The 72,089-nt window shown below is 35.0% G+C and overlaps 2 long non-coding RNA genes across 2 annotated transcripts; both read left to right on the top strand.

Annotated features, from left to right (window-relative positions):
- The first annotated feature begins 17,517 nt into the window (after positions 1-17,517).
- LOC127553603 (uncharacterized) lies at positions 17,518-27,406 on the top strand. Its single transcript, XR_007951780.1, has 3 exons — positions 17,518-17,878; positions 19,781-19,815; positions 27,252-27,406. It is a non-coding gene; the product is annotated as an uncharacterized LOC127553603 (long non-coding RNA).
- Positions 27,407-31,015: 3,609 nt separating this feature from the next.
- Positions 31,016-42,942, top strand: LOC127553602 (uncharacterized). Its single transcript, XR_007951779.1, has 3 exons — positions 31,016-31,325; positions 33,604-33,694; positions 42,471-42,942. It is a non-coding gene; the product is annotated as an uncharacterized LOC127553602 (long non-coding RNA).
- Positions 42,943-72,089: the final 29,147 nt, after the last annotated feature.

Genomic DNA, 72,089 nt, shown 5'->3' with positions numbered 1-72,089 from the left:
TAAAGAGATGTGGTTTCTAAAGTCTGAGGCATTTGCCCTGCAAACTTGTTTTCCTGATGAACAATTTCCCCTTTTACAAACCAAGCCATGAAAGTGGTTTCATTGGAAAGAGACTAAAGCACAAGGATATTGTTCTTCCATGAGGAAGAGTGTGATTATCCTTGTGTCATCTTATTAGATATAATTACTTTGTTGATTTCATCACTGGTAGTATTATCTCAAGTCAATAATTTTTTTCAACCAGCTGGTCACTCCAAAGAAGCTAGGTTTTTTTTCCTAAATTGGTGGATATGAAATGGGACTTTGTGAATGCCTGGATGTTCCACCATTTTATTTCACTTAGGCACACATTATACTCTGGCAGACAACCTCAGCCATTCAATGAGTCAGACAGTGAGAGATGATTTTAAAAAACATACTCTGCATTCATCTAAGTCGGAAATGGACAAATCAATTTAGATAAAAGAAGAGGATTTGGGCCTTAGCCCATTGCCACCAACAGACATACTATAGGCCCTGCTTCCAGGGTTTGAACTGAGCTCAACCCTGAAGTACTTGCTTATTTACTTTTTTTAGAAAATGAACTTGGCATGTTTCAGGAAGTTCCATTCTCTTGGAACATGATTTCAGAGTGTCTGTTTCTTTTTTATTGTATTTCAGAGCATTCTGATTCCAGATCAGTTCATCCAGTCAGATTGAGCTGAGGAAAATTGGACCTTGCCCAGAATTTCCCAAAATAGTAAAGTTTTAAGTCTATAATTTATGATTTGGCACTGAATTGCATTGGGGATTTTGCCTTTACCAAAACCTGGAAATATGTTTAAAATTGAAGATGGATGCTTCCCAATAAAAAGAGAGAAAGGAAGGTTTCAAACCATAGAGAGAGGTTAGAACATTAGAACTGGAATGTAACTTACAACCTTAGAAATCATGCCCAAGCCTGAAATTTTTTCATAAAAGAAAACTGAGGGTCAGAGAGAGATGAAATGGTCTGCCACTTGGCTATCCACTGTGCTACCTAAATGTCCACCTTTTGGACTAGACTAATTTTTAATCCTAATTTTTCTCTTTAATGAGGTGGGCCTATTTTATTTATTTATTTATTTTTTTGTGCGTGCTAACACTTTTGGAATGACTATGTTTTTGATGCTTAGTGAAGTAAGCAGAACCAAGAGAACATTGTACACAGCGACCACAAGAGTATGTGATAATCAAAAATGAGGTGATTGGTGATGGAAAGTACCATCCGCATCCAGAGGGAGAACTATGGAGATTGAATGTGGATCAAAGCATAGTATTCTCACTTTTTGTTGTTGCTTGGTTTGTGTGTGTGTGTGTGTGTGTGTGTGTGTGTGTGTGTGTGTGCGTTTCTTCCCTTTAGATCTGATTTTTCTTGCTCAGCATGATGTATATGAAAATATATTTAGAAGAATTGCACATGTTTAACCAATGTTGGATTGCTTAGGTGTCTTGGGGTGGGGAGAAGAGGAAGAAAAATTTGGAACACAAGATTTTTGTATGTATTTGGAAAAATAAAATATCATTTAATTTTTTAAAAAAGAGAAATGTTGTATCATATCAATAAGAACATAATGATCTATCTTCACAACAAACTTATAAGGGAACTAATGCAAGTATTATTCTCATTTTATAAATAAGGAATCTCTTCAAAGCTATTAGGTGGATAAGAGACCAATTTTGAACTCAACTCACACAGTTAATATGTATTTGAGGATTTGATCTGAGTGAGGTCTTCCTGATTTCAGATCCAGTGTGTGCCACCCGGCTGCCTAGTAGTAGTTTTAATAAAAGGGTATGGGTAATGAAGTAGCAAAGGGGAAACTTTCTTTACTTCCCATATTCTACCCACATCCAAGACTATCTGATCTTATCTGCAATCACCCAGAGAAGTTGTGGCATGTTGAAGACAACATTATATAGTACTCTGGAGATGCACACACAAGTTTCTTTGCAACTCATGCTAACTAGCACTCTGATACAACTGGGGAAGAGGACAAATGACCTTGTACTGGGTTTCTGCACATTGTCTAAAATTGCTGCTGTATCATTTCCCTCAGATTTTTATAGTCACAAACATCTGCTAGTAGAGGCTTGCAACATCTGCAGGCATTGTAGTCATTTTCTGTAAAGGCTATAAAATTCTTAGAAAAACAAATCCACCCAAGGCCAGATGAGACTAAAAAGCTCTACCTTGCTGGCTGGGAATTTTGTTATTCAACATTTGGGGATGGAAAACAAAAAAGCTGACCAAATATGCTTAGGAACATGTGGAGAAAGTGAGCTGAAATGTATTTTTCTCTTCCTCCCTCCCTTTTTTCCTCTCTCCCTCCTTCCCCCTTCCCTCCTTCTTTCCCTTCCTCCTTCCCTCCCTCTCTTGCTCCCTCTCTTCCTCCCTCCTTTCCTTCTTCCCTCCCTCCCTCCCTTCCTCTCTTCCTTCCTTCCTCCCTTCCTTCCTTCCTTTCTTCTTTCCCTCCTTCTTTCCTCCCTTCCTTCCTTTCTTCCTTCCTTCCTCCCTCCCTTCCTTTTCTCCCTTCCTCCTTCTTTCCTTCCCTCTCTTCCTCCCTCTCTTCTTCCCTCCTTCCCTCTCTCCTTCCCCCCTCCTTTCCTCCCTTCCTCCCTTCCTTCTTCCCTCCTTTCCTCCCTCTTTCCCTCCCTTCTTTCCTTCCTCCCTTCCTTCTGTCCACCCACATATATTATATAGTTATTATAATATTCCTCTTATACAATATCCCTCCCCTGCAACAACCATAGGCATTTTGAAAATGCCTATTTTCATTTTTCTCATTTAAAATCCCCATAACATATACTCTGAAGAATTCATTGGTCACTGTGTTGTTGGTTAATTTCAGTAAGATGAGGTGACTCTTTCTTTCCACATCTGCTTCTTCCACCATTCCAGGTTTTTTGACTGTAGGTCAATTTCAGGTTCCTATCCTCCAAGAAAAGTTTGCCTGATCAGTATTATCTCTCAATGATTCTTCTTGCCACAAGGTCTCTTAGCACTTAAGGTTAAAACAGCATCTATCATATTACTGGTTTCCTTTTTTCTGGTTTAAGATTGTTCTCTTTATTTCTAATATATATGTTCCAATTAGAAAGCCATCTTTTGTTAATAAGAGAGTTGCCTCCTCTGGTTGCTTTGTCTATTGCCCCATAAACTCTAGTACTTTAATGGACATATTACAGACAATCAAAAATACTTGTTGAAAAAAAAGAATAAATAAAATCAATCTCTTTAACGACAGGGGTAATTTTTAGTTTAATTTTTTTTATATCCCTTGTGCCTAACAAAGGTTCTACAAATTGTAGACAATAAATATTTCTTATATTGTCATATGAATGAATGAATGAATCATCATATTATTTTAGGAGTATTTAAATCTAATTTGTGAGAAAAATTACTTATTTTAATAAACAATATGACTAAATGCAAAAAAAAGGTATACAAAAGTTGTGTAGAATCATAGTCTCAGGTCTTAAGAAATTACAGGATAATAGGAGAGATAATGCAAAATATTTGTAAGACAAGATAAGACAAGATAATATGCAATAAATTTGATAAATAAAAACTGATATAAGCTAAATGCTATGGGATTAATCATATCTCTTCTCCAAGGCTCAATTGAAATACTACTTCTTCCATGTCTTTTCTGATGCTCTTCCCATTCAGAAATAATCTCCTCTACACATATGTACATATTACACATACATAATATGTATACATACACACATATCATCTATTTATCATATCTCTTCTCCAAGGCTTAACTCAAATAATGCATGTGTGTATATATACATATACATATATATAAGAACAAACCACATTTTCTCTCTCTCTTAAAATACATACATACACACACATATATATAAAGAAAATATGGTTTGTTCTTATATTATTTCCTTCCATAGTGACTTTTGTGCAAAAATTTAAAAAGAAAGAAGGAAAAAACATTAAACAAAAATCAACTAATTAGTTGGGGTACTATGCATAACAATGAAATCTCTGACTCAAATGATATGGAGTTTCTAGTCACTTTTAAAAAATGTAATTACAAATTGCTTCTTAGGTGGTTGAACCAATTCAGAAGCACATTAATGTGTTGTCTTTCCACAGCTTTTTCAACACTGCTTATTTCCTTTCTTTGGTCATCTTTGTCAACGTTTTGTCATTGTTATTTAATTACTGGGTGTGAGGTGGAAGCTCAGAGTTGTTTTAATTTTAATTTTCTCATTAATGATTTGAAACAATCTTTCATGTAGAATTCTTGTTTATTTATATTAACAATGAGCATCTTGTATTCATTTAACCTGTCTCTGAAGTGCACTCCAAAGAATTCTGTGAAATCGTGATGACAAGGACCACTTCTTAACTATGATTGTTTTCTGAGATAGGTATTTTAAATTTGTACTTATCTCATATGGTATTGTTATTGTTCAGTTGTTTCAGTCATGTCTAATTATCCATGACTACATTTGGGGTTTTCTTGGCAAAGATACTGGGGTGGTTTCCTATTTCTTTCTCTAGCTCACTTTACAAATGAGGAAACTAAGGCAAACAGGATTAAGTGACTTGCCTAGGGTCACACAGCTAGGAAATGTCTGAGACCAGACTTGAATTCAGGTCTTCCTGACACTAGGTCCAACACTTTGTTCACTCTGTCATTTATCTTTCCAGGGACAGGGGTTTATTTTAGGAAGATCAGCGATGGTGGTCTTGTGATAAGAAGACCTAGGTAGTTGATTGGATGGATGTGAAAAGGAAAAGACAGAAATGATGAGTTTAATAGCTCCCTCCTAGAACAGGAGATCTGTTTAATTATAGGAAGTGGTAATCAATATAAAAGCTGCCATAGCCTCTTCACCCTAAGATGTGGTTTAAGTATGTGCTTTCTGTGGCTCAGTTTTTTCATTTGTATAATGCAAATGATACTTTTGTTTCCAACGCCACTGCGTTGTAAGAAAAGCCATCCCTCCTTCATTCCTCCCTCTGTTCTTCCTTCCTTCTTTTCTTTCTTCTTTTGTTCTTTCCATCCTCCCTCCTTGATTCCTATGTTCATTTCTTTCTCTATTCTTCCTTGCTTCTCTCCTTCCTTCTTTTTCCCCCCTTCTTTCATTCCTTTGTTCATTCCTCTCTTTGTCCCTCTTTCCTTCCTTTGTCCTTTCCTTCCTTCTTTTGTTCTTCCCTTCATCTCCCTCCTTTATTTCTTTGTTTCTTCATTCCTTCCTTCTTGGTAGGACCTTAGTGGGGGAAAGCATAATGCAAATTTGAGTCATGGTTGTTATTGTGATTGTTGAAAAGTTCTTTGTTTCTTCTCACTTGTATAGCTTCATATTTTAGTCTCTGGATGGTCTGCTGGTTCTGCACAAACTAAATGATTATAACTTGTGAAATTTTGACACTGTTCTATCTACCCAAATATAACCTGAACATTCCAGGACTTCACAGAGAAAATATTAACCCACATCCGGCTTAATTCAAAGCATAACAAATCAATTTGTTGCCATGTGTGGAAAAACTTCTCATCAACCTCAATGAGTTTCTGCTAAATTATTCTCATAAAGTAATTTCCAACTTTTGATGATTCTATCGTTCCTCTAGGCCAGGAGCATCCAAACTTTTTTCATTATCTACCTCATCATTAAAGAATATTTGAACATGTGCTTCCAAACTGTAATGCTGATTTTTAACTAAATTATATATGTATATCACTCTAGTCATATAGTAATTTATGTTACAAAACTTGTAGAAAAGAAATTTCAAAATGATGAAGATGCCTCTTTGTTTCATTAGATAGGACATTTAAGGAAACAAATTTCTATTGATTGCTTCCTGCTGTTAGGATGTACCTTTTTGGGGTCAGATTGGACTAAAACTTCCATCATTTAGATTTCAAATCATTCATTCATTCAATAAGCATTTATTAAATGTCAGCTCTGTGCCAGGCATTCTACAAGGTACTAGAGATATAATGACAAAACAAATTAGTTCATATCCTCACACATTCAACTGGGGAGAGGAATAACAGGTAAAACAATAAGTAAACACAAAATATAGGATATGATAAATAAATATAAGGTGATTTTCTGGGAAGAGGACTCTGCAGATTGAGGTGGATGCCAGGTATATGGAGTAGCAAGGAGATAAATTTGGCTGGAACATAGAGTAAGTAAGGAGAGTAATATGTAAGTGACCAAAGTGACCTCTTTGTTCACAAAAGCATGAGCAATCTTTGCTGCCTGATATTGGATATTTATTCTTATCTGATGAAAAATAAAAAAATTTATAATAAAAATAAATTTGTTAACTACTTACTATGTGCCAGACACTATGGTGAGTTTTGGGGATATATAGCTATCCCTTCCACATCACAGGAATTAAGACCATAATGCCCCTCTGATCTGGAAAATCCATGCAAAATTTTTTGGCCTTCCTTTTGTGCCAGAGTAGTCTGAATATCCTCTTCTTTTTTTAATGTAGTGTAGTATTATAGTATTTTTGGGGTAAAATTTGGACTAAGTATTTGATCATCTGTGTTTTATGCAAAACTTCTCCCACATTTTTATGCTATCCCATGATATGTTGAAATTGCGATGGGGAAAGCCCTTGATATGAAAGGGATAATTGTTAAGAAAAAAGCAAAGGATTGTCCCTCCTGTCAAAGAGCTTAGCATGTAATGATTATTACTTACTAAAGCTGAACTTGCCATAAGATTCTGGGAACACCTAGTTCATTGTGTTCTAGAGAATGTCATTTAGAAAGCCCTGGGATAGCTCTTGTCTGCAGTGGAAAGCACCGATGTCATGGTAGCCGGCCCACCTTGAGAACCAATCTCAATAGTGATCTGTGAAATGAAAGGTGAGGGGCATGATTAAAACTGTCCCCTAGGCAAAGTTGCAAAATGATTGTGCTTATTTTGAGCCCCTTTTCATCTTTCCTCTCTACCCCATTATGACTACTCCTTTCTTGCTTGCTAGTATCACCCCTGCCTCTAGCACACACACTTTACAGGCCCCATTCTGTATTCATTCTTGTTTCAAATCATTGTCAACTGATCTTGGTTTGAAAGCTGCCCCAGGGATTGAGGCTTAATTTAATGTGGTCCAGGGCTAGGCTGACTCCATATGAGCCAATAACTCTATGTTAAGTGCAATTATGACACCAAGTTCATCCATTAGATTGAAGTGGTTGGAAAGAAGGAAGAAAGGCAGGCACATAAGCTTTTATTAAAGTGGTGCTTACCCACTGTGTGCCAGTCATTACAAATATTGTCATTTGATCCTCATAGAAACCTTAAGGAGTAGATGCTATTATTATCCTTATTTTATTGATGAGGTAACTGAAGTAGATATTGGTTAAGAGATTTGTCTAAGGTGGCAAAATTGATAGAGTGCTGGGCATGGAATCAGGAAGACTCATTTTTTAAGTTCAAATATGACCTCAGATACTAGCTGTGTGACCCTGACCAAGTCACTTAATCTTGTTTACCTCAATTCCCTCATCTGTAAAATGAGCTGGAGAATGAAATGGCAAAACACTCCAGTATCTTTGCCAAGAAAATGTCATAAAGAATTTGTATGCCATTGAATAATAAAACTTTCTGACTCCAGAATCTACTGTACAACCTTTCAGCCACTAGGGAATGCTAGATTAAGTGGGGTTAGAGCTATAAAGCTCTGTCCTTGCCTCATAGATGTATAAGAGAATGACTTTATTTTCTTTGCTACTTCTATCATTTCTAAGAGATTATCGACCCATGAATTAACTGGGTATTTTATGTCATAATGGTGATGTTGATTATGATAACATTGGTCCCTCTGATTCTAAACATTAGGCTGCTACATCCATTACTATTACTACTACTAGCTAGAACTTATATAATATTTTAATGTTTGCAAAGCACTTTACAAATGTTATTTCATTTGATCTTTATAACAACCCTGAAAGGTAGCTGCTATTATCATCCTCATTTTATAGATGAAGAAATTGAGGCAGATGAAGGTTAAGGTGACTTGCCCAGGATCACACAGTGTATAAGTTGTCAGATCAGATTTGACCTCATGTTTTCCTTAACTCCAGGTCCAGTGTGCTATCTACTATACCACCTAACTACCTACTGTGTTGTCTTCTAATAATTATAACTCCTTTGCTTAGCATTCAAAATTCTTCAATAATCTGGTGCCATCATCTTTTCCCTATTGCATTGCTCCTTAATATGACTCCAGAGTCCAAGAAAACCTGATTAATTTCTGTTGCCTAAAACTCAAGATGGTAGAAAGGAATTTAGAAGCCATATAATTCAATTCCTCATTTTACAAATGAGAAAACTGAGGCCCAGAGAGGTAAAATGAATTCAAGAACACCCAGATAGTAAGCAGCTGAGGTGGAATTTGAAGCCCAGTTCCAAACACTGTCTCTTTTTACTGAGGGCACTATTTCTTATTGACCATACTTTTTTTCCTTCATATATGCTCACTTTTTCCTTTATGCCTGGAATAATCTTTTCCCTCCCTCACTTCCCATCTTGAATCTCTTAAATTTAAGAGCTTCCTGGAGCCAGATTATGCCAGCACCAGAGAGCTGATCATTAAATCTTCAGTGAGCATTTATAGCTCAGAAATAGACAAATGTGACAAATCAGAACTTGATTTATTATTCTGTTGATTGTCTAGACTTAAGAAAATGATAAAGAAAATGTTATAATGCAGGGCAAGCTTAAAAAGTGTTTCCTGTGACATATATATTTTTGAGAACTATTTGTTAAATATTTACTACCACACCCCTGCAAAGTTCAACTTAAAAAACTCTCTCTGTAGATATTGTATCAAATATTCCTACTTATTCTTGATTAATTAGATCTCGTCTAATTCCTCATTTTGCATTTTTGAGATTAAAAGCATATAATTTTGTATTATAATTATCCTAGTTTGTATCATTTCTACTAGATTATAAGCCCATTTGAGAGTAGGGATTTTATCTTATCTTTCCTAGTCCTAACCTGAGATGCTGCACACCATGAATGCCTAATATATATTTGTATAATACTATAATCATAATTCAGCAAAAATGTTTTTAAGGTTTATAAAGTGCTTTACACACACACACACACATATACACATATATGTGTATGTGTATATGTGTGTGTGTGTGTGTGTGTATACATAATCTCATCTAATCTTCTTAATTACCCTGTGAAGTAGGGTCTGTTACTTTTCTCACTTTACAGATATAGGAACTGGGCAAATAGAAGTTAAGTGACTTGCTTTGGCAGTAAGTATCTAAAGCAGGACCCTACGACTACAAGTCTAATAGGCTATAGAATTTTATTTTTATTTTTTTCCAAATTAGGCCTTTTAAATGTTCTGAGATAGGCTGCTAAAGCAGGAACCATGAGAAAACAATATAAATGGCACCTCCTAGATGCCTGATTATTATAGTATATGTGTTACACATTATCTGATATTTATATCGTGTTTTATAGTTTGCAAAATGCTTTGTATGAATTGTCTTTTTTAATCCTTAATCTCTATTGCCATCATTATTGTTGTTGTTCAGCTATTTCAGTTGATTTCAACTTTTTGTGATCCTGATTTACGATTTTCTTGACAAAGATTCTGGAATGGCTCATCATTTCATTCTCTGGCTTATTTTACAGATGAGGAAACTGAGGCAAACAGTGATAAGTGACTTATCCAAGCTCACACAGCTAGTAAGTATCTGAGGCTGGATTTGAACTCAAGTTCTCCTGACTCCTGGTGTTGGTGCTTTATCCACTGCAACATTTGGATTGTAACTTTTAGCAATTTTCTTCAAAACAAAACAGACCCAGGGAGAAAGGGAATCATTCTCTTTTTTTCTTTGTACTCAGATGGTAATGCAGTGTAGATCTGTACACAGAAAGGCTTGTTCTACAGTGACCAAGCACAGCCTTCCCTCACTTAAATCCAATTCACTTACACCCTATTGATATTAGGGGGACAAGTTTATTCAATTCAACAGACATTTTTGCTCAGTTAGGGACAAAACTGTGAAGGAAGCAGTTGGTTTTTAGTACTGTACAGCTTTCCTTCTCAAAGCCTTTTCTCTTTCTCAATGGTTTATTATGATATTTTTTCTAGGAGACACAAAAACCAGTGGGTATCTCAAGGATCTCAAAAGTGGAAGGCTTTAGTATCTCTAAATTCTACAAAATCTTGTCAATTTCCCTGGATTCCACATGACTGGTACTAGACCAGTATATAGGAATTCTGTGGGAGAGGAAACTTAATCAGTTTCAATTAATTACAAGGGCATCTAGGTGGTGCAGTGAGGAAAGCACTGGGTCTGGAGATCTGAATTTAAATCTGATCTCAGACATTTACTAGCTGTGTGACCCTGGGCAAGTCACATAACTCCTATCAGCCTCAGTTCCTTATCTGTAAAAAATAAAGTTTTCCACATTGGAGAAGGAAAGGGAAATGGAAAAGGAAAAGCGAACCATTCCAGTATCTTTGCCAACCCCATGGCCAAGTTCATAGGGTCATGAAAAGTCAGACATGATTGAATAAAACAAATGCCTTTGAAGACAGTTTAATGGGTAGAGCACAGGACTTGCCATCAGAGAGACCTGAATTCCAATCCTACCTCAAGCACAGACTAATTATGTGGCCATAGGCAAATCACTCAAACCTCTCAATGTGTCAGTTTTCTTATCTATAAAATAAGAATAATAAGAGCCTGTGAGAGGCAGGCTGTATAAAAGTAAGTTTAGTTAACATATTTAAAATGCTTTCAAATCTTTTTTTGAAATTTGAAATTAAAAAAATTAATAGTATCCACCTTCCTTCCTTCCTTCCTCCTCCTCCTCCTTTTCCTCCTTCTCCTCCTCTTCCTCCTCTTCCTTCTCCTTCTTCTTTTTCTTCTCTAGTACTTTCCTTCATTCACACTATGCTCTAGGCAAACTGGATTCAATGTTCCATAAACATATTCTATGATTTCCTTCCTCCCTACCTTTGCTCTTGTATCTTCCACCTGAAATTACTTTTCCTATAATCTACTTATTAAATCCTTCCTATCTCTTAAGGTTTTGCTCAAAGTTACTTTTTTTTTGTAAAGCCTTCCTAGATTTCTTCCTTCTTTCTCCACTAGATGTGATTACTCTTGCACTGCCCCTTCTCTACTGCACTGTTATGCTTCTTTTGTAGAATTTATTACAGTCTTCACCATATTATAATTATTGGAACACAGTGTCATTTTTACCCGATGGCATTATAAATTACTTGATTGGGTTCATAACACAAATAGATTACAAATTTCCTGGGATGCAGAGACCCTGTCTTAATCTTGTATGCCTGAGAGTACCTAAAATGACGTCTGAAACCAAGTAGGTATTCAGTAAGTATTTGTTGAATAAATGAATGCAAGATTACTGAAACAGAAAACCTTGCAAATGAAACATCTGTATCCTAATTCTTTTCAGCATGGGAAAAGTGATTGTGAGTTTAGTTTTGACACAGAGCTTTTAGAAAACAGAAGAAAAACACTGTTCATTTCTTAAGTAACACTGACAGTTTAAAAAAAAAAATAAGTTGGTAATTTCCGCTGTGATATTTAGGTCTCTTCTCTCTGATGGGAAAGTGTCTCAGAATGAGGCCTCCACTTCAATTAGTTGACCTGAGGAACCCACAGAAGGGTTTTAAATGCAATCCTGTGACATCAGTCTAGAAGGGGAGATGTGAACTGAAACAAATGGACAGCTAAGAGGCACAATGAATAGAATACCAAGCTTGGAGTCAGGAAGATCTGAATTCAAATACAGCTTCAGACACTTATTTAGTTGTGTGACATTGGTCAGATCACTTAACCCTGTTTGCCTCAATTTCCTTATCTGTAAAATGACCTAAAGAAGGAAACGACAAACCAATCCAATTTCCAAAACAAACCAATTCCCAAATGGTCATGATGAGTTGGACACAAGTGAAAATGACTGAACAACAATCCTGGCAAGGTTTACATTTAGAGCTTCTATCTTAAGGATCATTGGCAACTAAATATTTCCAAATTAGATCATTTTATCTGTTAACTGTTTTTGACACCAGAACATGTATGAATTTCACATCTCAGTTATCTACACATTTAATGCAGCCCATCACTACACTAGGCCAATCAAATGGGTTTCTTTGTCAAGAAAACCCCAAATGAGCTCACAAAAGTCAGACAAGATTGAAATAATAAACAATAAAAACTACTTGAATGAATTAAACCAAATCCCTAGATATATCTTGTGTCTCAGACAGCTGGCTACTTGAGTGATCACTGAGTAAAATCTGTCATTCAGTGATATATAAATACGCATAAGTCTGAGCTTCTATATTAATTGTGCACATTTCTTTCCTGTACAACAATGTAAGTCTGAATACAAGGGATGCAGTTTCTGAAGAGTTGTTGGGATACCCACTATTTTTTTTCTCACCCTCTCCCTGAGGTTCTAACTTTTCTGCTAGGATAAGTAAGGAAAGTGTTTCATTATCTATCAGAGGTAAGGCTACCATATTGACCTTAAGGAAAAAAATAACAAATCAACAATGTGTATGCTTTTAAGGAAACTGCAAAAAGGAACAAACATCCTTTGTTAGATCGTGTGTTCTATGAGCATTGTTTGTAGCACTGAGTTCCAAATTATCAATGAAAATCACAGGAGCATATTTTTGGTGAAGAATGAACCTTTCAATGCTATAACTACTATAAAAAGTTAAGTATAAGAAACAAAATACCTTACCAAGAACTCCACTGACAAATCCAAAAAAAGATTTATATTACATTCTTGCAAGAGTGAGAGTCTAAGCTAGTCATAATGCTTGGAATCAATAGTTATGTCTTTTTAATAACCTATCACTCGAATGGCAAGTTCCTCCCCTGATTCCCCATTGACCTAATTCCCCCATGTGAGTGTGAATTCCCATCCCTGATTACATCTCCCCTTGACTTTCACCTTATTTGGATGTAATTCCTCCTCTGATTCCCCATTGACTGGGTATTACAGAGGTGAGTGTGAGTCTCCATTCCTGATTACATCTCATAATGAGTTTCTTCTAATTTATACCTTCCCTCCATAGTTTTGTAACCTTTATGTTTTTTCATTTCTCTGTGTTTTTCTAATTTAAATTGTGTAACTCTATGGAAACTAAATCCTCATCCAATTTTCACGTTAAGTGTCTCAAAGGTTCTAGGCATTATGCTAAGTACTGAGGCTACAATTAATAAAAAGACAGTCCCTGCCCCTCAAGGAACTTATAGTCTAAAGGGAGAAATAAAGTAAAAGGAGGTAGGAAGGAGGAGAGGGAAGGGAGTAATGTATTTTGTGGAGTAAGTAAGTTTTGTGGAGTAAGTAACCTGGCAGGGCATCAGATGAAAACTGGAATGATCTGAATCCAGTTTCTGTCCTCTATGAAGGAAGGGATTTGGAGGAGTTTGATACGCTATCCTTCAGCCATACAACCAGTGAGGGAGAAAAGGCTGAATTAATTGGTGTTGTGATGAATGAAAAGCCCTTGAAGCTTCTGGCTAATTAATAATCAAATTATTAATTAAGGTAGCAAATAAACAATAAATTGATGGTCAAAGGTCTGTCTTGGTAACCAAGAGATCACTGAATATTTAAATACCTTTGGAAAAGGAGGGGACCCTGAAAAGTTAAAATCAACCCTGATTAGTGAATAATCAATGAAGGGGTGAACCAAAAGTCTTCAGTTCTTCCTGTTGAGAACAAGATTAAATCATAAGCAACTTGGACAAAAGAATTCATCTTCTTGAGACCATTTTGGTGGGTTTTCTCCTTCATAACTTGGGTCACCCTAAATTTTAATGGAGTGTCCCAAGGACAAGGGTTTATTTCCTAAGGACAAGAATTCAGCTAGATTAGATTCTGTTTGTAAGGTCTTCTAGTTGACTGGCGCCCTGCTCAACATCCCAGAGCATATACCTGGAGGAGTTAGGCAATCTGAAGGCAACATCCTTCAGAGACTGAACTATAATAGTGGTCCTTGGATGAACAATCTTAATCCTAATTTAATAATTGGTTATTAATCTAACAGAAAAATAATAATTTTCTCAGTCTCAGTTAAGACTTGAGTTGGTATAATGGTTGGTTCTATGAAGGAGTGGTTGGTCATTGCAATGATAAAAGTTGTTAATACTTTTGGAATTCTTTTTCTTTACAACATTTTAGTAATTATATACATTATTCCCCTGGTTCTGATTTCTTAACTTTGCATTAATTTATACAAGGCTCTCCAGGTATTTTTTCCCTTCTAAATGTCATAAAAGAATTTTAGTTGCACCTAAGACAAGTAGTCGCATCAATTGCTAGAGTTTGTAAGATTATGATGAGACATTAATTATAGTCCTGATGCTACCTGGTTACTTCCTGTTCTGTCTGTTTGCAAAATTACATTTTGAGCTATCAAGTTTTAGCTTCTATTATTTGTTGATCTTTGGTTTGTTATTTTATCTAATGGAGATGTTCCCCTTCTGCCATCAGTTCTTTGATGTCTAAGTCTTTAGCTTATCTTATGTCTTTTATAAAATTCTAATTGTATCCATCTTGGCTTGTAACTAAAATCTTTAAAAAGTTGTTGAAAATACTATTGGGAGATCATTGGTTTTTGTACACCACAGGACTGTCCTCTGAGCATGTAATAAACTGTTTATTAAAATGTTTCTGCATGTTGATAAGTATGATTGGCAGAAATTCTGACTAAAGAAAATCACAGAATCTCAGAATGGAAGTCATCTCCAAAGTAATCTAGTCCAAGCTGTAGCTGAATAAGAATTCCCTTTGATTTTTATGATTTTTCTACTCTATACATATGGTAGCTGCATGGCAGAATTATTGAGCCTAGAGTCAGGAAAATCTCTTTCTGAGTTCAAATCTGGCCTCAGACACTTACTAACAGTGTGACTCTGGGCAAATCATTGAACCCGTTTTGCCTCAGTTTCTCACGTGTAAAATAAGCTGGAGAAGGAAATGACAAATCAGTATCTGTTCCAAGAAAACTCCAAGTGATACCACATAGAGTTGGATGTGGTTGAACAACATATGTCTTTGTGGATATAGCATACATTTTTTCTTCCCTTTTTTTCTCTCTTTGGTGAAATGTAATCACTGGTCATAAAATTAAAGACCTAAAATCCTTTCCTCCCAGAAAGAAAAAGAATCTTTCCTCCATGACTTGCTAGCTCTTGGTTCAGTTGGATTTTAGGCACCAAATTGTCAGAAAACAATGTGTGCCTGGATTCTACATTCCCTAGGAGTTTGAATCCATTGCTATTTTCAGCCCTGCTGACTGATTCACTATCTTTTCACCTCTTTCTCAGAGAACTGTAATTAGGTCACCATTACTAGCCTTTGTAATAAATATATTAATGGACTCATGTATATTCTACATACCATCTTTGTGACTCCCCAAGGTTATGACTTATGACTTTGTTCTCTGGTCATTCCACCCCATATATGTTGTTTACTTCCAATAAGAATGTAGTTTTCTTGAGGGAAGGGATTGTCTTGATTTTGTGTTTGTATCCCGAGAACTTAGGATTGTGCTTATCATATAATGAGTACTTAATTAATAGAGTTCATTCATTCCCTCACTCTTATTTCCTGAGAAGTTCTATTTAGCTTACCTTCACTCAATTCTGACTGATTTAGAGGGAATTCCTCTAACAGACTAAGGATGGTTGGTTCTACCCTTAGGCATGAAATTGCCTTTTACCTTAGACTGGCATCAGGCCCTAGAGCCCAGAACCATGAAGTTCCTTAATCTTAGCAACTTCATACTATTCCCAAAAATAAGAGATCTTGAAGAATAATAGTTCTCCTTGCTTAAATAATCAGAATTGTACTGTCAAAAAGCATTATACAGATGCTAGCAATTATTCATTAATTAGTTTGTTTGATGTTCTCCAGAAAAAGGAGTAATATTTTTCTAACTACCATGAGAAGCAAAAGCAACTTCCTTTTGCATTTTGCATTGTGTGCAAAAAAAAACAAAAAAAAAACTAGCTCTTTATCTGATTATTGATTAGTCTGAATGTTTTCTAAAGGTAGTGAAAGTTTATTAGTGAAATGGATCAAACTGATATTCCTAGGGAAGACCTGGTATGAACCATAGAGATTATTTTTGAAAGAGGTCACTAAGGTGAACTTGGTTCACCTTGTCATGGGTGAGGGCCTGAGTAACATTTGTGGTTTCCACAAGATACTATGCCTTATAAATTTTATTTTGATTAGGTCCTTTCCATTGCTTTTCCTGTTGAACATTGTAGTAAATCCCTTTAAAAATGCACAAGAAAGAATTATCTATGTTCAGGGAGCAGGAAAGTGAGAGAAGAAAAGAAGCAGTTTTAGGGTTGAACTGTAGGGAAGCTAGTTCAAAAAGAAGAGGGAGTAGCAGTGAGAATACTAGAAAGGGTCCTGCTGGAGCAGGAGGAAAAAGTGTTGAGGAGAATGGGGTTGGGATTGTTTGTGCAGTAGAAAAGACCAGGCCACCATCAAAGAATGGAAGGTAGTGAGATCTCCATTCTACACTGCCCAAGATCAACAGGTATCTTACACAAGTTACTGAACATAGAATATTAGAAGCAACGTTATATAGTTTATTTATCTAGTTCAAGCTTGGTGCAGCTAGATGGTATAATAGAGTGATGAACCTAAAGTCAAGAATTTCATCTTTTTGAGTTCAAATCTGGCCTCAGACATTTAGTGGACGTGTGATCCTGGGCAAGTCACTTAACCCTGTTTTCTTTAGTTTCCTCACCTGTAAAATCAGCTAAAGAAGGAAATGGCAAAGCACTCCAGCATTTTTGCCAAAAAAACCCAAAGGGGCTCAGACATGACTGAACAACAAGTTCAAGAAAATTATTTTTCATGAGGATAAAATGAAGAACCCAGAGAAATGAAATTCTTATCCTAAGTCCACTCAGTAAGTTAGTAAAAACCAAGAGACAACTGAAAGAGAGACCGAGATACTGCTAAACAGAACTAGGAGAACAATTTATGTTTTAACAAAAACATTGTAAAAGTGAATAAATTTGAAAGACCCAAATACTCTGATCAAAGTCTGGAGGATTAATGAGGCAGTCAGATGGTACAGTGGAGGTAGGAAGATCTGAGATCAAATCTGTTCTCTAACACTTAATAGCTGAGTTATCCTAAGCAAATCACTTAACTTTTGTCTGCCTCAGTTTCCTTAATTGTAAAATGGGAATGATAATAATACCGACCTCCCAGTATTGTGAGGATCAAATGAGATAATATCTATAAAACACATAGCACAGTGCCTGGGAATAGTAGAGGCTTAAACAAGTACTTATTTCATTCCTTCCTTCTGATAATGAAGAAAATTACTTATCTCTTGAGAGAGAGAAAGAGGGGCAATGGACTCAAGATGAAGAATAAGACATATTTTTAGACTTGACCAATGTAGGAGTTTGTTTTGCTTGATTATGCATCTTTGTTATAATGATTTCTCTCCTTTCTTTTTACAGTGAGTGAAAGATGGAGAAAAAAATTGCTAATTGAAAAAATTAAATTCAATTAACAGGGATCTAATACAGAGGCTGTCAAATTTAGAAAGATAGCTCTATAACTAGATGAATGGATAGAGTGCTTATTAAATACTTACTATGTGCTAAGCATAGTGTTAAGGTTTGGGAATCCAAATATGTGAAAACAAGACTGTCTTTACTTGTAAGAAGATTTTATCCTGAGACCAAAAAAGAATACTTACAGGGGAATTGAAAAGGAGATTGGGGCAAACTATAGATGAAGAAGAGATGGCAAAGGCTAAAGAATGAAAGAACTGGAGTCCTTTCTAATGAAGGTAAGAGACAGTCACCAATCAAGAGAAATAAATAATGTTAGTTATTATTTATTATTATTAATGTTGCTGCTGCTGTTGTTGTTGTTACCCTAAAACCACATAGCAAATCAGAAGAAACCAAGGGACTTATATAAATAGAGCTTCCTTATTTATATCTGTTTGTGTCTAATGGTAGCCATTTCTAGAGTGAGGAGAGGACAAATGAAGGAAAAGAAAAATAAAGAGGAAAATAAGAAATTTACATGCTAATTTTATTGTATATTTGAAAGGAATAGCAACATATGCATAGATTACAGTTTCATGTGAAATCATCTTTTTATTGTACTATGTTATAGAAACCTTTGTTTAATTCCATAACCTGCAAATAAAATAAATTAAAGCTAAAAATAAAAAGAAAGAGAAATTAAGTCTCAGTTCTAAGAAGTGTATTCAACTGAAGCTCATGCAAACACTATAAATTAGAAAACTGTGAAGTTATATATTCAGTAGTGTTCTGGAACCAGCTCAAACCAATTCTCAAGAGTTTTTTACCCTTTGGAAATCACTAAGAATTAGGGATTGGTTTTACTGTTGCTCTGGTGTTTGTGTATGTGTGTGTATATGTGTGTGTGGGTGGTTGTTATTTATTATCTAGCTTTAAGAAAGTGATGAAGAAAATATTCATTTGTATTAAACTTAAAAGTGTATTAGAAATGTACATTCCACATTCCCTCCCTCCAGGAGAGCAAAGTGTTAATTGTGTGCCAACATGCCATTGTGCTTGTTGTGATATTCTTGGGTGGGGCTCTGAATTGCTAAGTATGGCCAAGTGCAATTCCACCTCAAAACCTATCTAATTCTGAGGGAATGGCAGAAAGCAGGGATGATTCTCTGGCTATCAGCCAAAAAGGAAAAGATGAATTAAGTAGCTCTATCTTTCAGCAGAGGCTTGGTCTCAGCTCTGCTAACTCAGGGCATTTTAATGAGGATTAAGACACTTTCCACAATTACTAAGGGTTAGCTGCCAAGCCAGGGGAATAAATTGTTCTTGGAGACAAATTTACTCATAATCAAGATAAGGAAGAAACTGGTCAGAAACACACACACACACACACACACACACACACACACACACACTCTTATGAAACCCTAAGGAAGCATCCTTAGTTTATTTCTCTATAAATGGAATGACGTATCAAGGGCTAAGAACAACAAAAAAATGGTTGAACTTGAGTACAAAACAGCAAAACAACAACCAAAAAGAGTACTTGGATTTAACTATTATTTATTTTTAGTTCTTAAAACCATTTTTACCTCACTTGTCATATCAAGATAAGCAGCGGGACAGATTTGATTTACTGACTATAGTTTGCTAATCCCCACTTTCCATCTCCTCTTTGGTCTTTCTGAAAGTCCAACAGTGCTTCTTCTTCCCAGGCCAAAATGACCTCTTAATTGAATTCATTTAACTTGTTAAGAATAGTCTTATTGCAGCCCCAACATCGCTGGGTATTCCACTACTTATTTTTGTGTGACACATGATACAGTTATCTCTTCCACATCCTGAGTTTCTTCATCACCATTTTAATATATTTTCGTTGGCATAAGAAATCAAAAGGGAATTGGGGAGAAAGGGGTTGTAGAAATCACAGATGACAAAGGCCAACAGACAAATAAAATTGGTATCTAGAATGGTTGGACAATTCACTGTATCACTAACAGTGTTAATATGTCTATCTTCACACTATTCCCTTTTAGTCTTTCTCCATTGTTTTTGTTTTTTAAAAGCTTTTTAAAATCATATATCATTGGAGTCATCTACTTTGTCTTTTATGATGGCTTCTATTCCTCATTTCATGGTCAAGATATTTCTGATTCTCCTCTGATTCTCTTCTGATGAGACCTTTTGTTTTTCAATTTTAGCTTACCACCATACATGGACCCAATCTGCAAATCTTGTGAGTACAACTTGGGGTAATGTATTGGAAGACATGTTATGTAAATATTAGTAGGATTTTAATTCCACTTCTCTGATTCCATTGACAGTGCAATATTATGTCATCTCCATTTAATGGAGTTGGTTTCATGTGCAGCAAAGGGTGACAAGAAAATGTAATTTCATGGAACATTTGGTCATTTCACTTTCGCAAGATTTGTAGTGAACACAAGTTCTACCCTTTCTCTCCCAGCATCTCCCATTCTGAAACAAACAACTAAAAGAAAAATTATACTTCAGAAAGATAACTGTTAAACATATGTTAAACATATGTTGAAGAAGAAAAGAAATAGAGGAATCCTTTAAAGAACTTTATCTTCAAATTATGTCAACATTAACCTTGATATTTAATGACTACAGTGTAAGGCTGAACACAGAAGAGCACATACTTATACATTACTAATATTTTTTAAAGACGGGATTAGCAAAGAGAGCTAAACATTACAACTAATGAAATTGATTATATCTAAATAGAAAGGAAATGATTAATTATCAACATAGTCATTTCAGAATTAAATATCTGCATACATACAGTCAAGCTATTGATAAGTGAAAGGTCAATACTAATGTCAAATTATAAGAAAGGATAGAAATGGGAAGATATTGTGAGATCATAGCAGTAATAATCCTGTCTTCCCCTGCCTCTCCTCCCCCTTTTTTTACCGCGTTGTGAACACTGAAAAAAAAGTGAAATGAGTACAGGAGCAATGCATAGAACTTTTTCTATTAGCAAACCCCTTTTGACCTGGGAAATTTTTACAAGACTCCTGGTACATATATATATATAGGTATACAAATAAAACATATACTGATAATAAATTATAATTTCCTGACCCCCACATTTAGTCACAAGACCCTATAAGGGGTCATGACCTACAGATTAAGAAGCTTTAGTATAGAAAACTGAGTCTCATTTTCCAATAGCTACTCTGCTTGTTTTCAACTCCAGGAATATAATAGCTTTTTAAAGATATACTCATCAACCTAAATCATCATGGAGATTTAACTTATAGAATTAAAGATGTGTGGAGAGATGTGTGGTGAATATAAATAAGTTTTCATCATCTTCAGGTTTTGGATTGGTGGGTTGGAGAGCAAAGCAATAAATAAACTCCTTCCAAAACATTTATAGAGAACTCTGAGCTTTCCAACTAATTCTTCATTTTTTATCAACTACTCTGCTTTGTTTGCACTCCACAAACATATCTACCTCCCCTCACTACTTTTTAAGCTTCCTTTTGCATATTGTCTTCTCTCATTAGATTGTAAGTTCCTTGAGAACAGTGACTATTTTTCTTTTCCTTATTTGTATCCTCTTACACTTATTATAGTGCCTGGAACATAGTAATCCTCATGATGTGAGTGTTGATCAATACTATCTTTGAGGTTGTATCTTTCAAGGAAACTTATATTAACTTAATATGTTGAGAAGGCATTTTGTTAGAAGAGAATCCAAACCAAGATCCAAAGGATATTTTAACTCTTCCTTCAAAGTTTGATTTCAAATGCTACCTTCTTCATGAACATATCCCTGATGCATGTTAATAATTACTGTATTGCTAGAGTACCTAGCAACAAGAATGCTAGGGAACAGAATAACAAGAGTCTGCATTAATCTTGAGACCCTTCATTGTGTACCTTGCATACAATGCCCCATTTTCATAGGCAACAAGTCTGTGCAAAGGCAAGTCTTGTGCAAACTTGACCCTTGTGGTCTTTGGCTGGTTGGATTTCAATCAGCTCACTCTTGGGAATGGATATTGAGGCCTCTGGTTGAGTTCTGCCTTACTGGCTAAAGGTCTGGGGTACACACCCTGTAGACACGTCAGGACAGGCATCGAGCATGCGCCAAATTGAGATCACCCCCACCGTCTCAGGAGTTGGGCTCCTGGATATACAAGCTAAGCACATATTTGTTGTTGGGGCACATTGGCAAGGGAGATGAGAGGGGCATAAGAACAGGACAGCAAAGGGAGAGAGAGGAAGCAGGAGGAGAGACAAGATGATGTAACCAAGCAATAAAGCTTCTTTAACTGCATTAGCAGTGTCAGAACTACTCTGTTGTATCAGGAGACTTCTGTCTTCCAAAGGTCGTAGAGGCGACAATAATTGTGGGTAAGTGCTCAGACACTAGCTGGTGTCAGCAGGTCTGCACTAGCTGATGACCCCAACACTATATAACTTATATTTTATATTTTTCACTTAATATATTTATCATTTAATATTATATCTATTTTTTGTTTTTATTTTTTAAATAGTATTTTATTTTTCCAAATACATGTAACAGTAATTTTCAGCATCCACCTTTGCAAAATTTTGTGGTCCAAATTTTTCTTCTTCCCCTCCTCCTCAAGACAGCAAGCAATCTGATGTAGGTTAAACATGTTCAAGTCTTCCAAACATATTTCCAGATTCGTCATGCTGTGCAAGAAAAATCACATCAAATGAACCATGAGAAAGAAAAAAAGCAAACAAACAACAAAAAAAGGTGAAAATAGTATGCTTTGATGCACATTCAATCTCCATCATTCTCTCTCTGGTTGAGGATGATACTTTCCTTCCCAAGTCTAATATTAAATCTTATAGCAATTAGTTTTACTTGTATAGGTTGTTAAGTCAATCGGTATTAGGTATTGGGTATTGGGTAGCTATGGAAATCTTTGAGGAGGACTTTTCAGTATTTAGGGAATTGATAGAAACAATACAATGAAATCCAGAAACAGGAACATCTGGAGGACCTCACCATCTACATAAAATCTTCCTTCCATTTGAATTTTGTGTATGATATTATTTATGACAATAACAAATACCTTTAGCAAAAATATCTCCCTGATTTTTTCTTCTCTGATATTGATAACTTAAGGATTGTTGATCAATGCTATCTTTGTGGTTGCATCTTTCAAGGAATCTTAATATGCTGCAGAGGCATTTTTAAAAGAAGATAATACAAACCAAGATTCAAAATTGTTGATAATCCAAAAGGCAATAGAGAAATGTGGGATGAATATAAGTAAGTTACAATGTATTGTCAACAATTATTTTTATAAAAGAAGTATTGCCATTACAGATATCCTCCAGGAAATATATGCTTGAGAGAAAAGATGGGCTAATTGTGTAGCTAAAACAAGAGATGGACTAGCACAATCTGAATGCTTCACTGGCATCTATGGAATATTAATGATACAGAGAAAGATTTTCCGAGCATTAGATCGATCTTCTGTGCAAGATTTATGGTGAACATGGACAAGAATTGCACAGAATAGAAAGGTATGGGTGGCTCATGGATTGCACCAGTGAAAGTGGTACCTAAAACAATGAGAATATGGAATCACTGAAGCACATCTATGAATATGACTTACCTTTGCACTAGTGTATAGTAGAGACTATGTCTTCTACAGATTTTCTAACAGTTCTATTCCCAAGCACAATGCACTGTATAGTACAATATAAAGGAGGTGTGATTTCTTCAGCTTGGGAGGATTTCCAGCACAGAAACTCTTTCCACAGATGCATATCACAAATGATTTTTGATTTAGTAGATATATCTTAAGAGAATTTCTTGAAGCAAATTGGGAGTGACTTGCCCAAAATTATACAGCTAGTTTTAAAGACAAAATTTTCAAAGGTCAGGTCATCCTGACTCCAAGCTTAATACTCTAATCATTATATCATTCTGTTCCTGCCTGTCCCCAATAGGTTCTTCTTCTTCTTCTTTTTTTTTTTTTAAATAATTATAACTTTTTATTGACAGAATCCATGCCTGGGTAATTTTTTACAACATTATCCCTTGCACACACTTCTCACTTCTGTCCCAACTTTTCCCTTCCCTTCCTCCACCCACTCCCCCAGATGGCAAGCAGTCCTATACATGTTAAATATGTCACAGTATTTCCTAGATACAATATATGTATGCAGAACCAGTTCGCTTGTTGTACAGGAAGAGTTGGATTCAGAAGGTAAAAATAACCTGGGAAGAAAAACAAAAATGCAAATAATTTACACTCATTTCCCAGTGTTCTTTCTTTGGGTGTGGCTGCTTCTGTCCATCATTGATCAATTGGAACTGAGTTAGATCTTCTCTTTGTCGAAGAAATCCACTTCCTTTCCCAGTTTGGTGCTTCCCTTCTAATCTTGTTTGCAGTAGTTTTGTTTGTACAAAGGCTTTTTAATTTGATATAATCAAAATTTTCTATTTTGTGATCAATAATGATCTCTAGCTCATCTTTGGTCACAAATTTCTTCCTCCTCCACAAGTCTGAGAGGTAAATTATGCTATATTCTCTAATTTATTTATAATCTCGTTCTTTATGCCTAAATCATGGACCCATTTTGATTTTATCTTTGTGTGCAGTGTTAAGTGTGGGTCCATGCCTAATTTCTGCCATACTAATTTCCAGTTTTCCCAGCAGTTTTTGTCAAATAATGAATTCTTATCCCAAAAATTGGGATCTTTGGGTTTATCAAACACTAGATTGCTATCGTTATTGTCTATTTCCCCAATAAGTTCTTAAGGAATGTTTGAAACTTTGAATTTGGGAATTTCTAGCAAGATGGTAGAATGAGAGGTTGGTTCTAAACTTAACTGCCTTCTATCACTAACTGCCCTTCTGTAACTCAAAAAAGCAAGAAATATGCTAAATAAAGTAAAATAATTACAAAAAGAACATATAGACAAGAAAATTTCATGAGGAAAATTCTACAGAAAAGCCAATGGAAGGAATGAAGAAATGAGTAATCAAAAAAAGAGTTCCAAATTCACTGGAGAAATACTATGTGGTTAAAGCATGAAAGAAGAAATCTCCTTTTAGAAGGAATTAATTTTGTGTTGACTGCAACTAGAACCTTAGAAACAAAGACAGAATAGCACAGGAACCCCAGAGTGGTTGAAAATTCTAATATGATCATGGAACTATAGATAAGGAGTGAAATTAAAATTTTTTTAAAAAACCACAGAAAGGAACTTTTGATTTTGAACAGAAACTGGAAAAATTTTAACAAGGCAGTAGGTGATGGAGGAAGAATCAAATTCAGAGGTCCACTGAAGACTATTGGAGCAAAGTATACAAAACAAAACAAAACAACACAACACAACACAACCAAACAACAAAATTGGAAGAATGACAGATTGTTTAAAAAAAACAAAACAACAACAACAAAAAAGAAGCAAGCCAAGGCAAAAGCCTGAGCTTCATATTTCAAATAATTTCAAATAAATCAAACAAGAAAATTTCCCAGAAGTATTGGAGCTAAGCAGGGATGCCAAAAAGAAAAATAAAAGGAACATCATGTTTAATTCACACTGTCACCAGAGTCCAATTTCTTAGGTTTTAAAAATTGTAAGTGGTTAGGAGAAAATAGTTCAATTACCAATGTATTTAAATAATCTTGAATATTTATTGCCCAAAATAAAACTTCCTCTGTTGAAGCTTACATTTATATGGCATTTTATAATTTTATTTCATCCTCATAATGATCCTGTGAACTAGACACACGTGTTGTGGCTATGAGACCATTTTATAGATAAGAGTACTAAGGTTCAGAGTTGAAGAGACTATTAAGATACAGAGGCCATATTTGACTCAAAATCCCCAAGGGCTTAAAAAATTAGAGACAGATGACTAAAGAGTAACATGAGGGAAGGATTCTGGGAAGATGGTGGAGTAGGTCAGTAAATTTCAAGTTGTCCAGATTTCCCCCGCAAATAGAACAAATCTGTGCCTCAGGGAAAACATAGACAGGTGAAAAATCAAGAAGACATCACAGAATAGAGGTCCTCCTGATACAACCCGAGAAGATCTGAAGAAAGACCCTCATGGCAAGCTTTGCAAACTGAAACCTCAGCAGAAACCACAGAGACTTTCAATTCCCAGATTGTTTGTCAAGTTGGAGTTTGAGTCTGGGAAAATGGAGTGAACCGTAGCTGATTAGGAATGCTGAGATAAGACCCTGGGTGAAAAAACCAACACCTGGTGAGCGTAGAGATTGTGGGTCAGGGATCCTGCTGGCTGTGGGATGCTGCTGACCTCACCATTGAAACATTATGGAACAGGGAAGACCAGGGTGCATCTTCAGAAGAGGACCCTTTAGTTAAAAAAAAAAGAAAAGCTTCTACCCCCAAAGAGTAGTAAAATGCCTCCCTACCCAGAGAGAATTTATAGAAGAACTCAAAAAAGAATTCAAAAAATCAAATGAGGGACATTGAGGAAAAACTTAAAAAAAACCTTAAAATTAACCACCCAAGAAAAACAAGAAGCTTATGAAAAAAAAGTTAACCAACTAGGAAAAGGAGGTACAGAGTCTCAAAGATGAAAATAATTCTTTGAAAATTAGAATTGGGCAAGAGGAAGCAAGTGAAACTATGAAATCAAGAAATAACAAAACAGATTATAAAGAATGAGAAAATAGAACAGTATGTGAAATATACAATAAGAAAAATGGTAGATCTGGAGAACAGATCAAGAAGAGAAAACATAAGAATAATTGGTCTGCCAGAAAGTGGTGCCCAAAAAGAGAACTTTGTCACAACAGTGTAGATAATAATCTAAGAAAATTGTCCTAAAGTGATAAAACATGAAGAGAGAATAGAAATAGAAAAAATCCACCAATCACCACCTCAAAGAGATCTTTTGTGGAAAACATGCACGCAATATTATTGCCAAATTAAAAAACCCCGAGATGAAAGAGAAATTTTTGCAAGAAACAAGAAAAAAAATTCAAATATGCTGGAGCTACAATTAAAATTGTACAAGACTTATTAGCAGCTACAATACAGATCCTAGAATCATATCTATTGATAATCAAAAAAACTAAGCCTGAGGCCAAAAATATCACATCCAGCAAAATTATCTATAATTTTGAAAGATCAATTTTATGGAACTTAACATGAGCAACTGTTTAAACATGGACAAATTGTTTGTTTTTTAACATGGAAAAATGTATACTGTATGTTTATGATTTGCCTCAACAATAGGGTATCTCAAAAAGAAAGATTGGCAGAGTTACAGTAAAAAATAGTAATCTTGTTATGCAAATGAGGTGCAGAGGAAGAATAGACACAGAGGGATTGGAGGGGAAAGGAGAGCTTGTAGTTCTGAAAACCTATTCACATTGGGAATGGTTCAAAAGACAACACTTTTGCCATGAAGAGTAGAGCATCCTCCAAAATCTGTAAAGAAATTAGGGGAGGGATGGGCAGATGGGAAAGTAAAGAGTACAGGAAGAAGACAAGGGAGGGATCCATGAGTGGGGGTGAGATTAAGTAAGAATAAGGCAAGTTATAAAGTGGAATTTAATTAAAGAGGCAGCAGTGATAGGAAAGACATATGTATATATATGGGGAGTGTGGAATATGTATATATCTACATCTATACACATAAATATATCTTTTCTTATCTGTAGGATTCTTGAAGATAATGGGGAGGATGAAAGGAGGTAAAAGAATAAAGTAAATAAATTGTGCAACAGAGAACCAAAGAACAATTTATAAAGAAGTAAAGAAAAAATGGACATTCATGAATATAATTTCTTCTACTAACACACACACACACACACACACACACACACACACACTTTTCTTGATCTGGTAATTTATTATTATATATTTTGAATCTTCCATGATGTTCTATTGGACACATGGCAGTGTTTGGCTTATTTTGTTTTATATTTCTTTTCTGTTTTTCTCTTTTCTTACTCTTTTTCAAATAAAATAAATTTGAAATAATAAATAAAAAAGAAGTTTCAAAATTCTTGTTTTTGAATTTCTTTCTCTTGTGTCATTTTTTTACATGACTTTTTAAAAATTATTTTTAAAATTAATTTATTTTTATTTTTCAAAATATATGCAAAAATAGTTTTCAATATTCATCTTTGCAAAACCTTGTGTTTCAAAATTTCCTCCCTTCCTCCTCAATTTCTCCTTCTTCTAGACACCAGGTAATCCAATATAGGTAAAACATGTGTAATTCTTCTAAATATATTTCCACATTTATCATGCTGCACAAGAAAAATCAGATCACAAGGGTAAAAATGAGAAAGAAAAAACCCTTGTATCATTCTTGTGATGAATTGGGATGTTTATGAGTATGTAGTTGGGTCCTAACTCATGTTCCAGGCCTCTCACTTAATGAGCATCAGAATTGGGAAAGTTCATAATGATGAGAGGTTTAGTTAGATCCATTCAGGAACTGCTCAAAGAAATTGTACCAGATGAGTTTATTTTCAATTTCCTATCCCAGAGAAGCATCCACAATATTATGTAACAAACACATGTAATACTGTTAAAGGCACTGTGAGTGTGGGATTAAAAAATGTTGCATACTTTTAAAGTCTTGCTTGAACTCACAGATCTGTAAGATGTGTTCCCAGGAAAGTAAAAACAGTCATAAATTCTAGGGTAGTTTGTGAGTCCATAATCCTAAACCTATAGTTCATGAACTCACAATAATAAGATTACTTTTCATAGTCAGCCATTAGATCCAATTAGAGCAAAGCAAAGACATTTGCTGATACCAACAATAACTACACAGAATTCCTCCCATAAATCTGAAGAATATTTCTCCAATGATAAATATGACATCTGAGAGAAGCTAACAAGGTATACATATGGAAAATATGTGACTAAAGATACACATTTTTTTTTTTTTTGGCTGAGGCATTTGGGGTTAAGTCACTAACTCAGTGTCACACAGCTAGGAAGTGTTAAGTGTCTGAGGCCACATTTGACTTCAGGTTCTCCTGACTTCAATACTGGTGCTCTATCTACTATTATCTACTACCAATTAGCTGCCCCACATTTTTTTTTAAAACAGGGCCCCAATATCCTTTTGCTCCTTGTGAAATCCTTATATCATTCTTTTCTGTGTACAGTACTTCTACTAAGAGAGTTCATCAAATAGATTCTCTGAAAGCCAAGCAGCTTTCATTTACTAAAGTGACTTCTCTCTTCAATTCATTCATCTCTATCCTTTGCTTCCAGAAGTGTTACTTCTTAAAGCTGCTTCTTATCATGAATGCTTCTCCATGGCTTTGTTGGTCTTGTCTTAAACTGAAGGATTCTCCAAACTGTTTCCTGCTGGATAAGATCTCCTACCATGGCAGGAGCTTCAATGCAAGATATCATGGCATCTGGTAGAGGTCCAAAGATCATAAAAAAGCAACCTTGCCTCAATTCTAGCTCTAACTCCTTAGAACTTGGTAGATTTGGCTTTTTAAAAAGCTTCTAGGATGTGGCTATTCTCTGTTCTCCAAATGCCTAGCCGTCCTTCTAATTCAACAAGAACACTCCCATACACTTTGTGAGGGGATAAAGAATATAAACTCTGGTGTTTTATATAGACATACCCAGACACACATGAAATATGTGATATGATCCCTTTCCTCAAAAAATTAAAAATCTATCTAAAAAGATAAATATAACCTAGAGACAGAAAGGGCTTAGTTTCACAGAACAAATAAGAAAAAGATAAATATGAATTACAATAGTTAGGGAAAGCCTCATGAAAGAAGGGAGATTTAAGCTGGACTTGGAAGGATGAGTAAAATATAGATAAATAAAATGGAGGAGAACCTTCCAGAAAAAGGAAAAGTATGAACAGAGGACCAATGACAAACGGGGGCTTGTATGGGGAATAAGAATTGGTATAGGGCATTGGGAAATGAGAAGATGGATTTGGATTTGATAGTGGGCAATAGGGATGTATATTTTTCTTTTTTTCTCTGTAAACCCTGCAAAAATTATCTTCTTCTTTCCTTCTTCCTCCCTCTCCTTTTCCTTATTTCATTTTTTCTTCTTCATTCCTTCTATTCCTTGCCCTCTCCTTTCTTTTCCCTTTTTCTCCTTTACTCCCTCTCTCCCTTTCTCTTCTCTCCTCTGTTTGCTTTATCATTGTACACAAGCATTGAAACATGACCTTCATTTGGAAAAACAAAACAGAAGCCTTTGTCTCACAATTCTCCTTCTCTGCAAGGGGAGAACAGCAGGACAGGATGGGGATTGAGATTATTGTTGGACAAGCCTGTTCTCTGACTGGCATAGGGGTAAATCCTGTTAGTGACTGTAATCTCCCCCAGAGGTTACTGGTTATTACTCTTGCCTAATTCCCAGACCTTCAGAAATCTCTGGCCCCTGTCTTGTGCAGTGGTTCTTTACTAATCTTATTTCAATCATAGGTCTCCAGAGATCTCTGGCCACTGCCTCTCGGAGTAGTGGTTTTCATGTCCAACAGAATATCCAAGGACACTAGCTTGCAAGCTCAAGTCTTTATTCCATGTGTTCACATCCTGTCCTCTCTTGTACTTTTACTTATCTCCCACTGACTCTTGTTGAACTCCACCTACTTCCTGGTCCCTACTGTTTATATAGGTCACATGCACAGCCAATAGAGAAGGAGACATCTCCCGTTGATGATGCGTTCTCAATGCAACCAGAGCTGCTACTCACAAGGCAGTCCGTGCTGATCACAGAAACCACATCCGGGTATCTCAGACATTAAGGTTTCTTTACTTCCTGATTGCACTGTGTGAGTTTCCTCTCCCGACCCTTATAACTGACCAGGGATCTCTATCTAATTAACTCAAAAAATCTTCTGGCTGGTGGTAGTTAAGTAGCTAGAAATGGTAATTTCAAAAATGGGATTATTAGACCCCTTTGGGCTGTTTTTTTAAAAATTAATTTGGTTGTCATAATGTTGACATCTTTGAAAGATTGTAAACCAGCTACTGAACTCCTCAAGGAAGACAAGGGAGTTTCTTGGTGGTCTATAGATAATAGCTACTAGCATTTTGATTGAGTGGACAAATATGATTCTCAAAGAAGGGAAGGTGATGGGAATAGGAAAAGGATCTGGAAGTAACAATGGGAAACAATTCTCTTTTTCAACAGTGAATCTAGGAGAATGAGTGAAACTGTATCCATTTCCTGAAAGGGAGGAGCCAAGTCTCCAGGATTGCCAGAAGATAGAAGACATTGTTGATCACTCTTCTCCCTGATATTCTTTTCTATCTAGGTTTTTAGGACATCACTCTTTCTTGGTCCTCTTCCTATCTATCCAACCAATCCTCAGTCTCCTTTGTTAGGTAACAAAAACTTATGTTAGGTATCCCACAGAATTCTGACCTCAGCCCTCTTCTTATTTGTCTCTATACTACTTCTCTTGTTGGTTTTATCAGCTCTCTTGAATTTAACTGATAATTGGCAACAGAAAAGATATGATTGATGAGATAGTCATTGATATTTGAAACATCATGGGAGTCCATAAACTATGGAGAAGAATGGAGAAGATTTATTTTCATAACTGACACATCACATAAAAATATGCTTGTTTTCCATGAAAGGGAAGAGAATAAGAGTTTGTCAACTATAGGCCAGGGAGCTTCCTGGGAAAGTCCTAGAATGGATAATGAAAAAGATCATTGGTGAATATCTAGGGAGAAAAGCTGTAACTACAAAGAGCCAGCATATAGCTTCAGCAACAGGTCATATGAGATTAACTTTTGTTTTCTTTAAGTGTAAGGTATATATTGACAAATAAATTATGTATGTTCACATCAGTTGTTCTAATGCAGCTCAAGAGAAGACACTGATAGATATCTTTGGAATCTTGCCCAATCTTTTCCAACAGAGCCTGATTCCTTTCAAGAAGGGAGAGAAGTAAAGAACCATAAAGCTATACATTCTGTTAGACAGAGAGAGAAAGACAGAGATAGAGAGTAAGAGAGAGAGACAAACAGAGACAGACAGAGAGTGTGTGAGAGACAGAAGAGGAGAGACAGAGACAGAGAGAGAGAGAGAGAGAGAGAGAGAGGTAGAAGGAGAGGGAAAGGGAGAGTAGCATATTGGATTAGATTTATATCTCTTTACCTACCTGGCCCCAAAATGTTGCTTGTTTAGAAGAATGTTTTTTTTTTTCTTTTAGATTTAAAAATAACAAAGCTTTTTAGCTTCCATAATCACTATCCCTTAAACGGGAAGAATACCCAATCTTCTTCCTGAAGACTTGACTCTTTCCTACCAATCATTAGTTTCACAAAAGATCATCACAAATAGCAAATTGTGAATAAAGCCATTTATTAGCGAAAATAACAAACAGAAATCAGAGAACTTATACAGATTAGAATATGTTAGATGATATAAAGCAAATGAGCTATTCCAGTAGGAACAAGATATCTCTGTTCATCTAAGAGAAAGGTTCCAATTTTATTTAATGGAAAATTCCCCAAAGTCTCTAGGGAGGCTAGCTGGAAACCAAGAGAAAGAAAGTTTTCCCCTACATAACTGCTGCTTCCCAAAATATTTTCTCTCTCTCTCAAAATTGATCTGAAAGGGTCTAGAAGTATATTCTCTCAACGTTGAATCATTGTTTTCACCAATGAGAAAAGACTTATGCACATTCTCTAGGCTTGCAACAAGGATTGCAGTAGTATAATTAAACTACTAGATAAGGGCTGTAGATAGGTGGTTGCCTAAATTTTGTAAAGCTTTTGATAAAGCATTTTTTGATATTCTTTGGAGAAGATGGAGCAAGATAGATCAGATACTATCAGATAGATTGAAACTGGTTGAATGGGTAGATTCAAAGATGCTGCTCTTATGGAAAATAGCTCTGGAGAAGATTAATTGTTTTATTAATGTCAACCTCAAACTTTTATAATCTCAAAAACTTAGGTGAAATATGGATTTTGTCTTTAAGAATGCAGAGAGTCACAAGTGAGGTGATCACAAAATCTATTATCTATCTGGAAATACATATTATTATGTTATATTTTAAATTATATTTACTATTTGTATATATACTGGAAAGATCCTTAATTCCATTGATCTAGGAATAGTTTCCCTTGATATAAATCACAAGCACAATCTAGCTCTATCTTTCTTGCCAGTCTTTGTGAATGGCTATGGCCTGACATAGCTAGGATGGTCCTCAGATGATAGAAATACATCCTATTGCTATACCCATACTCGAAGCCTCTCCAGTCTCTCCAGCTGAGAAGCTTTTGCAAGACCTTGTGTTTTGCTGGTATATCCTTCAAAAACTAAGTGTTACTTCTGTGCCTCAGTCAGAAGTTGTAATGCTGGCCATAGACACTTACATGTATATACAGAGAGGCAAGCTGTGGGTAGAGGACAGGGAACATCTCTGACATGTATTAATTATGTGGCCCTGGGTGTGCTATTTAACCTCTCAGTGCCTCAGATGATTCCCTAAGACTCAAAGTTAGATATCAGTTGCCTATTTGCACTGGTAAAGATATATATGTATATATATATATATATATATATATATATATATATATATATATCTGTCTTTGTCTATCTCTCTGATTTTGTCTCTTTCTGTGTCTCTCTCCCTCTCCCCTCCTCTTTTTTTCTTGCTTCTCTCTCTGTTTCTCTGCCTCTCTGTTTCTGTTTCTGTCTGTCTGTCTCTCTGTCTTTGACTGTCTGTCTGTCTTTCTCTTTTCTGAATTCATACCTCTTTGTATCTTTTCAAACCTGTGTATGTAAGAATGGAATGTGTGTGTGTGTGTGTGTGTGTGTGTGTGTGCGCGCACGTGCATCCATCTTCTGAGAGTCAAAACTCTTCACTTAAACAATTCCTCAGCTATGATTAGGAGTGAGTCTTTTTGTTAAGAAGATAAACTAAAACTATACATTAGCATTTTGGCAAAGTGTGCTGTTTAGGCTCTCTGGTGTGTGTTAATGTTTTTACCTACACAATATTTCTGCTTTGACCATGCAACTTTCTTTGTCATCCAGGCTACCAGGAATTCAAGGGGACTCAAGGCGAAAGTGTGAATCCTATAGAAAGTGCCAGAGGCTGAAAACCCTGAGCTCTGGACATTTTGAGGTTGGCAATATCTCTTCCCCATTTTCCTTCCCCGCAAAAAGCAGAATGTACTGTCTTTAGTGAGCAGGGCAAAAACAGGCATACTAAGGGAGCAGATGGATGATATTCCTCCCAGGTCTCTCAGAACAGAGAATGAAAGGGGAGAGGGAATCAATATTAGGAGACAGGCCATAATTACCCTGGGGTATCAGGGGCACTGCCTCATGTAGATATAATTAACCTTTGGTAAGGGATTTCCTGACTGCAAAAATCCTGAGATTTGTAAATCTTATAATGTTCTGGTTAGCTTTAAATGTAAGTTTCAGCAGAATAATCACCACAAGAATAGTCAGGGATAAAGTCTAAAGTCTTTATTATCTCCTCCACAGTCTATTATCTTCTTCCCAGTCTGTCTTCTTCACCTGAGGACTGGCTAGCTTTCTGGAGGCCCTCCTAAATAACAAAACATAACTCCTGTGGAGGAAAGCAGGAGAGTCACCATGACAGTCTCTATCTTAAAGTCTGTCTCTGGTTAAGTTTGTCCCAGTTTATATTCTCTATTACAATTACATTATTACAATATACTGAGTATAAAAAAACCAATCATCGTATCACTAGGGAACCATTATTTGTTGTAAGATTAAATCAGTCATACTGAACTAGAGAACTCAAATGCTAAACTAAATAACCATTGTCTTTTCAATTCCACTGAGTTAACATCTTATTGTAGGATTAAATCAGCCATGCAGAGTTCCTGCCCTTTACATCTTCTCAGTATAGAAAGAGGAGATCAGCCTTCAAAACCACCCTATTAAGTTAGGGCCTCATCACTTCTCACCTAGATTATTGCAATAGCCTCCTGAATGGTCTCCTTGCCTCTCAAGTCCTTTCCTGTTCCAATCTATTTCCCACAAAACAGCCAAACTGATCTTCCTAAAGAATATCCTATTCTGCCAATTTTAGAGGTTCCCTATTACTAACAGGATCAAATATCAGCCCTTCCCTATGTTTGGCATTTAAGGCCCTTTTCAACCTGTTCCCCTTCTACACACACTGCAATCCAATCAAACTAGCTTTCTTTCTTTTGTAATAAATTAAACTCATCATGTATAAACTCTGTGCATTTACCCAACTGTTTACCATATCCAACAAGCATGCCTTCTTTATCTCCATCTCTTAGAATCCTTAATTTCCCTCACAATGCAAGTTGAACATACTTCCTACATGAGACATTTCATAATGCCTCAGGATACAGTTATCCCTTCCACATCATGACTTTCCCCATTATGACTTTGAAAAATATATACATATATCTGTATATACACATACACATATTTGAAGTTTTGTATAAGTTGAAGATGACCTGCCAAGGCCAGTAGATGACATAGAAAAAGTTTAAACATTAATAAATAAATGAAATATATATATAATATTGTATAGTCAACATCTTTTATATTTCAATACCATAATGATCTAGCTCTTGATAAATATGTACAACTTTGTTTACATCCTTTGCTGTCTTACCTTTGAAGCTATAGCACTGCCACTATTGTCAAATGTGCAAATCCTAAAGTGCTAAGGGAATTGAAAGGCATGGTTCCCTGGCTCTAGAAATTATCATTCAAATGAATTTGGTTTCTAGTTCAAGATATTTCAGAATATAATGAGAATTTTATTGTCTTCTAAATAACCCGTGACTTCCCTGCTTCTGCCTTGGAGAGATATTTTTGAGAATTCAGAGAAAATCTGCACATTTTGTTTCAAGCATGATTTTTTAAAAATTCTTTTACTTGTCTCAAAAATCTCTTATGAGAATGATAATTATTATCTTGGATTCAAAGACATGCAAAATATGATGCAAATTAGCTCAATATTCTCATTATTGGAAAGCCAATTTTTATTTGCTTTGAAAAGGCTTAATAAAATATAAACCAAAATTATGTTTCTTTGTGACCTTATTGTTTTTCTCCAATTAGCTTATTTTTCAGTACAATTTGGTCTAAGGAGAATTACACTGGTGGTAGTTGGTGATATCAGCAAATGGAATACTCAGAGGAAAGAGGATAAGAAAAGTTTGCTTCAAGGGCTCTCAGCTCATTAATTCTGGCATTCAATATATGTTTAAGAATCGTTTTCCAACTCACCTCCAAAAGTACTCTATTCAAACAGATAATGAATATATTCACACTGATGATAGAGAGGGAGACACAAGTGTAACTTGGGAATTAAAGGATGAATACATTGATGGGATTAGAAAGTACAAGATGACAAGGGCAGGGTCCACTCATGTAGCTACGTGGTGGTGGGACTAGAAGGGCAGGGTGAGATGTTGCTAACATCAAGGATAGCATCAGGGTTCTAAGGATCACTTTATGAAGAATCAAACGTGATGCTTTGATTTTCCCATTTATGCTATGCTGGAATGTCAACTATTATGGCTCAGCCATAAGTTCAAACACTCATAGTTTCAGAGCCCTTAATTTCTGCCAGTTTTCATCTTCCTCCAGAGACCTGCCCTTTCCCTCTTCATTACTTCATTAGGATGGTGTTGATTGAAGGTACTATGAAATATTGATGAGCAGAAATTTGTCTAGTTTCTGTATGTTTTCTTTTAAAAGTGAGCCCTAAAGAGTGGAACATGCAGTGAACAATGAAGGAGGGTCACACGGAAAGAACTTGAGATTTTTCTCATCTATTGTGCCATATGATCCTGACATCAGTCTTGTCCCTACCTTAGTTTCTCTATATGTTAAATGTGAAGATATTATAAGAATCAAATAATATATGAGAAAAAGTAGGTTAGGTGGAGGGAACTCATTGTAATGAGCATCCAATGATAAGTCAGAGGACCTAAGAGAATTCCATTTCTGCCACTAACTAGTTATACCATGTCAGACAAGTAATTTTATCTCTCTTAGCCTCAGTTTTCTCATCTATAAAATATTTTGGATTTGATAGATGATCTCTGAATAAAGCTCTTTCTAGCTTTGAGATTTAATAGTGATGAGGAATCTATGCTTGGAGTGAAATAGGATTTTATATTTGATCCTTAAGGTAATAGGGAACCACTGGAGTTTATTGAGTGTGTGTGTGTGTGTGTGTGTGTGTGTGTGTGTGTGTGTAAGAGAGAGAGAGACAGAGAGACAGAGAGATACAGAGACAGAGAAATAGAGAGACAGAGACACGTAGATGGAAAGACAGAAACAGAGGCAGAGAGACAGAGACAGATACACAACAGAACAGAATTAAGCACACACACAGAGACAGAGAAAGAAATAGAGACAGAGATAGAGATAGAGAAACATAGAAATAGCCAGAATTGAATTTTAAGAAAACCAATTTGTGTTATGTCTAAGAGTGGAGAATGAGTTAGAGGGGACACACTTGAAACAGTTAGATCAACAATCAAGCAGAAAGTAAATTGTTAGCTTTATTGAGGAGATATACTTATGATAGGTATAGAGGCCATTAGGGAGGATGGAAATAGGTCAGATCTGCTATAGACCCAGTGGCAGGAGGTGGCCTGAAATTGAGTAAAACTCATAGATTTTTATAGACTTCTTATAGGGAGCAAGTAGGGAGTAGGGAGTAAGTAATGGGATCTACTATGTTGTATTAGTAATTACAGGAAAAGCTTGGACAAAGGATTCCAGCATGAAGAGTAGATACCCTGTTGAGGATTTGTAGAAGAATGGGGACAAGAATTATCTTGGAGGATGAAATGATATAGATGGACTCTGATCTCTACTGGTGAAACATGAATAATAAGATTATAGAAACTTTCAGGATTGTTGTAAGAATAAAATGTGGTATTTGTAAAGTGCTTTATAAACCTTAGAAACTACACAAATGTTAGTAGCTATTACTGTTATAACTACATTAAGTAGCATTAAATTCAACTATTTTTTAATACTTTAATGGAAACTCATTATATCTAATACATAATCTATCTAATGTGAGGGAGAATTGAGTTATTACTAGAGAAAAAAAGGACTAAGAGAAGGCAGGGGATAAGGAAAAGAAATTTCTTTAACATGACAATTTGCCATGACACTCAGTCTTATCTCCTGACCTGGGATAAATTGAAGTTGTGAGCTGATGTGTCCTCTACCTGCAAAAATCGATGGCTTGTTTTAATATGATTTGTGAAATTTGCTTTTATATGATTGATTTTGTACAAAGTAACTTTGTCCTCAAGGGATTCATTAATTGAAGTATTACTGCACAGAAAAAAGTTTGTGTAAAGCAATTCCATCTTGAGCTCCATAATAGGGGTTATTTAGGAACTGAAATCTTCAAAATTTCAAGACCTTAGTGTAAAATAATGTCACATATAAATTAGTTTCACAGTGTGAACAACTGGAAATGCTTTTTCTTACTCATTCAACTCAATTCAAAAAGTACTTCTTTTTTATTAATAGTATTTTATTTTTCCAAATACATGTAAAAAATAGTTCTCAATATTCGTTTTTGTAAGACTTTGTGTTCTAATTTTTACTCCCTTCATCCCTTATCTCCCACGTCCCCAAGACAGCAAGCATTTTGATTTGGTTAAATATGTACAATCCTTTTAAAATTGTTTTCATATTTGTTATATTGTGCAAGAAAATTTAGACCAAAGGGGAAAAAATCATGAAAAAGAAAGGAACAAATAAAGGTGAAAATACTGTGCTTCAATTTATGTTTAATCTCCATAGCCCTTTCTTTGGATGTAATGGCATTTTTCATCCCAAGTCTATTGGAATTTCAACATACATTTCTTAAGTACCTATTCTGTATACGGCATTGTTTCAAGATTCAAGAACACAGAAATGGGAGTCTCTGCCATTATAATCTAATAATACAAATTAAGTTTGAATAATATACAATATGAGGCACAGTATTATGTGAAATATTTGGGACAAGCAGTAATTTTAATGTGGTTTCAATTTGTGCCAACAATGATTATGTGTATTTCTTTTTTAAGTTACATTTTATATTTTCAATAAATAAGCATTCTTCCCTACTTAACTACCTCTCTTTCTACTTGAAGAAGAAAAAAAAAACCCACCCAAAGACATTGTAATAAATATGCATAGTCAAAAAAAATTTCCACATTGGCACTCTTCAAAAATATGTCCCATTCTGAATATTGAGTCCATCACTTCTATATAAGGTTGCATTCTTTATTGATTCTCTGGAATCATGGTTAGTTATTATGCTGATCAAAATTTTAAAGTTTTTTATAATTATTAATTTTTATAATGTTATTGTTATATTGATTATTCACTTGGTTCTGTTCACTTCACTCTACATCAGTTTATATAATTTTTCCCAGACTTCTCTGAAATTAACCTTGTCTTCTTTTCTTCCAATCTAATAATATTCTTTTACATTCATATGGTATGGGGATGTGTTTTTATTGATTTAGACTTACTCAAATCAACAGCTACTCAGTGTAGCAATAGAATGTCAAATCTGGAGTTAAGGAGATGAGTTCAAATCTGACCTTAGACATTAATAGCATTGTGACCTTGGCAAATCTCTTAACTCTGTTTGCCTCAAAAAGGCAAAAAGAATTAGGGAAGAAAATGACAAATCCACTTCAGTATTTTTGTCAAGAAAATCCCAAATGTGGTCACCATGACTGACATGATTGAATGACAAAAATGGACTTACTTAAAACTTTTGAACTTGGCAAAGATACTGGAGTGGTTTGCCATTGCCTTCTCTAGCTCTTTTTACAGATGAGGAAATTGAGACAAAAGGGTTAAATGACTATCCCAAAGTCACTCACTAAATAACTTAAACTTAAAACCAGAATGAACTATTTTTCTCACTTTTAGTTAGCTCTCTATCAGTCAAGTGCTTCATTTTGTACCATTTTATTGCTGTCTTTTGTGATCTTTAACTATGTGGTTTCTAAGAATGGATATTACCCCAAAGAAACATGCAAAAGTTGTGGTTCTAAAAGTACAAGTCAATGAGTATTATAGATAGTTCAAAGGTTGTTATGGGTAAGTGAACTATTTCAAGTGTCATTCAAAGTCACAATGAAATAGGATATGTTATGCCAAACCACAAAGGAAAATTTGCTTGAAAATGAAGAATAGTATCAAGGATTGACTAACTATAGCTGTAAAACAGGTTAATTAATCCCCAGAAATCAAGCAAAGACCTTCAGAGGACCTAACAGCTGGGGACTTTGTTAATTATTCCTCATTTCTTATAGAAACTATAAGTAGGATAAAGGCATCTTCAATTTGGAAGTATGCAGTATATTAAAATACAGATCTGCTGATCATTGCTATGAATAAAAAATACACTTGTCTTGGGCAAGACACTACAGATATTGAGAATTGGAAAAAAGGTAATTTTTCTTAATGAAATTTACTTTTAATTTAATTCTATATTAAGTTCATTGTTTGAAGAAGTCAACGTGAGCCCATGTGGTCTGGACATCTTTACCCCTCCAAAATTTCTCTGGAATTTTTTGCTTCTATTGATCTCAGAAGTCTTGTCCCCAGTGAGAAACTGATGTTCTCTGATAAATGTATTGATATACTTAGAGGCAGAATTGTTATAAAATTATAGAAATTCCTAGATGGAAATAGAATATCCCATTACAGTCTTGCCTTGTACCATACTATGTGTAATGAAACCTTAACAAATTTATTCCATTGATAAGAGAGAAATATGTTAAATAGCTTAAAAACTCACTTGACAAAATCAGTACTGAATATTTGTAGTTGAGACTCTCATCAAGGCCAGACCAGAGAAAATAAACTGTTTATCTGAATGCTTCATAATTATTGTGACATGAGGAAAAATAATAACTAACATATTATACCACTTGCTAGGTACTAGCTACTATGCTAAATGCTTTACAATCAATCAATCTTTATGACCAACCTTGGGAAGTAGGTGCCATGATCACTCCCATTTTAGAAATGCGGAAACTGAGGCAAACTGGGATTAAATGATTTGCCCAGGATCATACAGTTAGTAAGTGTCTAAAGTCAGATTTGGACTCAGGGGTTCTTGATTCTAGGCAAGGGGCTCTATCTACTATACCACCTACTGACTCCCTAAATTAAAAAAAATACATCAAAAGTTTTGTGAACTCAATGCCAAATCATGGAAAAAGTGATTGTAGTAAAAGAATATATTGCATATAAAAAGATTTTAAAGATGTAAACATTTGTAAAGTTTATTATATATCAATAAATTTAGTTATTTTTCTTTGTCCTATTATACCACTATGATGAATAATGGAGGCAATAGAAAAATTCAGATAAAGTGCTATAAGAAAGTAAGAGTAAGGAGCCATAAAAACTTGATATTCTATGTGCTGACATAGAGACTTCTTTCATGATGAAGAAAAGCATATGTTCATTGTCTTATGAAAGTGTCTCTACATAGCTATCTAGTCTCTTATTAAAGAATTTAGTCCCACTATTGCATTGTTGCTAGAGTTGTAAAATGATACAACCAAATTGGAGAGCAATTTGAAACTATGCTCAAAGGGCTATCAAGCTGTGCATACCCTCTGATCCAGCAATGTCTCTACTGAGTATATATACAAAAGTGCAAAAATGTTTATAGCAGCCCTTTTTGTAGTGGCAAGAAACTGGAAATTAAGTGGGTGTCCATCAGTTGGGAAAATGGTTGAATAAGTTATGATATATGAATGCAATGGATTATTGTTTTTCTATAAGAAATGATGAGCAGACTAATTTCAGAAAAGCCTGGAAAGACATGCACTCATGCTAAGTGAAGTGAGTGGACATTGTTCAAACATCGTACACAGTAACAAGATTATGTGATGATCAATTGTGGACTTGGCTCTTTTCAACAATAAGGTGATTCAAGATTATATTATTCCCATTCTCCTAGCAGTCACTTTCCTAACACTTATCGAACCAAAAGTATTAGGCTACATACAATTCCAAAAAGACCAAACATCGTTGGCCTCTATGGCCTCCTGCAACCATTTGCCGACGCAGTGAAACTATTTACCAAAGAACCCCTTCACCCATTAACCTCTTCTATTTCAATATTCATCATCACTCCTATTCTAGCCCTTTCCACCGCCCTCACAATTCCAATAGACTTGGAATGGAAAGTGTTATTTACACCAAGAGACAAAACTGTGGAGGCTGAATGTGGATCAAAACATAATATTTTCATCTTTTTGTTGTTGTTTGTTTGTTTGTTTGTTTTTCTTTTGATTTTTCCCTTTTTTTTTGATTTTTCTTGTGCTGCATGACAAATATGGAAATATGTTTAGAAGAATTGTATGTTTAACCTGGATTATATTGCTGTCTTGAGGAGGAGGGCAGGAGGGAGAAAAATTTGGAATATAAAGTTTTGCAGAAGTGAATGTTGAAAGTTATCTTTGCATGTATTTGGAAAAATAAAATGCTATTGATATGAGGCAGGGTGAGGGGGAAGACATAGTCCCTAAAAGGGACAACAGATATACTGAACCATAACTGAGATAGTTTATCTTTCTTTTGTCATGTAGAGAAGACTGACATTATAGAAGGCTCAGGACTTCAAGAACTCTTTCCAACACCTTCTATCAGAAAGTTTATCCTTGTACTATTTCTCTAGAAATAGATCATTTAACTTATCAATACTCCAGGCCACTCCAGCAATATCAATTATAGATCAATGGAATGGTATCCATACTGGTACTTCCCCACACAGATGAAATCATAGGTCTGGACTTACAGTTATATCATCTCCCACTTAAAAGAAAACTTGTCTAGTCCTCACTTTTTTTCCTCTTTTCTTTTCTTCTCAAAATGTCAAGTTTTGGATAGAGCAGCACAACAAGATTGGCAAAGGAAAGGAGAGAACTATTCCAAGTGTGTTTCCCCTCTCAAGCTCCAAACATCAGGATAGCCTTTGTAGCTTATCATGTACAAGTACAGATTCAAAGGATACCAGGACTCCTGGAGAACAACATGCTGCCCACACTCATTACCGAACAAGAGAGAATTCTTCTGAGATGCCAACAGCAATAAAACATTTTTAGTGTCTGTTTCTTGGCCTCTATAAAACATTTTATACTTATCAGATCCAAATGATGTGATATCACCAGAAAAAGTTTCCACTAGATGAAGATATTGAATATGTGTTTTTTTTTAAATGGAAACATAACTTTGGGTTTATCATATATAAAATTACTATGGTCATTTGCTATAAAGTATTGTGTACAAGATAATATATTGTAGCAAATCACATTTGCTACAATGTATATAGGTATAATGTATCTAACCTATTCCATTGATTCACCACTCTTCCTTAGTACCAACTTGTTTTGATAATTACCATTTTATAAAACAGCTTGAGATCTGGTATGCTTTTTTAAAAAATTGATTTCTTTGATATCCTTACCTCTTATTCTTTCATAAATTTATTATTATTTTTTGTAACTATAAAACAGTTTTTGTTAGTTTGATTAGCATGATACCGAATAAATAGCTTGATTTAGGTAGAATTATCATTTTTATTCTATATGTTTGGCCTACCTATGAGCAATTAATAGTTTTCCAGCTGTTTAGATCTATCTTTATTTCTGTGAATCCCAAAAGACTAGTGATGAAGCATATTACTTGCCTCTAGAGAAAGAAAGGCATTGTTTGATTACAGATTGAAGCATTCTATTTTTCACTTTTTTCTTTCATTCTTTTTTGAAACTCGAGTCTTTTTGTATGAAATGACTAATATGGAAATATTTTACATAATTGCACATGTACATAAATGCACTATGTCTGATTGATTGCTTACCATCTCAGGAAAGGAAGAAGGGAGAGGATTTAGAATTCAAAATTAAAAAAAAAACTCAAATGTTAAAAATTGTTTTAATAAGTAATTGGGGAAAAATAAAATATATATATTTATAAAAAATTTTTCCATGTACACGATGTGATTAATATGGTGTTTTGGTAGGATTCTTTCTTTGAGAAGCAAGGTGTTTGATAATTAGCCCCCACCCCAAATGAGCATAACATACTTTCCATTTTAATCAGCATTATTAGTATTTCCTCCTTCACTTTAAAAAATTTAGGCAATGAACAAAACAATAATAATAATTTGCAGTATTTGCTGATTTCCTAGGTGTAAATGCTCCCTGAAATGAGCCAGTAGGAGCCATCAGTACTTGGGAGCCATACTTAGTTCTTTCTAGAAGAGATGATAATACATCTGAGGCTAAGAAGGCTGGGAAAAACCATAATAACCTTAAAACTTTTCCTCTAAAAGATGTCACATTGTCCTTGAAATTATTGTTAATGATGTGCTTAAAATCAATTTTCTATGAGAATTCCAATTTCTCTAGTATTCTTGCTATACTTGAGCCTAATTTAATATGTTTGCAGTGTGGGGGTGCATAAAATCATAGATGTAGAGCTGGAAAAAATCTCTGAAGTTGTTCAGTCCAAATCTCTTATTTTATGATTGAGAAATTGAAGGAATTTGAAATCAGATGTTCTGGGTCCAGGGCCAGTTCTATTGTGATTTTTCTGAACCATCAATCTCCTCAATAAGTTGTGATAGTGACTAAGCCATAAATGCGGAACTGGGTCAAAGGCTTTTTGTTAATCAATTAAAAAATGGGATAATCATCCCATTTTCTTGTAAATATTTACAGATTTTTTTTGTGAGATAAGCTATGAATGTTTTATCTAAAGTATATAAATATATAACATATATTTGGAAGGGTCACTTGTGTTCTCCTCTTTTGGTAACAGATACATGACATCTCTCAAGAAAGGTAAAATAAGAAATATGTCTGTGGAGAATTTTAAAAAATAAAGTAATTGCTACTGTACTAAGTAAGGTCTCTTTGTCATTGCTTTTTCTGGTGTTGGCTATGTCTTCCCATAAGGTACAAAGAGTATTACCTGAGAGGTTGAGATTGTGATGTTTAAAAAGTTCAAGAGGCAGTTTCTGGGTAATTTAATTCTGGGTAATTTATTCATAAAGCTAGCATGTTATTAATAAAAAAAGGTCAGTGGCACTCTTGAATGCCAAAGACACTACTCCTCATGCATGGGCCTTGGAGAGAGAGAGGCTAAGCCTTTTTCAATACAACATTGCCTCTCACTGCAACAATTTCTGTTGGTCAGCCAAAAAAGTCACATAAAAAAAGAGCAAAAAATCAAGAGAACATAGAGTCTGAAGCTCTCTAGATGATCAGAAAAGCTCCTTTCCACATGTTTAGCAAATTGGAGCCAGTTGGACTGTCTAACATGATATATAAGAACGTTTCTCTAAGAAATTAATTTCTGTCTCTCTCTCTCCCCTCTTCCCCCAATCGGGACTTCCATTAATAACACATTAACCATGTCCACAAGGACTGGGTTCACTGGCCAATCCATTTTTACCTAAGTAATTTGTATACCACTGTAAAACATTTGAGTTAATTATGGATCTGATTCTGCTACTTTCCAATGTTTGTAGTCATATTTACAGTATGTAATTTTAAAGTTTTGCTTTTTACCCAACTTGCATTTTTTGTTATATTGGATTTCTTGTGATGATAGAAATGACTGGAAAGTTTTAACCTTATTTTTTCTGGGATCTTTTTCTCCTTTGATTCCTTTACTATGCTTCATTTAATTAATCGCTACAATATATTTTGAATGACATTGAATTATTTTGTTCTTTGCATTGTTCAGCTTCTATCATTTTGACTGCTTTCAATTATTGGCTAAGACTATTCAGAATTTTTCCATATTCTTTTGTTTTCTGAATTTTTTCTGCATGTTTTCCTTTTGTTGCCTTTAATTAGGTAATAAACTATTCAAGTTTTCTCTGCTTATCATGATTATTTATTTATATATTCTTCTATTGCTTTCCCACAGATCTTCATTAGCTTTCTTAAGCTGATGCTGCCATAATTTGATAACTGTGCTTAGGAGTATTCCTTAATAGTTATATCTTTTCTACTTTGGCCCTTATTATAGTAACAATCATATCATGTACAAATAAATGCAGGTTCTTTATTTTTATATACCTTCTGCCATCTATTTTGAGATAATTAATTTATTTTTGATGTTTTTAATAAATTCCAGCTTTAAAATTAACTCTAAATATTAGAGATATAGAAAAAATGGAATGGGCTTTATTTAATTCACTGAGGACAAAATGAGGTTTTCTTCCCTATTCCTTTGGCATCCTCCATCCTCAAAATGCACAGTTTTTGTTTATTTCTAAACATGGAAATATTTCCATTCATGGTCACATAGAAATTTGAAGTGATGATGGTGATTTCTTTAATTGAAAGCAGAGCCTGAAGACTAAATGACCTAAAGATTGCTGAGTTGAACTGAGTGCACGTGAGAAGGATTATCTACCCATAGCTCTTTGTCTTTTTATTTCTATGTCTCTATGTTTCTCTATATATCTGTCTCTCCCCCTTCCTCCTCTGTCTCTGTCTGTCTCTGTTTCTTCCTCTGTCTTTCTTCTGTCTTTCTTTGTCTCCATTAGTTTGTCTCTGTCTCTATTTCTCTTTATCATTTCCTCTCTTTTCTCCCTCTCCTCTCTCTTTAGCCACTTATGTTCCCTACTTTCTTTATAAAATTTGAATCTATTCACTCTATGAAATTTGTGACTATAAGAGAGGGAAAGTGTTCTGGGTCTGAAGGGAATGTTTTATACCAACTATCATAATCTCTCAGTAAATACCTTTTCCTAAAAGTTAGTAGAGTTAACTGATTGATAATGGGAAACAATCTACCAGAGGTTTAAAATCTATAATACAGGAACTGCAGCCCCCTCAAGTTTTGCTAGCAGTAGAACCATTAGAGATTAGTCAGCTACCCCTTTGAGAATTCCAAACCACAAATGCAAATTCAAGTTGGAAAATGGACCCTGAAAAGGGATTACAGCAAAATCTCTTCATAAGAATTCTCTTCATCTTTGCAACAAGGTTAAACTAGTTTCATGAAGAAAAAAGTTCTCTTCATATCTTTTCATGTGCTTCAATCAGTCATTCACCAATCATAACAGAAACCCTCCCCACCAGACTCTTCACAGATGACTACTCACAGAGTTGCTGTTAAACTACTCAGTATAAAGTATACGATAAAAATTATAGCATAAACTATCAAGACATCTCTCAAAAACATAGAATCAATATCTAGAAGTCTTTGAAGGGAGAAGCTATTGGACTAATGTTACAGATAAAGAAGAGATGAAAGAGAAAGGGACAGAGACAGGAAAACAGACAAATAGAGGCAGAGAAAGAGAATAGGAATCATTCTTCCAATAACTGTATATTAAAATATCAGCAGATTAAATACTGAACTCACTTACCTCACTTAAATAATCTTTTAATGTATTCAAAACAAATGCCATATGATGAATTTAGAGCATATGTTGTATTTTTATTTCCCTCTCCCACTTTGCAAATGTGCTGTCCAAACACTGATTAATGAGATGTGTTGTTGCTGTTTTTGTATTCACAAGGCAGAAGTTCTATGATAGTCCTGAGCCCCTTTATTAAAGGAGTTTAATAAAAGTTGTAACCATATCAGAGGACCTCCACGCCCTGATTCAAGTTAAAATGATCTCCTAGAGTAGTTTCATTTGGGCATAAGTAATGACATATTCTGTTAACCCAAGCTGGTGTTGTGTGCTGAATATCATTCTTCTCGATTAGTTTTCTATGTTCCAGGTGCTAGGAAAAGGAAAAGTGGGAGTCCAAATGCCATAACCTAAGCTCACACAGCCTGGCCTTTATGGAATTATCCATGACGTTTATCAGCTGCTTCCACAAACACCCATTTGATTTTGCCAAGCTTCTCCAGAGCCCCCTTTTCATTAGCATAGCTGTGGCTGAGAAACCACATGGCAAAGATTAGGATTTCCATGACATCATCAATTCTGAAAAGCATTCTAGTATTTCAGAAAATATATGTATTCTCTTTTGGGGTTAAGAGCAAACCTATGAGTGCCATCTTAAACATATACAGGATGGCCCCCTCTAAGCTGTCCCCTCCTTCTTCCCACCCAATTCCAGACCTTTGTTCTTTTTCCTTAAATTAATTCAAGAAGGAGAGGCAGAAATTGGGGCCAGTAGGCATAGATAGCTATCATAATAGTAGCTGATAGTCTATGTCATACTTGTGGGAAAAGAAATAAAGGTGTCCAGGTTGCCTTAGGGAACTACTACTAGATGAATAGGGATGGGGATAGGAACTGGGATTTCAATAAGGTATGAAACTCTCTTGTAAGATAACTCCTTCTCTTAGTACAGGTCAGCATCTTTTCTGCAATGCGTGCCCTTAGTAAAAGTTCATAATCTTTATAGTGTCACTATATCACTGTTTATTCTTCCCAAAGGGCAAAAATAACAATTGCTTAAGGGAAAACCTTTAAACTGCTATGGTAGGTTCCAGTCATCATTAACACAAGGAATTAGCATGAGCTGATGTTTGGAGTTTTCTTGTCTCCTCCCCAGCAAGTGTCACTGGCAGCCTGACTCATTTCCCATTTATTGGCCCTTAGACATTACTGCTAATGTCAAGTATTCTTGCCTTGATAATGCACCAAGAAATTTGCATAGGTATAATTTCTTTGTCTTGTTTTGCCTCTCCGTGTTGTTGCTATGGTTATACATTAAATTTGCATCCCCAGACTTACCTTGCTTTAACTCCCACACTGTCTAGACTATAGGTCATAAACAAAGCAAAAGAGTGCTTAAAGTGTGAAGTTCAGTCCTAATTCTTCCATGCTTGGCTACTAAACTATACGAGGGCAGTCTCAAAGTAGGCCTAATTTCTGGGATTTGAACTAAATTCTTTACATTATGATCTCTGAACATTTTTCAGATGATAGGCCAGAAGCCTATCTTTGGAACTACAGGACAGTTCTTACTCTGGCAAAGTGATCATAAAGTAAGAAAAAAAATCTTTATCCTAATTTAATGGTGATCTCAGTACTATCTTTTAAAAATAAGAGTACATATTTTCTAAACTACCAGATGCTGAGATTCTTGGTCTAGTATATGAAGAACAAAGTTGAAGCATTGTGAAAATAAATACCCACCCTGCTTTTTCTTTTCAGGATAAAAAAAAAAATCTTTTCAGGATATCCAGTTGATTTGGGAAATAATAATAATAATGATGATAATAATAAAATGTCTTACATTTTATGATCTATTATACCTTTCAAAGTATTTTCAAATCCATTTCTCTTGGGGGTAATGGATGGAAAACTGGGCTTCCACTGGTGAATGGTTGAACACATTGTACTATATGAATGCAGTAGGATAGTGTAGTTTTGTAAGAAATGGTATAAGTATCATAGGGTACATCCTCATATACTTATACATATACATATACATACATACAAATGTATACATATATACATACATATACATAAGGTCTTTGGCATAAAATAACATTTTATGTTCCTATCAATAGCTAATATATATTCTCATTTATATTAACAATGCTCATAAATATCAGCACAAAGAGTTCAACACTAATATAGAAAGGAAGAAAGGAAGGAAGGAAGAAGAAATGAAGGAAGAAAAGAAGGAAGGAAGGAAGGAAAGAAAAGAAAGAAAGGAGAAAGAAGAATGGGAGGAAGGTAGGAAAATAAAAAAGATGGAAGGAAGGAAAGAAGGAAGGAAAAAGGGAAGGAAGGAAAGTAGGAAGAAAAGAGGGTAGAAAGAAAGGTAGGAAGGAAGAAAGTATTAAATACTTACCATGTGCCAGGCACTATACTAAGTGATTTATAATTATGATCTCATTTGAATGTCACAACTACCCTGTAAGATAGGTGCTATTATTAGCCCTAATTTACAGATTGGAAAACAGAGGCAAAATAGAAATGAAGTGACTTATCCAGGGTCACAAAGCTAGGAAATGTTCGGAAATTGATTTCAACTCAGAGCTTCTTGATTCCAAGCTTAGCATTGGCTCAAGAGGCAAAGGGACTTTGTTTCAAGTCACATATCTAGGGAGCAGTTGAGTCTACCACAGCCTATGTCACTTGATTTTTAGGTCTCTGTTTCCCTATACCACTGTACCATGTCAGAGTAATTGGGAAAAATGAACAAGAGTACTATTCCATTAGCCTCCAACAGTAAATATTATAGGTATTATCTCCAGAGAGCTTGGTATAGTAGAGAGGTTCAATCTCAAGTTACAGTATATTCAACTGTGACTGACCAAACCAATATGAGCTTGGAGTGTCCTGTCACAGATTGGACACAAATAGTCCCTATGAACATTTTGGATAGTTTCTCTAACTTTGCACATCTCACATTTCTTCTGAGCTAATTCAGTTCTGCTCTGCTTAGTTGATTTCTGAAGAACATCATTAGTACATGAAGTTGGCTAAATCCTCCCAGTACAAGATCTGTAATCTTGGACAGGGCCAACCCAACTAGGTCTTCCTTCTGTTTAGGGTAATCTACAGAATCTGATGTAGATACATTCTTGCCCTTAGAAATTAAGTCCATGCCACTGTATTGTTCCATTGGAGTCAAGGGTAACCTGGCTAACAAAGGAGAAGAGCAACTCACAAGATCAAGTCATTGTTCTCAGCAGGAAGAGCTAAAGATTTTTTTTAGCCCATCTCTTCATTAATATATCCATACCCTTATTGATTGTTCACCAAACAGGACTGTTAAAGGCACCTCCTTTTCCAAAGGTATCTCCATAGTTTTTGTCTTTGGTAACCAAAAGAGACCACTGACCATCAATTTATTGATTATCAACTAGACTAGTTAATAAACTGATTATTAATTTTGCAGAAACTATTTTTAGGATTTTTGATTGTCTAAACAGGTTCTGGTTTGTATTGGTAGAGAGTCGTTTCCACATTAATCTCCTATAGAAATCAATCCCAGATTCAGTCCTCCCAAATCTAGTCTGTGAAGCAGGGGTTACAGTCATTACCCCTCCCATTTTAGAGAAAAATTAAATGAGCTGCCCAGAATTATCGTAAGAGCGAGAGGCATGATATGAAGCAAATCTCTCCTGATTCAAAGTTTTGCTATCTTCATATCACATTCCATTACACACTCTTGCAATCTAGCAAATTGTATGAAATCTTTCACCTTTCTGCTGATGCCTTAGAGTGCTGTTCAGTGCATGGAGATTGCTTTCACACTGATCTTTGTGTTCCCTCTCCTTCTCGGTTCTTAATCAAACAACCATTCTGGTTCATCTTACTCTAATCTTTCTTAGGAGTCCCCCTCCTTCCTTTTTTGCAAGTACCAAAAATATGTTTTATTTTTATGCCTGAGTGATTATTTTCCTGGCTTGCTCTCTCAACCTTTTCCTTTTTTCACAAGTGAAAATATTTTGGATGGGTATATTCTATAGAAAAAGAAAGTATTTCTAAGAAAAATAAATAAAGATGGGAAGAGGACTGACTTCAAACTGGAAAGCAGAAGCCCTTACTTTCTTAATAATTCTGCAACTCAGGGCCTCCTTCAGAAAAAGAGATATGACAACTCATTCTCCAATTGCATATCTCAAAGAGAAACTGTGAAAGGGAAATGTGGTATGTATTTGTGAATTATATACTCTGAAAACAAAGGCTATCTATGAATTCAAGCTTTTTATAGTTTATAATCTTAAATGTCATTGGTGAGTCTTTGAAGTTCCTTGAATAAAAGATTTAGCAATTTGATCCATAGAACATTCCTTTTCCCTTTACCCTGTTTTCTGCTTTAAAGTGGAGTTATGATCTTGTCAGCAGATAGCAGTTGTAAAAACATTGACTGCTGGGGAAGGATTGCCAAAACCTGCCCTACTGCGTTTGATAATAGGAGGCTCTAAAATTGAATTACTTTCTTAATTCAAAAATCCCACTAAAGCTAAGAGACACTTGGGGGCTCTATCATATCCATTAAACAAGTGTTTGGGGACCTCAGGGGACTACCATGGCAACCAAGCAGGGTGCTGAACAGATGGGAATACAGGAGGTGCATATTGAGGCTAAGGCAACTAAATGCTTAATGCTGTAGGGCAGACAAGCAGATGCACTCAACATATCATGGTTGGTAATGCTCAGGAGTTAAGAACTTGGTTCTCTTTTACAATAAACTCAAAAGCTAAGTTGAGTTTTTAGAGAAGGAGCCAGGCAGTGTTTCAACTTATTTGGACTCCCTCAAAGCCTTAGACTTATGTCAATAAGTTGTATGTCTTATAGCAATTTTGCATTCTGAACCTTTTTCATGCCATCAGGACTAGGAACATCAGGGAAATCAATCATCTAGAACTCCTTTGAAGTCAGGTAATTCATAGTCATCACTCTAGGAAAAGGATATTATCATCATTTTCCTCAACAGTTCTAATATCCTCTCCAGAGAGCTGCTCACAAGTAGAAAAACTTAGTGCTTTGAATTTGACCTCTTTTTATTTCTTCCAGCTCAGTATATTAGAGGAATCCATTGATTCAAGGGTAATGAAATGGAAAAGAGGGAGAAGCAAGCAGCGCAGACAAAATATCAACCTGGAATAATCAAGAGTCATCAGTACAAATAACAAAAAGCTCTACAAGAGCTGTATCTGAATGTATTGTATGTATGCATGTATAAGCACATATAGTACACACATGTATGTGTACATACATAAACACATGCATGGCACATATCCTTATATACAAATGTATATTCATGCAACATAACACAGTATATGTGTGCATACATATTTTATCTGTTGTATATATATATATATATATATATATATATATATATATATATATATATATAATATATGTATAATATGTATGCCATTATGTGTTATATGCTTTAATTATACATAACGCAAATTATTTGATCCTAGTATGTACCCATATATCAGCACACATAAACATGGATGTATCATATGCAGGTATACACACACTATATGTATTGTACATTCACAGATGCATTCATGATATATATTTATTTATATATATGCACACTGTGCACATAGCACAACATATGTAAGTGTATATAATGTGTACACATGTGTCTTTATTATATATAATATAAATCACATGATCACAGTGTATATCCATATTTTAGCACACATGAATATGACTATGTTCACATGTAGATATACACAGGATATGTATTATGCCTTAACACATGCACATGTATGGATGGATGTAGATTCATAATTACTATACATACATATTCCCACACAGAACAATATATATGTATGTGTATGTATTGTACATATATATGTGTTATATGTACTTTTGTTATATATGGCACATTTACACAATCATGTTCATATATAAGTACATACAAACATGTATAGATATATATCTCTATACTCACACATATACATAATACATATATGGATGCATGTATATCTAAGTTATATGTGTAAGGATGTATCCATATGTACATATAAACATATGTACACATATGTGTGTTTATCTATCTAGAGTATCATGCAATAATAGATCTAAAGCTGAAAGGAATCTCGGAGATCATTTTACAGATAAGAAATGGATCTGGAGAGGTTTAATGATTTGTTTGATGTTGCATAGGAAATAAGTTTCAAAGGTGGGATCTGAAGCCAGATCTTATTGCAAAGTCAGTACTCATTGCACTACATCATGAGACTCCAATAAAGATTTATTAAACATTTGCTATTTCTGAGCTACTATACTAGACCATAGGAAATTTAAAAATGAAAAAAAAAATCATGTGTTCAAGGAGTTTACAATCTAATGAGGTTAAAGGGTAGAAGATGACATAATTAATCAATCAATACATATTTATTAAGCATTTACTATATGCCAGGCACTGTGCTAAGCTCTAGATGTAAATGATGAACATAATAACATTCATAACTTCAATGAATTTAGTTATTGAGGAAGGTTACTGACTTTAGTTTTTAGCATCAGCAGGGTGAGTAATTTCAGCAATTATAACACTTGAAAAAATGGTGGGATGGGGACAGCCAGATAATAGAGAGTACCTGCCTTGGAATTAAGTAGACTTGAGTTCAAATGTGGCCTCAAACACATAATACTAGCTGTGTGACCCTGGATAAGTCACTTAACTCCCATTGCATTATCAGAAAGGGATAATTTTGTTTTTATAGCAGTTAATGCTTCTGTTTTGCATGCCCATATTGTGAAAACAGTGACAAGTTTTCATCTGGCATGCAATTTGTGAAATCTTCTCCACAGCTGCATGTTCCACAGGATTCCGATTTGTGAAAACATTTGAGTTTAAATAACACACAGATACATACACACAGACACACAGACCACAGACACACACACACACACACACACACACACACACACACACACACAGAGTCTGTTTTGTTTAAAGTGCATGTATCTAATAAAATATTCAAAAAATGTGCATAGTCATATACATTGAATTCATTTCCTTGTTTCAGTATGTTTCATTTAAACTACTACGCTAAATTTAGATATGGTAGAGATGCCATCAGAACAGACTGACATCACTAATGACTTGTCACTTTCTAAATACCAAAGATGTCAATTAGCTGGTCAAAAATAGGATGAGCATTTATTGTTAATAGTCTCTAAAAAACCACAAAATGTTTGATTACTTTTTTCACTCCTCATAGTATTGTCCCAAAATGGGCATCTGTTTACAGAATCCAGAGCCAATACTGTTGTTGGCAATTTTTAAGGCCATTCTCTCACACACACACCCCCCTCCCTCCATCAATGAAGGTATAATCTTTTTGCACACCACTGTATGAAGTCATAATTAAATCAGTTTAGATGCATTTTAAGATAGAATTTCAAGGATATTGTCACATTTTTTTATAGTTAATAGGATTATATTTTTGTGTATGTCAACAAAATTTGAAAATAAAACTTCCCAATGATGTCCTTTTTTTTTTTTTTATTGTAACCCCTGAGTAGTCTTTCACATTTCATCAAATGAAGAACAGTGTCCATTGGTTATTCCATTATTCTTCAGTCTGGTACTATTCTCCTTGTTTAGCAGAAAACTTCATTTGTTTTCATGCAACCATGTATCAATAGATTTCCCCTCATTAAAGCTTGATAATAAAGAATAGCTCAACATGTGAAATTCTGACAGTGGATGGCTTTTAAAATATTTGTTAGCTCTATGTTACTGCCTGAAACCTGTATCAGTAAATGTTACATGAGGGAAACCTTTGCTACATTCACTAGAAGAAAAGAAATGACAATAAAAACATAATGTCATATCCACTGATGGGCTATTTAGTCAAACCACCTACACTTTTCATACCAATCACACTAAAAAATTTATTCAGTCTAAGCTGATAATCATCTAATTGAAATTAGAGTTGAATCATTTGGGGGGAATATCACGGACTATTGGATCAGCAGATGGAATATTTGATGGCTTTGTATAAGAACTACACTGCCCTAAACTAATTAAGATTAAGTTCTATTGGCCATCATTAAGATTATTACACACACTGGAACTGGTGGTGACATTTTCTTTCTTTTTTTTAATTATAGCTTTTTATTGACAGAACATATGCATGGGTAATTTTTACCACATTGTCCCTTGCACTCAATTCTGTTCGAACTTTTCCTTTCCCTCCCTCCATCCCTTCCCCTAGATGCCAGGTAGTCTCATATATGTTAAACATGTTAAAGTATATTTCAGGTACAATATACATGTACAGATCCATACAGTTCTCTTGTTGCATAAGAAAAATTGGGGGCAGAGCCAAAATGGCGGAGAAGGCACATGTGACTTTCTAAGCTCTATGATACTCTCACAACCAACATTAAATTCAGCCACAAAAATAGCTCTTGACTGGTAAAACTCACGAAGACTAGAAATCCAACTCACCAGCCGAAGATAATCTAGAATTTTGTCAGAAAATGTTTGTCAGAAAATGAAGGGTAGCATAGACAATGAAGGAAGATGATCAGCACAAGCAGGGAGAGAACTAGAAGCTAACATATTGTGCAGACCAAGCAGCAGTGGTCTCTGTGGTTAGAAAATTACAGAGACGACACTGGCATAGACTGATTGCTCTGCAAAATAGTAGATTGGAGAGAAATCAAAGACACTCTAAAAAACGCCAGTACCTAACAGGTCTGGCTGTACACACCCCAAACTGGAAGTGACAGCAGAGATCACAGCACAACCTTGCAGCCCCAACCCACAGTACATGACTTTTCCTTCGGGCAGTTACGAACCTGCATGACAAGGGGGCACAGCCAGGGCAGCCTCTAATCTGCACAGTGGGGAGCTCAGCCTAGGGCAATAGAACTTTCACAGGGAGATTTGATTTGGGACAGAGATATTTCTGGTCTGAGAAGGGCTATTTGCTGGTCACCTGCTAAAAACCACAGCCCCACTGGGGGCTTTGGCCTCCGGTAGTGACACTTTCACTGCTTAGTCTCTAGCCTTAGGGCAATTGCTAAACCACACAGCGGGGTTCTCCACTGGGCACTTCCCATAACTGGGCTGAACTGAATTACTTCTGGTTGGGGGGAGGGGCACTCCCATACCTCGCTGCCTGAAGTCTGTTTACATCTTTCCCTGCTTTGCAGAGGAAGCTGGTAACCCCCTTGCCCTGAAGGCAGACCCTAAAGACTTTGTAAAAAATGAGTAAAAAAATCAAAAGGACAATTGATAGCTTTTATACAGAAAAAGAACAGATTAGTAAGCTTGAGGAGACTAATAGCAAACAGTCTCCAGACAATACCCTAAAGGGGAATGTTACCTGGCCCCCTGTACATAATGCTTTTCTAGAAGAGACCATTACAAGTCTCAAAAGAGAGTTAGAAGAAAAATGGGGAAAGGAAAGAGAAGCTTTGCAAGAAAGTAACAACTTCCTGAAATATGAATTGGAAAAGGTAAAAAAATTCCCAGGAAGTGCAGGGAAACAGAATAGGTGAATTGGAAAAAGTAAAAACATCTCAGGAAAGTAAGATTTGTGAATTGGAAAAGATAAAGAATTCACTAGAAAGTAGGATTTGTGAATTGGAAAAAGAAAATAATTCACTAAAAAAAAAAAATTAGTGAAATGGGAAAAAATTCCATAGAGCAAAACAACTCATTTAAAAACTCAATTGGACATATACAAAAAGAAGTAAAAAAAGCTAATGAAGAAAATAACTCATTAAAAATCAGAACTGAACAAATAGAAACCAATGATTCATTGAGACAGCAAGAAATCAGTGAAGCAAAACCCAAAAAATGATAAATTAGAAAAAACATGAAATATCTACGTGGAAAATGACAGACCTGGAAAATAAATTTAGGAGAGATAATCTGAGGATTATTGGACTTTCCGAAAATTATGATGAAAAAAAGAGTCTAGATACTATTTTACAGGAAATCACCAAAGAGAACTGTGCAGATGTAATAGAATCAGAAAGTAAAATAGACATTGAAAGAATTTATCGAACATCTTCTGAAAAAGACCCTAAAATAAAAACTACAAGGAATATTGTGGCCAAATTTCAAAACTATCAGATTAAGGAAAAAATATTACAAGCAGCCAGGAAAAAACAATTCAAATACTGAGGGGTCACAATAAAGATCACCCAAGATCTGGCTGCCTCCACATTAAAGGATTGAAGGGCCTGGAATCTGATATTCTAAAAGGCAAAAGAACTTGGAATGCAGCCAAGAACAAACTACCCAGCTAAGCTGAGCATTTTCTTCCAGGGAAGAAGATGGACATTTAGTGAAACAGATGAATTCCATTTGTTTCTAAGGAAAAAATGAGAACTAAACAAAAAAAAATTGATCTCCAATCATAGGACTCAAGAGAAGCAGAAAAAGTAAAAGGAACTCTTGAGAATTGTATTTCTGTTGTGGATGTACAAAAAGACTACATGTATAATTTGATTTAATATATGTTATATATATACATGTATATATATAACATATATTAAATCAAATTATACAAATTTTATATATATATATATATACGTACATATATATATATATATATATATATATATATATATATATATAAAACATAAAAAAGGGAAGTAGATATAGAAAAGGGATAATGTCAAAAAAGGGGGAAAGAGGGGATAAAAAAAGGGAAACTACATCCCACAAAGAGGCAAAGGAAAGTTATCATATCTGAGAGAACTTAGAGAGGGGGAGGAACATTATGTGAATCTTACTCTCATCAGATTACTCTCATCAAAGAGAAAATAATTGACATACTTGTTTTACAGAAAATCTTCTCTCACCTCATTAAAAAGGGGGAGAGAAAAAGGGAAAAGGAAAAGCATAATAAAGGAAGGGTACAATAAAGGGGAAGAGATTCAAAGGTGGGGAGGGAAGGATCCTAAAGAGGGTGAGTGGCATGATACAAAGTGGGGCACATAAGTTTAAAATTGGGGAAAGAGGGTTGGGGGGGCAAGTAAAAGAAAAGCATAATCTGGGGATAATAAAAATGCAGGAAATACAAAATTAGTAATTTTAACTGTAAATGTGAATGGGGTAAACTCTCCCATAAAGCAGAGGCAGATAGCACAATGGAAGTCAGAACCCTACAATATGTTGTTTATAGGAACCACACTTAAAGCAGGGAGATACATACAGAATAAAGGTAAAAGGCTGGAGCAGAATCTATTATGCTTCAGGTAGAGTCAAAAAGGCAGATGTAGCCATCCTTATCTCAGATCAAGCAAAAGCAAAAATTGATCTAATTAAAAGAGATAAGGAAGGAAACTATAGTTTGCTAAAAGGTAGCATAGACAATGAAGCAATATCAATACTAAACATATGTGCACCAAGTGTATACTACTTGGTATCTAACTTCCTAAAGGAGAAGTTAAGATTGCAAGAAGAAATAGACAGAAAAACTATAATAGTGGGAGATCTCAACCTTGTACTCTCAGAATTAGATAAATCAAACCACAAAACAAATAAGAAAGAAATTAAAGAGGTAAATAGAATATTAGAAAAATTAGGTGAGATAGAGCTTTAGAAACAACTGAATGTAGACAGAAAGGAATATACTTTCTTCTCAGCAGTTCATGGAATCTATACAAAAATTGACAATATATTAGGACATAAAGACCTCAAAATTAAATGCAGGAAGGCAAAAATAGTAAATGCTTTCTTTTCAGATCATGATGCAATAAAAACTACACTTAACAAAAAGTTAGGGGTAAAGAGACCAAAAAGTAATTGGAAACTAAACAATCTCATCTTAAAGAATGATTGGGTGAAACAGCAAATTATAGACACAATAATTTCACTCAAGATAATGACAACGATGAGACATCATACCAAAATTTGTGGGATGCAGCCAAAGCGATAATAAGAGGAAGTTTTATATCCTTAGAGGCTTCCTTGAATAAAATAGAGAAAGAGAAAATCAATGAATTGGGCTTACAACTAAAAAAGCTAAAAAAGACCAAATTAAAAACCCCCATCAAATACTAAATTTGAAATTCTAAAATTAAAAGGAGAAATTAATAATATTGAAAGTAAAAAAAAAAACTATTGAACTAATAAATAAAACTAAGAATTGGTTTTATGAAAAAACCAATAAAATCGATAAGCCTTTGGTAAATCTTATTAGAAAAAGAAGAGAGGAAAATCAAATTAGTAGATTTTAAAAATGAAAAGGGAGAACTTTCCACCAATAAAGAGGAAATTAGAAAAATAATAAGGAGTTACTTGCCCAACTTTATGCCAATAAATTTGATAACCTAAGTGAAATGGATGACTACCTCCAAAAATATAGGCTTCCCACATTAACAGAGGAGGAAGTAAATTGGTTAAACAGTCCCATTTTAGAAAAAGAATTAGAACAAGCTATTAATCAGCTCCCTAAGAATAAATCCCCAGGACCAGATGGATTTACATGTGAATTCTACCAAACATTTAAAGAAGAATTAGCCCCAATGCTATATAAACTATTTGATAAAAATAGGGAATGAAGGAGTCCTACCAAATTCCTTTTATGACACAGACATGATACTGATACTAAACCAGGTAGGTTGAAAACAGAGAAAGGAAATTATAGACCAATCTCCCTAATGAATATTGATGCTAAAATCTTAAATAAAATATTAGCAAAAAGATTACAGAAAATCGTCACCAGGATAATACACTATGACCAAGTAGGATTTATACCAGGAATGCAGGGCTGGTTCAATATTAGGAAAACTATTAGCATAATTGACTATATCAATAACCAAACAAACAAAAACCATATGATCATCTCAATAGATGCAGAAAAAGCATTTGATAAAATCCAACATCCATTCCTAATAAAAACACTTGAGAGCATAGGAATAAATGGATTTTTCCTTAAAATAGTCAGGAGCATATATTTAAAACCATCAGTAAGCATCATATGCAATGGGGAAAAACTGGAACCTTTCCCAGTAAGATCTGGAGTGAAGCAAGGTTGCCCACTATCACCATTATTATTTAATATTGTATTAGAAACACTAGCCTCGGCAATAAGAGTTGAGAAAGATATTAAAGGAATTAGAGTAGGCAATGAGGAAACCAAAATATCACTCTTTGTAGATGATATGATGGTATACCTAGAGAACCCCAGAGATTCTACTAAAAAGCTATTAGAAATAATTCATAATTTTAGCAAAGTAGCTGGCTACAAAATAAATCCCCATAAATCCTCAGCATTTTTATACATCACCAACAAAACCCAACAGCAAGAGAACAAAGAGAAATTCCATTCAGAATAACTGTTGATACCATAAAATATTTGGGAATCTATCTACCAAAGGAAAGTCAGGAATTATATGAGCAAAATTATAAAAAAGTTTCCACACAAATACAGTCAGACTTAAATAATTGGAAAAATATTAAGTGCTCTTGGATCGGCCAGGCGAACATAATAAAGATGACAATACTCCCTAAACTAATCTATTTATTTAGTGCTATACCAATCAGACTTCCAAGAAAATATTTTAATGATCTAGAAAAAATAACAACAACATTCATATGGAACAATGAAAAGTCGAGAATCTCAAGGGAATTAATGAAAAAAAAAAATCAAATGAAGGTGGCCTAGCTGTACATAATCTAAAATTATATTATAAAGCAGCAGTCACCAAAACCATTTGGTATTGGCTAAGAAATAGATTAGTTGATCAGTGGAAAAGGATAGGTTCACAAGACAGAATAGTCAACTATAGCAATCTAGTGTTTGACAAACCCAAAGATTCTAACTTTTGGAATAAGAATTCATTATTTGATAAAAACTGCTGGGATAACTGGAAATTAGTATGGCAGAAATTAGGCATGGACCCACACTTAACACCATATACCAAGATAAGATCAAAATGGGTCCATGACCTAGGCATAAAGAACGAGATTATAAATAAATTAGAGGAACATAGAATAGTTTATCTCTCAGACTTGTGAAGGAGAAAGAAATGTGTGACCAAAGATGAACTAGAGACCATTACTGATCACAAAATAGAAAATTTTGATTACATCAACTTAAAAAGCCTTTGTACAAACAAAACTAATGCAAACAAGATTAGAAGGGAAGCAACAAACTGGGAAAACATCTTCACAGTTAAAGGTTCTGATAAAGGCCTCATTTCCAAAATATATAGAGAACTGACTCAAATTTATAAGAAATCAAGCCATTCTCCAATTGATAAATGGTCAAAGGATATGAACAGACAATTTTCAGAGGATGAAATTGAAACTATTACCACTCATATGAAAGTGTTCCAAATCATTATTGATCAGAGAAATGCAAATTAAGACAACTCTGAGATACCACTACACACCTGTCAGATTGGCTAAGATGACAGGAAAAAATAATGATGAATGTTGGAGGGGATGTGGGAAAACTGGGACACTAATGCATTGTTGGTGGAGTTGTGAACAAATCCAACCATTCTGGAGAGCAATCTGGAATTATGCCCAAAAAATTATCAAATTGTGCATACCCTTTGATCCAGCAGTGTTTCTATTGGGCTTATATCCCAAAGAAATACTAAAGAAGGGAAAGGGACCTGTATGTGCCAAAATGTTTGTAGCAGCCCTGTTTGTAGTGGCTAGAAACTGGAAAATGAATGGATGCCCATCAATTGGAGAATGGCTGGGTAAATTGTGGTATATGAATGTTATGGAATATTATTGTTCTGTAAGAAATGACCAGCAGAATGAATACAGAGAGGACTGGCGAGACTTACATTAACTGATGCTAAGTGAAATGAGCAGAACCAGGAGATCATTATACACTTCGACAACGATATTGTATGAGGACATATTTTGATGGAAGTGGATTTCTTTGACAAAGAGACCTGAGTTTCAATTGATAAATGATGGACAAAAGCAGCTACACCCAAAGAAAGAACACTGGGAAACAAATGTGAACTATCTGCATTTTTGTTTTTCTTCCTGGGTTATTTATACCTTCTGAATCCAATTCTCCCTATGCAACAAGAGAACTGTTTGGTTCTGCAAACATATATTGTATCTAGGATATACTGCAACATATCCAACATATAAAGGACTGCTTGCCATCTAGGGGAGGGGGTGGAGGGAGGGAGGAGAAAAAAATCGGAACAGAAACGAGTGCAAGGGATAATGTTGTAAAAAAAATTACCCTGGCATGGATTCTGTCAATATAAAGTAATTATTAAATAAAAATTCAAAAAAAAAGAAAAAGTATAGTAAAAACCAAAAAAAAAAAAAAGACTACAGAAAATCCTCCCCAGGATAATACACCATGATCAAGTAGGATTTATACCAGGAATGCAGGGCTGGTTCAATATTAGGAAAGCTATCAATATAATTGGTCATTTTAATAATCAAATGAACAAAAACCATATGATCATCTCAATAGATGCAGAAAAAGCATTTGATAAAGTCCAACAACCATTCCTATTAAAAACACCTGAGAATATAGGAATAAATGGGCTTTTCCTTAAAATAATCAGTAGTATCTATTTAAAACCATTAGTAAAGCCTCATATGTAATGGGGGGCAACCATTCCCAGTAAGATCAGGAGTGAAACAAGGTTGCCCACTATCACCATTATTATTCAATATTGTATTAGAAATGCTAGCTTTGGCAATAAGAGTTGAGAAAGAGATTAAAGGAATTAGAGTAGGCAATGAGGAAACCAAGTTATCACTCTTTGCTGATGATATGATGGTATACTTAGAGAATCCCAGAGATTCTAATAAAAAGTTATTAAAAATAATGCGCAACTTTAGCAACATCAGCATTCTTATACATCACTAACAAAATCCAACAGTCAGATTTACAAAAAGAAATTCCATTTAAAGTAACTACTGATAGTAAAAAATACTTAGGAATCTATCTGCCACGGGAAAATCAGAAACTTTATGAGCAAAACTACAAAACACTTTCCATACAAATTAAGTCTGATCTAACCAATTGGAAAAATATTAAATGCTCTTGGATAGGGTGAGCAAATATAATAAAGATGACAATACTACCTAAACTAATCTATTTGTTTAGCGCTATACCAATCAGATTCCCAAAAAACTATTTTAATGACCTAGAAAAAATAACAACAAAGTTCATATGAAAAAACAAAAGGTCAAGAATTTCAAGGGAATTAATGAAAAACAAAATCAAATGAAGGTGGCCTAGCTGTACCAAATCTAAAATTTTTATAAAGCAGCAGTTACCAAAACCATTTGGTATTGGTTAAGAAATAGATTAGTTAATCAGTGGAATAGGTTAGGTTCAAAGGACAAAACAGTCAATAATCTTAATACTCTTAAAACTAATTAAATCAAGTTAATACTTACTTGGAAGGCTGCAAGGTATCTCATGACACCCTCTAATTTCCAACTTGGTCACAATACTGCTGGCATGCGACCTACCACGTGTCACCCCACTCACTCCCCCTCCTTCTCTCCTTCCCCAATCTATCCTCCTTTCAAGTCCCAGGTCATCTCAGCCCTCATGACGAGAAGAAAGACTCAGCTCCCCCTAAAAACAATATCAGGAGATAAATACTTAATACTTGGGATTTGACAAACCCAAAGACTCTGACTTTTGGGATAAGAACTCATTGTTTGACAAAAATTGCTGGGAAAATTGGAAACTAGTATGGCAAAAACTAGGCACTTACACATTTAATACTGTACACCAAGATAATGTCAAAATGGGTTCATGACCTAGGCATAAAGAATGAGATTATAAATAAATTAGAGGAACACATGATAGTTTACCTCTCAGACCTGTGGAAGAAGAAGGAATTTATGACCAAAGAAGAACGAGAGATCATTACTGATCACAAAATAGAAAATTTTGATTATATCAAATTGAAAAGTTTTTGTACAAACAAAACGAATGCAGACAAGATTAGAAGGGAAGCAATAAACTGGGAAAACATTTTTATTGTCAAAGGTTCTGATAAAGGCCTCATTTCCAAAACATAGATGGAATTGACTCTAATTTATAAGAAATCAAGCCTTCTCCAATTGATAAATGGTCAAAGGATATGAAGATACAATTCTCAGACAAAGAATTTGAAACTATTTCTAGCCATATGAAAAGATGCTCCAAGTCATTATTAATCAGAGAAATGCAAATTAAGATAACTCTGAGATACCACTACACACCTGTCAGATTGGCTAAAATGACAGGGAAAGATAATGTGGAAGGTTGGAGGGGATGTGGGAAAACAGGGACATTAATACATTGTTGATGGAATTGTGAATACATCCAGCCATTCTGGAGAGCAATTTGGAACTATGCTCAAAAAGTTATCAAACTGTGCATACCCTTTGACTCAGCAGTGTTACTACTAGGCTTATATCCCAAAGAGATCTTAAAGAAGGGAAAGGGATCTGTATGTGCAAGAATGTTCGTGGCAGCCCTCTTTGTAGTGGCCAGAAACTGGAAACTGAGTAGATGCCCATCAATTGGAGAATGGCTGAATAAATTGTGGCATATGAATATTATGGAATATTATTGTTTGGTAAGAAATGACCAACAGGATGATTTCAGAAAGGCCTAGATAGACTTACACAAACTGACGCTGAGTGAAATGAACAGTACCAGGAGATCATTATATACTTCAACAACAATACTATATCATGATCAATTCTGATGGACCTGGCCATCTTCAGCAATGAGATGAACAAAATCAGTTCTAATGGAGCAGTAATGAACTGAACCAACTACACCCAGCAAAAGAACTCTGGGAGATGACTAAGAACCATTACACTGAATTCCCAATCCCTATATTTTAGCCTGCCTGCATTTTTGATTTCCTTCACAGGCTAATTGTACAATATTTCAGAGTCTGATTCTTTTTGTACAGCAAAATAATAGTTTGGACATATATAGTTATTTTGTATTTAATTTATACTTTAATATATTTAACATGTATTGGTCATCCTGCCATATAGGGGAGAGGGTGAGGAAGGAGGGGAAAAATTGGAACAAAAGGTTTGGCAATTGTCAATGCTATAAAATTACCCATGTATATAACTTGTAAATAAAAAGCTATTAAAATTTAAAAAAAGAAAAAAGAAAGAAAAATTGGATTCAGAAGGTAAAAATAACCTGGGAAGAAAAACAAAAATGCAAGTACTCAACATTCATTTCCCAGCATTCCTTTTCTGGGTGTAGCTGATTCTATCCATCACTGATCAATTGGAACTGAATCGGATCTTCTCTTTGTTGAAGATATCCACTTCCATCAGAATACAGTATTGTTGTTGAAGTGTATAATGATCTCCTGGTTCTACTCCTTTCACGTAGCATCAGTTCATGTAAGTCTTTCCAAGCCTCTCTGAATTCATCCTGCTGGTCATTTCTTACAGAGCAATAATATTCTATAACATTCATATGCTACAATTTACCCAGCCATTCTCCAGTTGATGGGCATTCATTCAATTTCCAGTTTCTAGCCACTACAAAAAAGAGCTGCCACAAACATTTTGGCACATACAGTTCTCTTTCCCTTCTTTAAGATCTCTTTGGGATATAAGCCCAGTAGTAACACTGCTGGGTCAAAGGGTATGTACGATTTGATAACTTTTTGAGCATAGTTCTAAATTGTTCTCCAGAATGGCTGGATCTGTTCACAACTCCACCAACAATGCATCAGTATCCTAGTTTTCCCGCATCCCATCCAACATTCATCACTATATTTTCCTGTCATCTTAGCCAATCTCACGGGTATATAGTGGTATCTCAGAGTTGTCTTAATTTGCATTTCTCTGATCAATAGTGATTTGGTACATACTTTCATATGAGTAGAAATAGTTTTAATTTCATCATCTGAAAATTGTCTTCATATTTTTTGACCATTTATCAACTGGAGAATGGCTTGATTTCCTACAAATTAGAGTCAATTCTCTATATATTTTGGAAATGAGGCCTTTATCAGAAACGTAAACTGTAAAAATGTTTTCCCAGTTTATTGCTTCCCTTCTAATCTTGTTTGCATTAGTTTTGTTTGTACAAAGGCTTTTTTAATTTGATATAATCAAAATTTTCTATTTTGTGATCAATAATGATCTCTAGTTCATCTTTGGTCACAAATTCCTTCCTCCTCCACAAGTCTGAGAGTAAACTACCCTATGTTCCTCTAATTTATTTATAATCTCATTCCTTATGCCTAAATAATGAACCCATTTTGATCTTATCTAGGTGTACATTGTTAAATGTGAGTCCATGCCTAGTTCTTCCATACTAATTTCCAGTTTTCCCAGCAGTTTTTGTCAGAAAATGAATTCTTATACCCAAAGTTGGGATGTTTGGGTTTGCCAAACACTAGATTGCTATAGCTATCGACTATTTTTGTCCTGTGAACCTAACCTATTCCACTGATCAACTAGTCTATTTCTTAGCCAATACCAAATGGTTTTGGTAACCACTGATTTTTAATATAATTTTAGATCTGGTACAGCTAGGCCACCTTCATTTGATTTTTTTTTTTCATTAGTTCCCTTGAAATCCTTGAGCTTTTTTTCTTCCAGATGAATTTTGGTGTTGTTTTTCTAGGTTACTAAAATAGTTTCTTGGGAGTCTTATTGGTATAGCACTAAATAAATAGATTAGTTTAGGTACTATTGTCATCTTTATTATATTCCTCAACTATCCAAGAGCACTTACTATTTTTCCAATTGTTTAAATCTGATTCTATTTGTGTGGAAAGTGTGTAGTTTTGCTCATATAATTCCTGACTTTCCTTTGGCAGATAGATTCCCAAATATTTTATATTATCAACAGTTATTTTGAATGGAATTTCTCTTTGTAACTCTTGCTGTTGGATTTTGTTGGTGATGTATAAAAATGCTGATGATTCATGTGGATTTATTTTGTATCTTGCAACTTTGCTAATAATTCTAATTTATTTCTATTAACTTTTTAGTAGAATCTCTGGGGTTCTCTAAGTATACCATCATATCATCAGCAAAGAGTGATAATTTGGTTTCCTCCTTACCTACTCTACTTCCTTTAATCTCTTCCTCAACTCTTATTGATGAAGCTAGCATTTCTAATACAATATTGAATAGTAATGGTGATAGTGGGCAACCTTGTTTCACTTCTGATCTTATTGGGAATGGTTCCAATTTATTCCCATTATATATGATGCTTACTGATGATTTTAAATAAATGCTACTGACTATTTTAAGGAAAAGTCCATTTATTCCTATATTCTCAAGTGTTTTTATTAGGAATGGATATTGGATTTTATTAAATACTTTTTCTGCATCTATTGAGATGATCATATGGTTTTTGTTAATTTATTTATTGATACAGTCAATTATGCTAATAGTTTTCCTTATATTGAACCAATCCTGCATTCTTGGTATAAATCCTACTTGGTCATGGTGTATTATCCTGGGGATGATTTTCTGTAGTCTTTTTTGCTAATATTTTATTTAAGATTTAACATCAATATTCATTAGGGAGATTGGTCTATAATTTTCTTTCTCATTGTTGAAAAGAGTCATATCCAGCAGAACTGCTCACTATAATCTTGTTGTTACCATGTAAAATGATGATCTATATATTTAAAATAAAAAGAAATATTATATAGTTGAGTTAAAAGGTAAGGTTACATACTTATTATCCTGTTTTAGTAGATGTGGCAAAAATTATGAATACTGCATTATGCTTGGAAGACCTGAGTCAGCTGCATATATAAGTTGAAGAAAAGAAGGACAAATGATTAATAGACCTTTCAGGGGTAAGATTACATATTATAAGCAAAAAAAGATCTGTAGAGAACTATATTTCTATATCTATGTGATTTACTATGTCACATTTTATGAAACAACAATTAATACTTTAAAACTACAAGAAGAGTATTGTGTAATCAAAAGGCAAAGTAACTTTAAAAAAGATTTGGGATATGCTTGGGCATACTTGGTACATCCTATATTCATGTTGTTAATCCCTAGGGTCTATCATTTAGTTGGTGCGTAAAAAAATACTTGCTTGATTGATTGAGGTTTGAAGGTCAGGATGATGAGGTTCTGCTCCCCTGAATTCCCAGTCAGGGAGCCAAATGATGAGATTGGGGGTTGTGTCCCCAAATGATGAGGTTCAGTGCAGGGCATGGAGTTGTGGGAACCCCTTTGTAAAGGAATTTATGAACTCGAAAAATTAGACTGTCAAAAGAAGTTTATTATTGGCATTGGGAAGTCAGCCTTTGCTAGAAAGACTGAATTCCTTGGTGGCCAGGTCCCGACAGAGGGATATAAAGTTTTTAGCAGAAAAATTCTATCGTAGCAGAGAAAGTGAATAAAGTCTTGTTAGAGAAATAGGAGAGAGAGAGATAAAGAGGGAGTAATGCTGAAAGAGAATATCATTTAAGTGGACAGAGGGTTGCAGCTTATGCCAAGGGGAGAGAGAGGTTCCTTGGCATGGCATGTTAGGTCCTCTGCAGGAATGAGCAGTTGCATTTATAGTTGAGGAATAAACCAGGGTTATAGTTGCATTTATAGTTGAGGAATAAACCGGGTTAGGTGATTTTCCAGGATCAAACAGTAGCTCAGGTTGGATTTGAACTCAGAACTCCCTTTCTACTAAGGTCTTTCCACATACCACATGAGATAGTTAAATAGATTGATGCATAGCTGGAAAGGAATGGTTGGATAGATAGGTGTGTGTGTGTGTGTGTGTGTGTGTGTGTGTGTGTGACAGAGAGAGAGAGAGAGAGAGAGAGAGAGAGAGAGAGAGAGAGAGATTTTTTCCACTTTATCATACTGCCTTGCTATGATGACTTGAATGTGAAGAGTGTCATAAAAACATCACCAAAGACATAATTAATTGGAAAAGGAGGAATATCTGTAAGTTAAGAAGGGGCTATAACAGATAAATCGCCTAGGTTCTATCCTAAAATCCATAGCATATTAAAATAACTAGAAGAAAACCCATAGTAGAAATGGATAGATCCTCTAAGGAGAATTCATGGAAATACAAGACTAAGAATCATGTAGGATGGCCCAGTATGGATCAACTATAATTTGTACAAATTAGAAGAGTGCTCATAACTGAACTCACAGAAATGCTGAAATATATTACTGCTGTTCAATCATTTTTCAGTCAAGTCTCATGCTTCGTAGCCCCATTTGGGGTTTTCTTGGCAAAGATACTAGAGTGGTTTGCCTTTTCCTTCTCTAGCTCATTTTAGAGATAAAACTGGGGCAAGCAAAGACTTGCCCAGAGTCACATGGTTAGTAAGTGGATGAAGCTGGATTTGAAGTTAGGAAGATGAGTCTTCCTGACTCCAATCTCAACACTCTAGCTACTGTGCTACCTGGCTGCTCACTGAAGTTCATATACACACACTAAAAGAAAATTTAAAAATATACATGTATATGTTGCAATATATTTCTCTCTACATACATATAGATATACACGTGTGTGTGTGTGTGTGTGTGTGTGTGTGTGTGTGTGTGTGTGTGTGTAATTTCCTGCCCTCTACCCCAAACCTGGAGAAATATAAAAAGTTATTTCAGAAAATATTTTCTAGTTTTTAATCACTTCCCTGCCTCCTTGGTTTTATCCTTTCAAATCATTTCATTTCATCCATTGTAACTTTGGAAAAATTACCTCACTTCTCTGAATGTCAGATAATGCTTGCTCAATCTACCTCGTGGGATCTTTGAGAGGAAGGTGCTGGGAAACTCTAAAAGCTATGCAAATATGACTACATGAGTCCTTGTGGAGATCAGAGGAACTTCTGGTGGTTATGAACTGGTTTGGATGTAAAATATAAGAAGAAATACTATAGAATCTCTTATCTATTTTTTTCCTTCTTCCTTTATGGGAGGGTGGATAGTTTTTGCTTCTTAGGTATCTACTGTTCACTGAGTCCTGGTTATCTGCCTAAACCAGTTCCCTTCTTGTTTCAATCTGCTTCCTACTCCCCACCCCCACTCCATTTCCTTTCCCTATTAGCCTTTCTCTGCTGTCTTCATTGAATGTGGCTTCATTTCCCATTAAGGGAATTGTGATCTCTTTACTGGATGTGACACCATACAGAAGAACTTGGAGTGGTTTTCATGGTTACTTCTCATGGAATCTTCCTTTTAGAAATCTAGCATTCTTTCTTTCTCTCTAACTTTTGCCTTGGAAATTTAAATATGCATGTACACAGTCCAAGGGAGTGTTAACACTCACCTCAGAAACCCTTCAGATTCCTGCAGAGATAAATCAAGGACCCCCATTATAATTCTATTTTCCTCTTTCCTTCTTACTCTTGGAATAGGGGTGGATTGTTAGGCTCTCTGACCTGAAATACTTTGAGACCCCTAGGATCTCTCAGGAAAGGTCTCCAAGATAGCTAAAGTAAAACAGACCTGTTTTTCCTCATTGAAGTTTATCATTCTGAAGGAAGCAACTGAGCCCAGAAAAGCTTAATTCTGCTTGTTCAACTTGTCAATTTTTTTTTTTTTTAGCTAAAAGACAAGTATTTCATGTGATGCAGTGGATAGAATGCTGGGCCTGTAGTTAGATGGAGTTCAGCTCTACCTTCAGTTCAATCTACAAACTTAACCCCGTTTGTTTCAGATCCTCATCTGAAAACCTTAAATGGGGGGTCACATGAAGAGTTGGATACAACAACAACATTATATTATAAGCTCCTCAAGTTCAGTCTTCCTTCTTTCCTTCCTTCCTTCCTCCCTCCCTCCCTTTCTTTCTTTCTTCCTTCCTTTCTCCCTTCTTCCCTTCCTCCCTCCCTCCCTCCTCCCTCCCTCCCTCTCTTTTTCTTCCTTCCTTCTTTCCTTCCTTCCTTCCTTCCTTCCTTCCTTCCTTCCTCCTTCCTTCCTTCTTCCTTCCTTCCTTCCTCCTTCCTTCCTTCCTTCCTTCCTTCCTTCCTTCCTTCCTTCCTTCCTTCCTTCCTTCCTTCCTTCCTTTTTTTCTTTTTCATTTAAAAATATTTATTTTAAATTTTTCCAGTTACCTTTAAAACAATTTTTTACATTTTTAAAAATTTTCTAATTCCAGATTGTCTCCCTGATCCCTACCCCCAGCCTCCATTAAGAAACCATATGATTCATTCATTTTTGCTGTTTCAACAACATTTATTTTTTTAAAAAAAGCTTTAGGTTAATATTTTATCTTTGTACGCACATTGATTTGGTGGCTATACCATTTCTGGCACCAAAGTACACTTTCATTTTTTTCTTTTCATTTTTAAAATGCAAAAATAATAGCAATACCTTCATAGTGGTAGCAATATGTTACCAAGAATCAATGCTTTCTCCCTTAAAATTTCTTTCTCCTTTATTCAGAGGCTTTATTTTTCTTATTTGTACTTCCCGTCTTTAGCATAGTACTTGGCACATAATAGGTACTTAATAAATGTTTATTGAATAGGATTTTAGATTTATCATTGAGTAGAGACTAGTATGCTGTAATGTTTTCATTAAAGGGTCATCTCTTTAAAAAGAACTTCAAAAAAGTCAACTCTCTATTGAATTAAACTTCAAGATAAATACTGTACCTTGCAATCTTAATAGTATAGAGAACTTTCTTTGTAGACACCAAGGTTATATAGTAGGTAGTTAGTAAGTCAGGAAGGTCTAGGAGTCAGGGAGACCTGAGTTCAAATATACTTTTAGACACTTATCTATAGACACTTCAGACACTTACTAATAGCTGTATGGTTCTGAGTCACTAAATATATTTATCTTAGTTTCCTAAACTGGTAAAACAGGTATAATATTAGTACATCCCTCACAGGGATTTTGTGAAGTTTAAATCAGATCAGGGAATGTGCCTAATAAATGGGAAACATTTAAACTTATTGCCTTTTCCTCTCCCCCAATTTAGGTCAATGCCTTCCTGAAAATTCTAGCCTTAGAGAGTGATATACAATCTGACAGACTAAATGATATGTTCAAGATCATATAGCTTGTTTGAAATAGGATTTGAACCCAAATCCTGATGGTTTGGGATTTTGATTCATGCTCCACTGCTTCTTGGAACAAGTTTGACTTTGGAAAAACTTCCTTTTCTCAAAGGTGTTTTTGTGGTGG

Source organism: Antechinus flavipes, chromosome 3, assembly GCF_016432865.1.
Source record: "Antechinus flavipes isolate AdamAnt ecotype Samford, QLD, Australia chromosome 3, AdamAnt_v2, whole genome shotgun sequence".
Taxonomy (NCBI): Eukaryota; Metazoa; Chordata; class Mammalia; order Dasyuromorphia; family Dasyuridae; genus Antechinus; species Antechinus flavipes.
This window is presented reverse-complemented; position numbering and strand designations above follow the sequence as displayed.